Source organism: Myotis nattereri, assembly GCF_964212035.1.
Source record: "Myotis nattereri genome assembly, chromosome: 2".
NCBI classification, from domain to species: domain Eukaryota; kingdom Metazoa; phylum Chordata; class Mammalia; order Chiroptera; family Vespertilionidae; genus Myotis; species Myotis nattereri.
Genome location: NC_138076.1, coordinates 150,233,942 through 150,306,030, shown reverse-complemented (window position 1 = coordinate 150,306,030; position 72,089 = coordinate 150,233,942). Strand labels below are relative to the sequence as shown.

General features: G+C 39.2%; 1 protein-coding gene across 1 annotated transcript; it reads left to right on the top strand.

Annotated features, from left to right (window-relative positions):
• The first annotated feature begins 20,173 nt into the window (after window positions 1-20,173).
• RAP1B (RAP1B, member of RAS oncogene family) lies at window positions 20,174-71,810 on the top strand. Its single transcript, XM_081083224.1, has 8 exons — window positions 20,174-20,596; window positions 60,010-60,092; window positions 61,079-61,147; window positions 62,617-62,673; window positions 63,583-63,723; window positions 67,155-67,298; window positions 68,243-68,359; window positions 70,580-71,810. The coding sequence occupies exons 2-7, from the start codon at window positions 60,036-60,038 to the stop codon at window positions 68,327-68,329; spliced, it is 555 nt and encodes a 184-aa protein (XP_080939350.1). The 5' UTR covers window positions 20,174-20,596; window positions 60,010-60,035; the 3' UTR covers window positions 68,330-68,359; window positions 70,580-71,810.
• The last annotated feature ends 279 nt before the right edge of the window (window positions 71,811-72,089 follow it).

Below are 72,089 nucleotides of genomic sequence, written 5' to 3'. Positions count from 1 at the left end.
CCCCACTGGGGCCAGGAATCAAACTATAACCCAGGTATATGCCCTTGACTTGGAATCGAACCTGCAATCCTTCAGGCCCACACTGTAATCCTTCACCAACCAGGACAGTAAGTGCCTTCAATGGTGGGAATCTAAAGAGAGTCGGGAGGAAAGGGACTACCACAGCATTCCAGTATGACTGACCTATTTAAGTAGATAAGACTCTGTGACATCCTGCAAATTATCTAACTCAAGAAACTTCAGACTCCACCACATGCAGGGCCAGTTTAAGCAAGAAATACTACCCAGCAGATATAATGTTCTTATGAGGTTTTAACTCACTTATATCATCTAAAGCATGGGGCAAGGTGGGGGGAGAGGGGGGTGCGGGGGGGGGGGGGGGGGAGGTGTTTGTTACATTCTTTTATTTTTGTATTGTTTCATTCTAAAGTGAAAGTTGAGACTCTATCTTTTGGTCCTAGTTATAAATTAGCTAATTACTTACTGTTATTTTTTTCCCTGTTGAGTCCCAACTAGACACATTATTTTTAATTTCCCTTTCTAAAAACAATGTTATCTAATGTCATTGTCTAGCTACCACATACCACTGAGCTGAAACCTCCCCCCCCCCACCACCACCAAGTTGAAATCAAGCAACTTTGATTTACTATGTATTCACAGAAATATAAATATTTGGAAAAATAATGAATTCTCTCCTGTACTTTACAGATCTGATGTGCTTCCAAACAAGTACAGGAGGCATCCTAATAAAAGGGTAATATGCAAATTAACCATCACTCCATCACAAAGATGGCAGCGTCCAGGCCCCTCAGCCCTGCCGGTGTCCCCTAGTCCCGGCGGGGGGGCAGCCTCTGAGAGCAGGCAGCGTGAGCAGCCTGGTGGAATGCCTGCTTCTTCGATGTGGTGACGAGGCAAGCGTTCCACCCCAGCCGCGGAGGGCCTCTGGGCCGCGGAGGGCCTCTGGGCAGCGGGTGCAGAGCGGCCAGGTCCTGCAGAGAGCAGAGAACCACGGAGAGTGGGCCTAAGCCATCACAGCTCCCGGATTGGAGAGGGTGCAAGTCGGGCTGAGGGACACACCCTCCCCATGCATGAATTTCATGCACTGGGCCTCTAGTCTATAATAATAAAAGCATAATATGCTAATTCGACTGGATGACCTTCCAGACAAAGCCAGGGCTGTGAGGGCCAAGCCCCTTGCACGAATTTCGTGCATTGGGCCTCTAGTATTTTCATAAAAAGACTCATAACTTGCATTTTCTTCTTTTTAATTTATGGGGATGTTAGAGGCACCCCTGACAATGGCAGAGCCATAGCTGCCACAACCAGAGTTATTATGGCCCCTGTAAGACTCTTGTACTTGTCATTGAAAAGGAGGCTGCTTCAAAGCCGGGAACCTTGGAATCTGCCAAAGTGACCATTGCCAATGGTTCGGAACCATAGCCAGCAGCCAAGAGCTCCTTGCCTCCACTCTCAGAGCTACAGCATAGTCACTGGGTCACCTGTAATGCAGCGTCTAGAGGAGCAAGGCCAGCCTAAGAAAACATGGAACATCGAAAAATGTGACTTTAGCGCTGGCCTTTTGCTGTCATCTAAAAAAAGCTCCATCGTATATTTAAGTCCTTTATCCATTTTGAGTTTATTTTTGTGTAATGTGTAAGTCGGTGGTCTAGTTTCATTTTCTTGCATATATCTGTCCAATTTTCCCAACACCATTTATTGAAGAGACTATCTTGACTCCATTGTATGTTCTTGCCTCCTTTGTCAAATATTAATTGAGCGTATTGGTTGGGGCTGATTTCTGGGCTCTCTATTCTATTCCATTGATCTATATGTCTGTTCTTGTGCCAGTACCAGGCAGTTTTGAGAACAATGGCTTTGTAATACAGCTTGATATCTGGTATTGAGATCCCACCTACTTTGTTCTTTCTCAGGATCGCTGCAGCTATTTGGGGTCGTTTTTTATTCCAGATGAATTTTTGGAGAGTTTGTTCTAGGTCTGTGAAATATGCCATTGGTATTTTAATGGGAAGTGTGTTGAATTTATAGATTGCTTTGGGCAGTATGGACATTTTAATAATGTTGATTCTACCAATCCAAGAACATGGTATGTTCTTCCATCTCTTTATGTCTTCCTCTATCTCTTTTTTCAATGTCCTGTAGTTTTCTGAGTAGAGGTCTTTTACCTCTTTAGTTAAGTTTATTCCTAGGTAGCTTAATTTTTTTGGTGTGATGGTAAATGGGATTGCTTTTTTAGTCTCTCTTTCTGCAAGTTCACTATTGGTGTATAGAAATGTCATAGATTTCTTGGCGTTAATTTTGTATCCTGCTACATTGCTGAATTCATGTATTAAGTCTAGTAGTTTATTGATGGAGTCTTTAGGGTTTTTTAAGTATAATATCATGTCATCTGCAAATAAGGACAGTTTTACTTCTTCTTTTCCAATTTGGATGCCTTTTATTTCTTTTTCTTGTCTAATTGCAATGGCTAATACTTCCAGTACTATGTTGAACAGGGGTAGTGAGAGTGGGCATTCCTGTCTTGTTCCTGTTCTTAGGGGAAATGGTGTTAGTTTTTGTCCATTGAGTATGATGTTGGCTGTGGGTTTGTCATATATGGCTTTTATTATGTTGAGGTATGATCCTTCTATTCCCACCTTGCTGAGAGTTTTTATCAAAAATGGGTGTTGAATTTTGTCAAACGCTTTTTCTGCATCAATTGATATGACTATGTGGTTTTTTTCTTTCAATTTGTTTATGTGATGTCTCACGTTTATTGATTTGCGGATATTGTACCATCCTTGCATCCCTGGGATAAATCCTACTTGGTCATGGTGTATGATCTTTCTGATGTACTGCTGGATCCAATTTGCTAAGATTTTGTTGAGGATTTTGGCATCTATGTTCATGAGGAATATTGGCCTGTAATTCTCTTTCATTGTGTTGTCTTTACTTGGTTTTGGTATTAGGGTGATGCTGGCATAAAAATACTAGGAGAATCCAAAGGCAACAAAACCTCAGACATATGCCGAAGCAATTTCTTCACCAATACAGATCCTAGGGCATTGGAAACTAAAGAGAAAATAAACAAATGGGACTACATCAAAATAAAAAATTTCTGCACAGCAAAAGAAACCATCAACAAAACAACAAGAAAGCCCACTACATGGGAGAACATATTTGCCAATGCTATCACTGATAACGGTTTAACCTCCAAAATTTATAGGGAACTCATACAACTCAACAAAAGGAAGATAAATAATCCAATCAAAAAATGGGCAAAGGACCTAAATAGACACCTTTTAAAAGAGGACATTCAGAAAGCCAAGAGACATTTGAAAACATGCTCAAAGTCGCTAATCATCCAAGAGATGCAAATCAAAACAACAATGAGGTACCATCTCACACCTGTCAGAATGGCTGTCATCAACAAATCAACAAAGACAAGTGCTGGAGAGGATGTGGAGAAAAAGGAACACTTGTGCACTGCTGGTGGGAATGCAGACTGGTGCAACCACTATGGAAGACAGTATGGAGTTTCCTCAAAAACCTACAAATGGAACTCCCATTTGACCCTGTGATCCCACTTCTAGGAATATATCCCAAGAAACCAGAAACACCAATCAGAATGGATATGTGCACCCCTATGTTCATAGCAGCACAATTCACCATAGCTAAGATCTGGAATCAGCCTAAGTGCCCATCTGTAGATGAACGGATTAGAAAACTGTGGTACATCTACACGATGGAATACTATGCTGCTGTAAAAAGGAAGGAACTCTTACCATTTGCAACGTCATGGATGGAACTGGAGAGCATTATGCTAAGTGAAATAAGCCAGTCAATGAAGGAAAAATACCACATGATCTCACTCATTTATGGATAATAAAGACCATTATAAACTTATGAACAAAAATAGATACAGAGGCAGAGCTGCCTCGAACAGACTGTCAAACTACAGCAGGAAGGCCGGGGAGGGTCGGGGGGCGGGGGGGGGGGGGTAGTAAGAGATCAACCGAAGGACTTGTATGCATGCATATAAGCATAACCAATGACATAAGACACTGGGGGGTAGGGGAGGCCAGGGGATTGTCAAGGGCAGGGGAGAAAAAAAGGAGACATATGTAATACTCTTTGTAATACTTTAAGCAATAAAAAAAAAGAAAAAGAAAAAAGAAATAAAAAAAATAAAAAAAGCTCCAAGCTCTGTGAGGGTGGAGACCATCACTTTCTTGCTCATTTTAATATCCCTAATATCTAGCACAGTTTATGGTACATAGCTAGCACTCAAGAAATCACTGTTTAATGTGTAGTGGATGGATGGATGGATGGATGGATGGATGGATGAATAAATGAATGAATATCGTTCCCTCCAAGTGCTTTACGTTAACATGTTGGCATGAAACAAACAACAAAACCACGGATGGCTGCAGGCAGGGAAAACATTAGATACTTTAACACAGGAAGTAACTCTCAAGCAAATGATTTTTTTTTTTTTTTTTTTTTTTGTAAAAGGAGAAGCCTTTTTGATGTAGCACTCAACCTGAAAGTTATTTTCTTCCTGTGAAGATCAGGGCAGTATAACACACTGAAGGGAGAGAAAAGAAATACCTAGACATTAGCAGGCAGCTATAGAAATCAACATTGGAGAATTTTCCTTGGAGAATGGTTTCTTACACCCCAATAATGCTTGAATCTGTACAGTAGCAAAGAGGAATGCACATACCTAGAGCTATGTAAAGTTTATAAAGATTCTGACCCAGACTCTCAATGCAGAATACTCTTATATGCCATTGTCTATACATAATTTATCAACTCTGAAAATAGAAAGTCACTACTATAGGGTTGATCAGTGGGGGAGATACGGTGGGACTGGGTGTAAAATGTTATGAATCAAAAAGAGGTTCAGCAAGTAGTGCTGGACTGACAGAGATTTACTGTTATTTTTAGCAATAGGTTTGTACTGGTAACTCAGTCAAAATGAATATAGGAAAGAAACAGCTTATTGAAGTATGATTTACATACCATAAAATTCACCTGTTAACAAGTATGCATTTCAATTTCAGAGTAAATTCATGCAGTTGTACACCCATCACTACAATCTAGTTTTAGGGCATTTCTATCACTCTCAAAATTTCTGCTTTCACCATTTGCAGTCAATCCCCACTCCCATGTCTAACCCAGGCAATTAATGTTCTGCTTCTCTGTTTCTGTAGATTTGCCATTTCCAGAAATCCTATATAATAAAGAGGTAATATGCAAAATTAACCCCCATGCCCTCACAAGATGGCTGCCTATGACCAGGCCGGCAGGGGGGTTAGTGAGGGACGAACAAACAACTGAACAAGCAGGCTGCATGGGGCGACCAGGCTGGCGGGAGCGGGGAGGGCCGTGAGGGGCGACCAGGCTGGCAGGGGGTGCAGTTGGGGGCAACCAGGCCAGCAGGGGGGGCAATTGGGGGCAACCAGGTCAGCGGGGGCTGGGGGGGGGGGGCAGTGAGGGGCAACCAGGCCAGCAGGGCCCAGCAGTTAGGGGCAACCAGGCCAGCAGAGGGGAGCAGTTAGGGGTCGACCAGGCAGGCAGGCAGGTGAGCAATTAGGAGCCAGCGGTCCAGGATTGTGAGAGGGATGTCTGACTGCCAGTTTAGGCCCCCTGGATTGGAGAGGGTGCAAGCTGGGCTTAGGGGACCCCCCTTGCATGAATTTTGTGCACCAGGCCTCTAGTTTAAGATAAATAAGATAATTCAAGATATTGTCTTTTGTATCTGTCTTATTTTGTATGATTTTTTTGAGGTTCATCAATAATGTGCATATATCAATAATTTGTTTATTTTCATTAAATAGTATTCCATTGTATAATACCCATTTTATTTAACCAGTCAGTAGGCATTTTTATTGTGTCCTTTTTTTTTTTTTTCTATTTTAAATAACTAGAGGTCCAGTGCATGGATTTGTGCACCAGTGGGGTCCCTCAGCCTGGCCTGCACTCTCTCGCAATCCGGGACCCCTTGGGGGATGTTGGACTGTGGGGATAAGGCCGAAACCGGCAGTCTAACATCCCCCGAGGGATGTAGTAGTGCACGAAGTGGCAGGAGGCTAGGGAGGAGCCGGAGCCTGGGCCAGTCGCCATTCCCACTCAGCCTGGCCCTGCTGCACCTGCCACAGCTTCTGCTCAGTAGCGTTGCCGCAGAGGTGGGAGAAGCTCAGGCCGCCACAGCTGCACTTGCCAGCTGTGAGCCCAGCGTCTTGCGCCCATTGGTCAGCTGAGCAGCACTCCCACTATGGGAGCACACTGACCACCGGGGGCAGCTCCGGCATTGAGTGTCTGTCCCCTGGTGGTCAGTGGGTGTCATAGTGACCAGTCAACCAGTCGTTTGGTCACTTAGGCTATTATATATATATACTAGAGGCCCGGTGCACAAAAATTTGTGCACTCGGGGGGGAGGGGAGGTCCCTCAGCCCAGCCTGTGCCCTCTTGCAGTCTGGGACCCCTTGGGAGATAATGACCTGCTGACTTAGGCCTGCTTCCTGGTAACAGAGGGCAGGCCCAATCCCTAGGTGCAGCCCCTGGTCAGGCTCACAGCAGGGTCAATGGGGAGGTTGCGGCGCCAGCCCCTGTCACGCACAGAGCAGGGCCAATCAGGGGGTTGGGGCGCTGCCCCCTGTCACGCAGAGAGCAGGGCTAATCAGGGGGGTTGGGGCTCCGTACCCTGTCATGCACAGAGCAGGGTCGATCAGGGGGTTGGGGAGCTCTCCCCTGTCACACACAGAGCAGGGCTCATCAGGGGGTTGGGTCACTGCCCTCTATCACCACAGAGCAGGGCTCATCAGGGGGTTGGGTCGCCGCCCTCTATCACCACAGAGCAGGGCTCATCAGGGGATTGGGGCGCCGCCACTGTCACACTCAGGGCAGGGCCGATGGGGAGGTTATGGCTCTACCCCGTCACACACAGAGCAGAGCCCATAGGGGGTGGGCGTTGGGGCGCCGCACCCTGTCACACACAGAGCAGGGCCAATCAGGGGGTTGGGGCGCCGCACCCTGTCACACACAGAGCCACAGGACGATCAGGGGGTTGGGGAGCTCCCCCCTGTCAAGCTGATCCCGGTGCCAGGAGGCCTCTCGGCTCCGCTGGTCCCGGTGCTAGGAGGCATATTACCCTTTTACTATATAGGATAGAGGCCTGGTGTACGGGTGGGGGCCAGCTGGTTTGCCCTGAAAGGTGTCCTGGATCAGGGTGGGGGTCCGCACTGGGGTGCCTGGCCAGCCTGGGTGAGGGGATGATGGCTGTTTGCAGCTGGTCACACCCCCTTCAGGGTAGGGGTCCCCACTGGGGTGCCTGGCCAGTCTGGGTGAGGGGCTGAGGGCTGTTTTCAGGCTGGCAGGTGACTGAAGCTCCCAACTGCTCCTTTTTTTCTTTTCTTTTTTATTCTGGGCCAGCTTTAGCTCTGGCTCCAGCTCTGAGGCCTCTACTGCTGAAAGCAGGTATCTGGTTTGTTTGGGTTCTATAATTGAAACACTGTATCAACTGCAGCTCTGAGATCCCAGAGGGCTGAAAGCAGGTTTCTGGGGGTTTGTTTAGCTTCTATATTTGTAACAATGTTTCAAACTGCAGGCTCAGAGGCCGGCAAGGCAGGCGGGGAATGATGGAGTCCTCTGTCACTGAAGCAAGCAAGCCTCGTGTTTGCTTCAAGTTGCCTGGCTGCCGGCCGCCATCTTGGCTGGCAGTTAATTTGCATATTGCCCTGATTAGCCGATGGGAAGGGTAGCGGATGTACACTAATTACCATGTTTCTCTTTTATTAGATAGGATAAATGAGTCTATGAGCATTCTTATACAAGTCTTTTTGTGACCATATAGTATTCATTTCTCTTGGGTATATACCTAGGAAAGGAATTGCTGGGTCACATGCAAAATTTATGTTTTACTTTTTAAGACATTGCCAAACTATTTCCAAAAGTGGATGCACCATTTCACATTCTCACCAGTAATGTGTATGCACTCCAGTTTCCCACATCTCCTGTACTTGATAAAGTCAGTCTTTTGGAGCACAGTCACTCTAGTGAGTTTATTGTGATATCTCATTGTGACTTTTAATTGCATTTTCCAAACCAAGGATGTCAAGCATCTTTTCATGTGTTTATGAACCATGCACATTTTTGGTGAAATGTCTTTCAAACCTTCTGCCATTTTTAAATTTGGCAATTTGTCATCTTATTGACTTGTCACAAGCCTTTCATCAGATATATGATTTACAAGGATTTTCACCTACTGTGGCTTGTCTGTTCATTCTTTTTTTTTAATTTTTATTTTTTTTTAAATATATTTTATTGATTTTTACAGAGAGGAAGGGAGAGGGATAGAGAGTTTGAAACATCGATGAGAGAGAAACATCGATCAGCTGCCTCCTGCACACCTCCCACTGGGGAAGGGCCCGCAACCACGGTACATGCCCTTGACCGGAATCGAACCCGGGACCCCTCAGTCCGTAGGCCGACTCTCTATCCACAGAGTCAAACTGGTCAGGGCCATTCTTTTTTTTTAAATAGTTCATTTCTTTAGTTAAGTACAATGATAACTTTTTCTTTTTTCTCTCTCTCTTTTTTTTTTTTCTTTTTTTTTTTGGTTAATCCTTATCCAAGGATATTTTTTCCGTTGATCTTTCAGAGAGAGTGGAAGGGAGGGGGAGAGACACACAGAGAGAAACATTGATGTGAGAGACACACATCAATTGATTGCCTCCCACACATGCCTCAACTGGGGCCCGGGGATCAAGCCTGCAACAGAGGTAAGAGGTACTTTCCCTTGACCGGAATTGAATCACACTACCCTTCAGTCTGCAGGCCTGTGCTCTAACCATTGAGAAAACTGGCTAGGGCTGTTCATTCTCTTAATGACATCTTTTGAAGGGCAAAAGTTTTTAATTTTGATGATGCCCAATTTATCATTTTTTTTTCTTTCATAAACTGTGCTTTTCGTGTTGCATCCATGTTTTTCCCTTTTTTTTGTTTGGTTTTTATTTGCTTTATATTTTTTTGTTTTACTTCTTTTCTTTATATTTTATATCCATATATTTCTAAAGTTGCTATATCTATATTTATGTCTAAATTAAACTTAATCAGTATTTCACAACAAAGTGTTTATCTGATTATACCCCTTTCTTTCATAAAATTACATGTTAAAAAAGCCGCACTTGGAATTTTTTAAGTGAGGTGAGCCCATGTGACAGATTCAATAAATATTACGGTGCCTCAAAGGCCAGATAATAATAGTGATTTCTCAAGGGCTTACTGTGTGCCCGGTACTGTCTTAAACTCTTTGCTGGTATTAACTCATTCAATCCTAATGCTCTCCTGTAGTAAGTACTATTATTATTACCATTCTAGAGGTGAACAAATAGGCACACAGATTATTTAAGTAAATTGCTCAGAAAGTGACAGAGCTGGGATTTGAGCTCAGACAATCTAGCTCCTAAGCCTGCACTCTTAATCACTGCCTGTAAGCAACTTCCCCTACAGAATGACTCCCCAAATAAGATCTGTTTCTGTGGGTATGGGGTGTGGTGGGTGTCTAACATAATGTCATCCCAGCTCCTCTTCTCTGAAAACTGCCTGATCTGTCCATGGGGAGGGTTCCTGTTTCTGTTGTGTGAACTTCCCACTGCACCATCTCTTCCCTCCCCACACACGGCCACTGCTGATTAAGCCATCTGTGAAAATAACGTAAGCTGAGCATATGTTGTCACTCTCACTTGAGGCTTAAGAAATAATGGAATTGCCCAGCTGGCGTGGTTCAGTGGTTGAGCACTGACCTATGAACCAGGAGGTCATGGTTCGATTCCCTGTCAGAGAACATGCCCAAATTGTAGGCTCAATCCTCGGTGTGGGGCATGCAGGAGGCAGCTGATCAATGATTCTCTCTCATCATTGATATTTCTATCCCTCTTCCTCTCTGAAATCAATTAAAAAATATATTAAAAAAGAAATAATGGAATTGGGAGCCAAGTCAAGTCACTAGATGGCTAGAGGCTGGGATCTCTATCAGCTGCCACTGCAGTGCCAGGACTTTCCATGGTGAGGCTCACTCTGTCTGCGTGTCCACAGGCTGCCCATCACAACATGGGTTTCAGGACCCCTCCCCACTCCTGCGGGCCTCACTGAGCTCTCACTGAGCACTGGTGATACTTGCTTATCAACTGTGTCTTTGAGGGATAGGCTTTCTGGGAGACAACTAGCTTCTCTGATAAACTAAATTGTGCTAATTGAGAGAGAGCTGGAAGAAACCTCAGTCCCTCCTACTTACTCCCAGGTAGCATGTGTAAACTGTAACACGGGATTTCTGAAGACAATGGCGCTATTGTTTTCTAAACCAAGGGGCTTTAATAGTGGCTGTTTTGGCTATTTTCGTTCAGAAAAGAGAGGAGTATTTCCGGGCAATAGGGGCTGTATTGCGCCCTCCATTCACGTCCTCTGAGCAGCAGCTTCTTTCCTCCTAGGAGAGGGCAAGCTGGTGAGCAAAGAGCCATCACTAAATTCCATCAGTGACAGCCATAGCTTCAGAGAGTGACTTCGGAACCGGAAGCAGCTCCAAAGTGACACTAGCTCCAGTGACAGTAACAGGTAGCAAGAAGTTCTGTTTGGGGCATGTGGTTTGAGAGAAAACAGCGTGGGCACTAGAGCCAAATCAGCCTATATTCAAATTCCAGCTCACTGCACACTCAAGCAACTCCTGGGCCCATTCCCTCATCTTGAAAGTACAGTTGATGACAGCAGCAACAGTGAAGGTTGAGGATTCATTTGCACAAAGCCTGGAACACTGTCTACCATATATTATTCAGGTTTACCCTTTTCAAAAACAGCAACTCCACAGCTCCTTCTGTTGTTTCTCCCTCTCACACAAGCACAAGATAATTCACAAAAGAATCATAATTCTGAATGTAAAACTGAGACATTTCACAAGTAGGTTTGTGTAATTATTCAAATCATAATTCTGAATGTAAAACTGAGACATTTCACAAATAGGTTTGTGTAATTATTCAAGTCAGCTGACACATGCTCAGTACAGGGCTTTCTAAGAAAACCATGATCTAGGCTAGAGGAAAATTTCCTGTAGTTGCAATTTGGTGAATATCTCTTGGACTATGCAGCCAATGTTACCAAACAATTGAAAAGCTATCTAAAGTTTCTGAATACTAAAAAATCATTATTATTTTTTGGCTACTTATTTTCCAACAGTTGCAACAACAAAAAAAGTGGCTGAAAATTTCATTTTCTAAACATAAAGGGATACTTCCCTAATGTTTTCAGTACCTTTGTTTTTCTCCACCAAACTTCACAAACTCATCAGAACTTCATGCCATTCATCAGTATGTCTAAATCTGCTACCTTCGTATCTGATGTGGATACTGAAATCACCCACTGAAATAACATAATAAAGAGATCTAAATTTGTAGTGGATTTCTAAAAACCCAAAGGAAAATCTACCAATGTAACCTTTAAAAGTAAGTCCAGATGTAAATAAATAATAATGAGATCATAATGGCTAACATTTGAGTGCTGATTATGTACAAGGCAATGTGCAAAGGATTTTAAATAGGTTTTTCAATTTAATCATCACAAGTCTATAAGGTACATACTATTCCTATTCCAACTTTTTTAGGTGAAGAAACTAAAATTTAAGATGTGAAAATAGCATGGGTTCTCACAGCTAATAAGTTATTGAGTCAGAATTTGAACTCTGGCATTCTAACCCAGAACTGAAGTTCTTAACCAAGTTCTTAACTTACTTAAATTGTAGTAAAATATGCATAACCTAAAATTTACTCAGTTAAGGATCTTTAATTGTACAGTTTTGTGGCATTAAGAACAATTATATTGTTCTGTAACCATCCCCATCATCCATCTGCAGAACATTTTCTTCTTCCCAAACTGAAACTGTTGCCCTTAAACACTAACTTCCCATTACCCCCAGTCCCTCAAAACCACCATTCTATTTTAGTCTCTATGAATTTGAATACTCTAGGTACCTCATATCTTACCTAATAATAGACAAACATGTAAATTGACTGTCCCTCCGCTATGCTCACCAGCCAATCAGGAGAGTATGCAAATTCACCCAACAAAGATGGCAGTTAACTTGCATACGTAGGCACAAAGCAGCGGAGCGAAGACTGAAGGCTCTGGTCGGCCAGAGCAGCTAAGGCCTGGGTCCCAGGTGCCAGAGGAAAACCGGGCCAGCAGCCAGGGGAAGGGAAGGCCTATTGCACAAATCTCTTCATGCAACGGGCCTCTGTGAAACGGCAAGTGAAATAATAGAATATTTTTCCTTTTGTGGCTGGCTTATTTCACTTAGCAAAATGACTTCAAGGTTCCCCCATGTTGTAGCATGTAACAGGATTTTCTTCCTAAGGTTAATATCCCATTGTATGTATATGCCACATTTTGTCTATCCATTTATTCATCGCTGGAGACTGTGGATGCTTCCACCTTTTGGCTCTTGTGGATAATGCTGTTGTGAACATGAGTGTCACCAATATCTATTCTAGTCCCCGCTTTCAATTCTTTGGGGGATATACCCATTAACCAAGACATTTTAAATACTTTTCTTCTCTTAGCTATTCTTTGTGTTTTGTTTGCTTTTTGTAAGTGTCTCCATTCACGAAGCAATTACAAATGTGTAATATTTAGGGAAACTCTTGGGTCCCCTTAAGCTAGTATATGTAGAACAACAAAGGAGGTTGGGCTAGCTCACAGCTTGGGTAAATGTAGGCACGTGCAAGCAGACAAAATTTTTCAGGCCAAATATATTTTAAATATAATTTCTCTCCCTCAGCTAACATGGCATTTTGACATGCTTTTTTAAGTATTACGGACATGACAAGCCACTGAAAATTTTAGATAGAGACAGAAGGGGAAAGGGATCCTAGTTTTAAAAAAATGTTGTGGTTCTGAGGTCTACTGAAAAGCCGGAAGGAAATGTATATGCACATTAGTGATGTGAAAAGGCATCTTTAAAATGGATGTAATTTAAAAAGAAAAAAATGGACAGAATCAGCTAGAGCAGGGCACTGAGAGATAAATGCCCTTAGAAGGCTGCTTCTGCCACTGTTATACTTTTATCAAACTTCTACCATCACTTTATTACTACAGCAGCATGGCAGGGGAGAGGGACCATGAGCCCTTGGGAAAGAGAGACCTGGGCTTCAATACTGGCCCTGCCTGAGACTGACTTTATAGCTTCATATCTTTTATTTAGACCCCCTTAATCTGTTCTCTAACCTGAAAACTGGGATAAAAATACCCAACTCAGATAATTTTTTAAATGGATCATATGAGATAAGTTCCTAATATATGCTTAATAACTGCACTTTTTGTCTGGATTGGGGATTAATTAATAGTTTTTGATCTATTGTCTACATTTTTTCACATAATGTAAATATCTGAAAGGGAGGTCCTTACTTTCTCAGCCTTGTATGTATAAAGACATGTAATGTAAAAGCTATAGGTTTTTGGAAGAAGAGATAGTCCAAAAAAGGGAATGGAGGAGAGGAAAGACAGATGCAACAAGGGTAACAAAAGTTGGGAGACATGTTGAAACTGAGTGATGTGTACATGGGGCTCATTAAATTCTTCTATGTATATTTGAAATTTTCCACTATAAAAAATTAAGGCCAGTATTTACAGAATGGATGGGAGGAAAGACAAAAGTAAAAGTATATAAACCAACCAGACAATGGAAATGAAGAAGTGGTCATATTTTAGTGATTTTGGAAATAGAATCTATAGGATTTGGTAAAGATATGTGGAGTGAAGTAAAGGGAAGTGTTTGATTTCTGTTTTAAAGAGCTGGTACCATTTACTGAGGTGAGGATTTCTAGAGGAAGAGCAGGTTTAGGGGAGGTCAACCCAGGAAAGCTTTCCAGGAGGCAACTGGCTCTAAGCATCTGGAGCTCACAGAGAAGTCTGAACTGCAGATACAGATCTGTAAGCCCTTGGCATTTAGATGACATATAAAAGCCAGGGGAAAGACTAGAATTGCCCGGAAGTATGCAACAAGGAAAGGGACCAGGATCAGGCCACCAACCCTTACAGGTCAGGAGGAAGAAGAGATAGCCCAATGACAGTAGGAAAAAAAACAGCCAGAGAGAAGAAAATCACAAGAACAAGGTGTTATGAAAACTGAGGGAACAGTGTTATAAATGCCAATTAGTAGTCGTTGAAATTATACTTTTTAGTATCAATGGATTAAAATAGGCATTTTTTAGCTTCCCTAATAATCAACTCATGTTTTAAAATACCCATGCTATAAACTTTATAGCATTGTTTCCATTGCATAAATATTTTCAAATTACAAGCTCCTTTAGAACATAACCAAACTTTGAGGACTGTCATAAGCAAACTAAAAGGAAAGGTTAACAAACATTTGTTGAATGCTTACTATGTTTGCACAAAGTTTTATTGAGCCAACATTTATTGAGAACTTTTTAGACGATGCTAGCTAACATTTGCAGACTGTTTACATTGTGGTGGGCACTGTTCTGTTTGTGTTGTTAAATCTTTTAATCCTCACAATAATCCCCCACTGTAGGTAATACATTGTATTCATTTTACAAATGAGGAACAAAGGAGCCAGAAGTAAGTTACCTAAAATAAATGGAGCCAGTATTTGAACACTTGCAATCTAATTCCAGAACCAATCCCCTTATGATGACTTCCAATTTTTACAACTGGAAAAATTAAAATTCTCCCTCTCTCATTTTTTTTTTTAAATGTAAAGGCCAACACTATAGATATTATGTGCATTTATTTTAAAGATTACTAAAGAAACTTGGAAAGGTTAAACAACTGCCAGAGGTCCCAAATCCACTATAATCAGTTTGGATAATCTAACCAAGATTAGCAAAACCTTCCCAAACTATATTTTATGTCTAATATGCCAGGTAGTATGATATTGTAAAATATGGTCTTTGTTCTCAAGGATCTCAGGATGGAGGGAAGACAAAAGCAGTTTAAATGAGACAAGTTTGCTAAGTACCAAATGAGTGGTACAAACAATTATTATTAGGGAAATTTTGAGAAGAAACCAGTAGTTCTGGGACAATTACTAAGATTTAAATAAATACAAAAGAGAGGATAAATGTCTAGCTGCCAGTTAGCATTTATAAAGGAATAATAGGGCAACAGGGTATCTTAATACATATTTCAACTCTGCCCACATATTTATATATGGCCTTGGTTACTTAGCCTTCCTAAGTTTTAGCGTTCTCATTGAAACTTACCTCTTAGATTTTGGTAATTATTACTGAGGTATGTGATTCACACACAGGCCTGGGAACGGGTAACTGGGACAGGAAGCTAAATATTATCGGCGTGATAAGGTCTGAGGGGATGCCAAACCTGGAGAATCTTTGGCAAAGTTATATTGGCTGTTTGATTTAGGGACAGGCCAGATTCTGAAAATATTTTTATGTAGTTTTTGAAGATTTCCTTAATTTAAATTTCCTTTGAATATTTCATGACAAGGGTACTTTTATTAAGTTGGTTCTTCCAGTGGTGTTCTGTTTTGACACTCTTTTTTTTACATGATGTTTCTGGAAACATCATCTTCATTTGTATGGTGTTTCTCAGCTACAGCTTAAGAAAGGGGGACATTTTAAGTATAAACTGTTCCTTACATCATAGACATTAGCAATGACAAAATTATAGAACTGCTAGATTTACTTAATGTGGTATAGGCAGGTCTGGTGGCCAAGCCTACAGCTGCTGAAATAAGAGTACAGAGAGAATTTGAAATATATCTTGAGACAAGTAAGCAGTTATTATCCTCAGTAGAAAACATACCATGTTGCCTCATTTTTCTTATATATAAAGACTTGGTTTCCCCAAGACAGAAATATTAAAGGAATAAAAAATACTGTAGGAACGTATGAGTTCTGAGTTATTTTCCTATAATAGTAATAGTATAATTATGATCTTACCTTCCCTTGAATAAGTGCTAGAATGTATAAAATAACTGCATAGAATTTGAACAGACTCTGACCAAGAAAACAGAATGTATCTAACTGTGGATTTAAGCCATGGTTTTTCCTTTTTCGCATGAGCAAGCAGTCTTCTTATCCTTCTCAACTTCCAAGTCCAGCTATGCAGGGTGCTGCAAAGGAGTACAATTATACTCCATACTATATACTACATATAAATTCATATACATGTATATAATAATATAGATAGTGTATATACACACACACATATATGCATACACACATATGCATACACACACAACAGAGGGAAAACCAGTAAGAAAGTGCCTTGAAAGAATCAATATTCAATATTTCTTATGAATGAAATAACATAATGCTTAAGGTTAATAACTATCAATCCTACTGATAACCATGCTTAATTGGAAGCTAAATAGCATGACTCTCATTCATGCTAATAAACATTAATTGTTAATTAGAAAAATTATAAATTTGGGGCTTTTTAATCTAATTTTGGATTTGCAATAAGATCTTTGCTTACATGGACTTTTCAAATGAAACAAATGTGGTATAGATGGTATTTGAAATAAAACTATTAAGGAGGCAATTAAGATGAATAATCAGAAATACTGTATCAGGTTAAACACATCTAGAATTATGGGTGAGCACACTATTAATTCACTTCCCCTAAAAGGAGAAAAACTAATGTTGAGCTTATTCTAGTCCCAGGGGCTAAGACATGGCTATCTTCTATATTTTACCTTAAAACAGTTCTGTAAGGCAGAGGTTACTATCCCATGTTATATTTGAGAAAACTAAGTCTCGACATGATTAAAGAATTTGCCCAAGAGCACACAGCTAACATGTGGTGGAGCTGAAGACTGGCTTTAATGTTCACTATTTCAAAGTACCTTAGAAATAGAAAACTCAACGAACCCATTTCGGATGCCCATTAGGTGAAAAGCACCAGGCCAAACATGAAAAATATACATCCTCATCTTATGGATTTTTTTAGTACAGGCAGGACCAGCTATATCATTTGCAAGACCCAGGGCAAAATGAAAAAGCAGGCCTCTTTTCAAAATCATTAAAAATTTCAAGATGCTGACATCAGAGCATTAAACTGATCCTGGAGCCTGCCTAAGCACAGAGCCTTGTCACATGCCCAGGAAGTTAGCCCTGAGTACTGGGTGGCAAACAATGGCCTCCAGGCCACATCCAGCCTACTGCCTATATTTGTTTCGCCATGAGCTAAGAACAATTTTCACATTTTTAATAGTGGGTTTTTTAAAAGAAGAATATTTGTGACATGTGAAGATGATATAAAATTCAAATTTTAATGTCCATAAATGAAAGGTTATTAGAATACAGCTACACTCATTCTTTATGTATCCTATGGCTGTTTTTGCACAAGAAAGGCAGAGTTGAATATTTGCAACAAAGACCACCTGGCTGGCCCACAAAGCCTTAAATATTTACTATCTGGCTCTTTACAGAAAAAGTTTGCAATCCCCTGCTCAGGCTGGAAGGTAGAAAACAAGTAACAAAAGAAAGGAGCACTAGAGTGGTATGGGGATTGAAAACAGAAGAAACCACATTGGATTGGAAATATCAGAAAAGATGCTCTTTTCTGTACTGGATGGCAAACAATAGCCTCCTGGCCACATCCGGCCTACTGCCTATATTTGTTCCGCCATGAGCTAAGAACAGTTTCCCATCAAAATGAAAAAGAACAGTTTGCCCATACCACTCTAGTGCTCCTTTCTTTTGTTACTTGTTTTCTACCTTCCTGCCTGAACAGGGGATTGCAAACTTTTTCTGTAAAGAGCCAGATAGTAAATATTTAAGGCTTTGTGGGCCAGCCAGGTGGTCTTTGTTGCAAATATGCAACTCTGCCTTTCTTGTGCAAAAACAGCCATAGGATACATAAAGAATGAGGGTAGCTGTAGTCTAATAACCTTTCACTTATGGACATTAAAATTTGAATTTTATATCATCTTCACATGTCACAAATATTCTTCTTTTAAAAAACCCACTATTTAAAAATGTGAAAATTGTTCTTAGCTCATGGCGGAACTAATACAGGCAGTAGGCTGGATGTGGCCTGGAGGCCATTGTTTGCCACCCAGTACTCAGGGCTAACTTCCTGGGCATGTGACAAGGCTCTGTGCTTAGGCAGGCTCCAGGACCAGTTTAATGCTCTGATGCCAGCATCTTGAAATTTTTAATGATTTTGAAAAGAGGCCTGCTTTTTCATTTCCATTCAATGAGCTAGGAACAGTTTGTCATCAAGTAAAGTGACTGAATAATAGGCAGGGTTGGGAGAGGCACTCCAGGCAGAGGAAATCACCTCTACACACCAGAGAAGTCGGAAAACACTATATATTTGGGCGAGATGAAAAGTCCACTCTCTCTGTAAGACAGTTTTAAGTGAAAGGGAAAAGTAAGACATACGAATTTTAACTTTATTTTGGTAGAGCAGGAAGTAACTGAAAGCTCTTTGGGGAAGAGCTCAGTAAGCTTGAATACAGTATAATTAATCTGGCAATGGTGTGTGTAGAATGGATCATAGAGGAACAGACCAGACCCAATGGCAAGCTACGAAGGTATAGCTTAAGTCGAGGAGTTGAGAAGTAGTGCCAACCCAAGCAAGTGTGATCTTAGTAGAAATTAGTTATTATTTAACAGATGGGCCAATTGACTTATGGTTTTAAGAAAAGGCTGAGAACAGTGTCAAGCTGGAAAACTGGGTAATTTCAAAAATGGTGATACAATGAATGAAAGAAAGGAGAGGAAACTGGTTTGGTGACAAAAATGTTGAGTTCAGTTCGCACACGTGACCAGTTCAAGTTGCCAGTGCAATATCCTGGTGAAGACTTCAAGGAGGTAGGAATAGCGGCTCAAACCCAAAAGTGATTCAATGCTAAGAGATGCAGATTCTGGCATTCTCTAAACAGAGATAATAGTTTAATACAAGTGTAATGATTTCCAGTATAACAGAGGAAAACAAATGTATATTAAATTAAAATAAACTACTTTACACATTCTCTCAAATTCTAAATAACCCTAGCTTTAATCTTTTAAAATTGACTCTTTCTAAAAGGAAAAAACAACAACAAAAAAACAGCAAAACCTGTTGCCTAAGGACAAAAAAATATTCAGAAAGAAAAAAGAAAAGAACAGTATACCCAGGTAACATCTGCTTCCACGAATTAAGAGTTCCAGGCTTTCAGACTTCTCAAAGTTTCATGCAGTAATTGAAAAGTCAGTAAGGTCAAATTTATTTGAAATTCATTCACGCAGAATATATAATAATTCCTATAAACCGTTCTGGAATTTGCTTTTGAAATTTCCATTAAAAAACGGTTTTCTAAGGAAACATAAAATTACTGAAAGATGTAACATATTCAATTAACCTGAATTGTAGAACACCAAGAAAGCAGGTACATACAGAAAACTTAGGGTCATTATAGTTCATTCTTATCTATTTCTTTTACTTTTCAATAAAAAAGGAGCGAAATCAATCATACCTTTCATTAACCTTCCAAGCTTATCAAAGTTCATAAAAAATATTTCAAGAATAATATGGGGCTCATGAACTATGAACTAAGCAAAAGTCTTCAGTGACGCCCCCAACTCCTACTATCCCTGCACTCGCTCTTTGCATCTCTTCGTCCATCAAAACCTTGTTTCATAAAACCTTGTACTAAGAGTAGTTGTATTTTAGACTTTTCTCTAAAAAAGGTTAAGTTCCCGCCCTTTTTGGAACAAGACATTTTTTGGAACAGAAAGTGCCTTCTGTTGCCCAGTACTGTAGTCAGATCATAAACCTACCTGTGGGTAATCCTTTAAATTGCATTTAAACAGGCAATTTATTTTATGCATATCAACAGTGATTTAGGTACAAGAGTACAAAGTTGTCTGGGATCATCGATTGGTTAACTGAGTTTAGCAAAGCAATTTGGAAAGAGTTCACCCAGGTTAAGACACCAGTGGATAAAATACTTGCCAATTCAAAGGAAAATCCATTTCAAGGATGCAAAAGGCTATGCCCTGGCCTAGGCTCCTTCACGGAGCGCTAGGTGCGTGCAACTGCGCGCTCAGTTACCTCTCCAGCCCCTCTCCCCAGCACAAAGGGACGCGCGGGCGCCCACTGTTGGGTGACGTAGGTGACTGAACTACAGTTTGCATCCAAGACACCTTCCGAGTTCTGGAGGGCTCCTGAGCCCTTCGCTTCTCAGCGCTCCGCGGGGCCCGGAAGCCCGCAGGCGAATACTCCCCGCGCCCGAGCGGTGGGGGGCGGGAGGAAACGCCGCGAGGGGCGCCGAGCGTGTCCGGCCGGCGCTGTGGTGGCGCGGAAGCCACGCCCCTCGGCTCCCCTCGCCCCGCCCCTCGGCCCCGCCCCTTCCCGGGCCGCGTACCCGCGCGCCCCGCCCGCGGACGGAAGCGAGAGCGAGACTGAACGCCTGACGTCAAGGCGACACCGCCAAACCTCGCCCAGAGTCAGGCGTGTAAAGCAGCCGGAGCGGCGGCAGCGCAGGACCGCCGTGGCGCCGGGAGCAGCGACCCGGAGGGAGCGCAACGCGTGGGGCGACGCTGGCTACGGGGACCCGCTGACAGCGTGAGAGGTTCGCAGAGTGCGTGCGTGGCCGCCGAGGGGAGCGGCGGCGCGGCAGCCCTGCGGGGCGGGGGCCCAGGCGCCGGCTGAGGGGAGCGAGTGGGGTGCGGCGCGGGCCGGGCGGGGCGCGCGCAGCGGTCAGGGGCCCGGGCGGCGACCGCTGCCTCCCGGAGCGCGGCAGGTGTGCGGGGGGCCCGGCGCCCGGCGGGCCAGCGCTCTGCCTCGGGCCGGCGGGGGCGAGTCGCTGCCGCCGCCGCGGGGGAGCAGCGCGCTTTGCGGAAGGGGTCAAATGTCTGAAATATGGCGGAGGAAGGGAGAGCCCGAGGACCCCCCCCCCCTACCGCGCCCGATCCCTCCTGCCCGCGGCCGCCGCAGCCTCTCCCCTGGCCGGGCTCCCCCGCCGGCTCCCGGAGGACTCGTGCCCGCCCCCGAGCCCCCCTCGCTGGCCGCCTCGGTCCCTCCCGGGTGTGGGTGGAAGTTAGAACGGAAACCAGAAAGTTGTCTTTTGCGGAGACTCGGCTTCCCCCAGCCGGGAGCCCGGACGAGGGCCGTTCGGGGGAAACCACTCCCCGGCGCCCCGCGGGCTCGAGCCTGACAGGGAAAAAGTTTGCCTGGAACGGGGCTGGTCCGCGCCGTTTGTTGCGGGAAGTGGCAGGAGGGCGGCCGCGGAGGGAGCCCCACCTAGTCTGGCAGCCGCCACCGCGCAGGGAGAAGCTGTTAAAGGGGCCTTTCCCTCCGTCAGCAACGGGGAGAGAGGAAATCCAGGAAGTTTGTCCTCTTTTTCGCCATCGCGATGTGTCTCATCCGAAAACTGGCTGTCAGCGCCTTGGATTTTATTTAAAACTACCCCGCAGTGAACCGGGCCTCCCGAATTTTTCCTGTGGGACACACACACACACACACACACACACAAACTGGTGGCTTTCGGAGAAGTCATCCTTGCTAGTTCACGCAGATGGTTTGCTTTCCCATTCTCTCTATTAGTTTGGGGGGGAAAAAAACATGTTTGCCTTGTTTCTTCCGAGCCTAAGCAGTTCTGTTTTACAGTAACGGGAAATCACATTTTTTTAACGGGGTAGAAAGTTGACACTGAAGGTTGATTTTAGTATTTTGGAATTCATTGAGTCCAACCGGATTTTAGTTTTGCTCGTGGTATGTAAGATCTATGGAGTGTTGTAACTTAAAGCTGCTTGTAAATTTATTTTTAACCCCCCCCCCTTTTTTTTTTGGTAATTAAAATGCTGTTTGGACTTGCTCAACAGAACCTTACCTTAGTGAGAAGTAACTGACAAAAAGGGAAGCCGTTCGTTTAACTTCAAGTTCATATCGCTCCCAAAGCTGACTCTTTGAATAGTATTTGAGTCATAATAGAGTCATGGGACTTTTTTTTTTAAGGCCCGGAAAAAGCTATTGAGATCATCCAGTCCCACCCTGCCATTTTTATGGAGGAGGAAACTGAGGCCTAGGAAAGAGAACTAGTTAGTGGTCCTGCTGACTTTGAGGACAGAAGTCTATCCCCAATAGGGAACCTAGAGGAAGAAATGGGACATTTTTACATTTTACAGAGAATAGCATTCCCATCACACCCAAGAAAAGGTGGGTGCCTCAGTCAAATAGTGTGGAAGCACCACTTGCGTGATTTGATTCCCACGTGTTAAGAGAGGACATTGCTACTCAGGAAATTGAGTAAGTTTAAGGACACAGAGCCCTGAATGATAGTTTTATTTGAACCCATCCGCGCTTTGAATCTCTGCGCTACACAGTGTTTTCTCCTGCCATTTCTCGTTTGGCATTCACAATAAATTGTGAGGCTGCCCTATCTGAGGAATCCCCAAAGTAAATCTTGGAAATACATGTAACATGTCATGTACCAGGATACAATCAAAAAGCCTAATAATAAATTGGCGTAATATTTTTAAATGGGACATAAAAAGGAAAGCTCTTCTTGTTTTTTGCCTCCCCCACCCCCACCTAAAAAAGTCATCTCTTTTCCGGTCTATGACACATATCACTTCCTATCTTCTGTTATCTTTATATGTATTTTTGTTACTTATTCCACTAAATTGTAAACTCCAAGGACAGGATGTGTTCCTTGTATGTCCCAAAGTTCTGGCATGATACCTTGCCCATAGAGAATACCAGTTTGTTAAATGTAAGCACCATGAGGGTAGGGACTTTATTCCTTTCATTCTCCACTGTATTCTTAGTTCCTATAACCTTGCCGAGCACAACTATTTAGCATTTAGATTTAGGGATTAGTTGTAGTGAACATTTCAAGAGAGGATATTTGAAAGAGAGCCTTGTATTCCTTCAAAAAGAAACATTTCCACAATGGCTTTAGAAAACAAGTGTTTACTATAGAATTTCGGTGTTGTCTCTTGGTTACATAAAGGGAAGGTGAGCCCCTATAGTAAGGAGCTGTCTTGTAAGGAGGGCCTAACCAAGTGTAATAAAGAAGTGATCATAAAAAAACCTTGATCCATGTACATAAGAATCTTATTAAATGTATCTTACAGTTTAATTCCAGGTTGGTAGGCCTGTGCATAGATTGATAACATGCTAATTATACATGTTTTAAATATAAAGTCTTAAGATTTGGATGAGAAACTGTTCATGTTCAGTTTTCTTTGTCTTTTAGTTGTAGGTGCTTGATAAATATCTGCAAAGGGAGTAAAATTAATCAGTGAAACTGGATCTGATACAAAGAGAATTTGGCTGATTTTACAAAGGTGTCATCCTCCCCACCCCACCCCCCCAAAGTGTAGTTTAAATAGACAAATTTATTATCGAATATCAAGATCTTACTGATATGCACTCAAGTTTTCCTTAGGACTTAAAATAATGTTTTCGTGAGTGTGTATTGATAAGAGGGTGGATATTGATCTGTAATGTCTAGATTTAACTGGCACCAGGAATAGTTCAGTATTTATGAACTAAATATTCAAAAGCTGTTTTTTTCCATTATGACAATGATGTCACGTGTTCAGTCTAGAAAAACTTAATAAAGATTGACCTTTCTTAAACTTCGTAAGGCTGTATAAGGTTGTGACTAAATAATACCTTGATTTTTCCCCCTGCTATCATTTTTGAGGACTCTGTTCTAGGTTTTAGAGATTAGGCTCAAGTTTTACTTTTTACCTTTTCAAATTGAATTTCTTTTAGAAGTTAAGAAAGAGACATTTTGGCTAATGTAATCATTCATTATAACCTTGGACAAGTCTTCCAATAAACAGGAGTACTTATCATGGCTTACCCTTGTGCTGAAAGCCTAATGTTTTTCCTGTCTTAGATATTTTGCACATGTATTGAAAGGGGATTAATTACCTTTTGAGGACTTACGTCTTTTATTAGTTCTCTGGAAATCTCTTGAACAAAATGGAAACAGTAGCTACACAGGATGAATTTATACATTTGCAGTAAAGGCTGACTTTACATATATATACATATATATATATATATACAGAGTGGGGCAAAAATAGGTTTACAGTTGTGAATATTCAAAGTACCATGTTTATTCTTGTATCAGTTATTACTAGAGGCCCTAGGCCTGGCCTGGCCGGCGAACAGGGCCAAACGGGGCCTTCCAGCTGCCGACCAGGGCCTTCCTTCATCCCGCACCTCCCCCTGGTGGTCAGCACACATCATAGCGAGGGATCGAACTCCCGATTGAACTCCTGATTGAACTCCCAAGGGGACACTTTGCATATTAGCCATATAGAGAAAGAGAGAGAGATTGTATTTTCCATATAAACAACTGTAAACCTCCTTTTGCCCCTATCCTGTATAATCTGTCACATATTTCATTGAACCTAGTTGAGCGCTGGTTTATAAAACCAATCCCTTTAGTCATAGATTTCTATTATAAAGAAGAAAGGTTATGAGGAACTCCTGTGCTGCCTTTAAAAAATTTGAAGTCACTTTTCAAAATGTACCTCTAGCCCTAACCGGTTTGGCTCAGTGGATAGAGCGTCAGCCTGCGAACTCAAGGGTCCCAGGTTCGATTCCAGTCAAGGGCATGTACCTTGGTTGCGGGCACATCCCCTGTGGGGGGTGTGCAGGAGGCAGCTGATCGATGTTTCTCTCTCATCAATGTTTCTAACTCTATTCCTCTCCCTTCCTCTCTGTAAAAAATCAATAAAATATATTTAAAAAATAATAAAATGTACCTCTAACAAAAAGAATACATACTAACACTGGTTGTTTATTCCTGATGTTAGTCAAATTAAGGGTACACAGCAACTGATTATTATTTTCAGTAGCAGTTTAGAAAGAACTTTTGCTTTGCATCAGTAGAGGCAAAAAATTTTAAACTCTATTTCCAAGGAGTCTAAAAACTTATAAAAGAACGAAGTGAAAATTTAGGGGAATGAATGTACCAGATTTTTAAATATTTAAATTATTTATCAAAAGTAAAATACAACATGAATTGCAGAATTTTCATATGGTCTTTGTTATACAGAACAATATTCTAGAGCAGTGGTTGGCAAACTGCGGCTCACGGTCCACATGCAGCTCTTTGGCCCCTCGAGTGTGGCTCTTCCACAAAATACCGACTTCTTCGCATGGGCCATGAAGTTTCAATCACACTGTACGTGCGTGCCTGCACGTGGTATTTTGTGGAAGAGCCACACTCGAGGGGCCAAAGAGCCGCATGTGGCTCGCGAGCCACAGTTTGCAGACCACTGTTCTAGAGTATTACCATGCTTTAAATTGTTTGATTTATATGAGGTGCTTGAGTACTAGGAATATATTCATTTTTAAATTAAGAATTTTAGTCTCTCTGACCATAGAGAGTAATTTTCTGACATTCTTATTTTGAATTTTACATTGAGCTGGTTCCTTACGGTTACTACCTTTGTAGTTATGCTACTTTATAATTTTGTAGTCCTGTTACTACGATACACTATCAGTGAGGCTTTTTAAATTTAAACTGGATTCTGATCTCATGAAATAACTTGTTAGGTAATCTTTTCCAGTGTTGAAGGATTAAATGGGTTTTTAATGTTGTACAAGTAGATTGAATAAAAATGATAAAGGAAGAGAGCATCTATTAAAAGCAGTTATAAGTTATTTTGATCACTAAATTGCTGTCTTAGAATCATCAGTTTTACCAGTGAGCTGATTGACCCATTGATAATCCATTGGTGCATTAGCTGTATCTGTTGCTTTCTTCTTAGTCTTGTGGGAAGGGAAAAAAGATCAAAGAAAATCTGTTTTGTTCATTTAATAGCAGTTTTTGGCCAAAGCTTCTGGAGAGGAAATGGAAAATGTTATGTAAAATAAAATTCTAATTATCTGTAGCTTCTAAAATTTATCCTCATTAGAATATTTTTAAAAGTAACTTTATCCTAAAAGAAAAAAAAAGCTTGTGTGACTTTGTAAAAATTTTAGTTAACGGGACTGAGATGATTAATAAAGACTATTAATATAAATTCTTTTCATTTAATGAATAGACTTTAGGTGTCAAAATCGTATGTATATTGCATCCAACTGTTACATGTGTTTTAAGATTGCAGTGAGAATATTACTGTTACTACATAGTTACTGCTTCTAAGATTATACCTGCTGCTTCTAAGATTATAAATTATTAGTGATATTAAGCACCTTAGCAACAGTAGCAAAACTCAGGAATCTCTCAAGAATCTTGAATTCTGTACTGTACAGATAGTAAGGAAGGATAGGGATGGAGTATATAAATGTGTGTATTATTTTCTTCTGCTCTTGAAATTGTTAAACTGGGATATTGCACTGAATTTGTATTGGTAGGACTGGTTGAGTTTCCAAATACGTTTGTCTTTCTAGTTTTCTTATTAAAGTGTTTAGAAGATGAGAAAGTATAAAGAAGAAAATTAATATCACTTGTAATCCTACCAGTACAATGAATTTTTAGGCCAATTTGTACTTCCCTTTCTGAATCTTTCCTACCTCCTTGCTTCCTCAGTGGGAACGATGACATATACTAGAGTTGTTGAAGATTAAATGGAGTATTATTCATAAATGTTTATAAGAGAATATATTAATGTAGCATTACTTTTTTTTAATATATTTTATTGATTTTTTCACAGAGAGGAAGGGAGAAAGAGAGGGATAGAGAGTCAGAAACATCGATGAGAGAGAAACATCGATCAGCTGCCTCCTGCACACTCCCTACTGGGGATGTGCCTGCAACCAAGGTACATGCCCTTGACCAGAATCGAACCTGGGACCCTTGAGTCCGCAGGCCGACACTCTATCCACTGAGCCAAACCGGTCAGGGCAGCATTACTTCTTATTATAAAGCTTTTATTCCCCTGTAGTATTGCTAGTACCAGTTGAAGTTTACTTGATTATTTGATTTTAAGATTCCCATTAAGATATGAATGAAAAAATAATTGTGATTGTGAAAAGCTTAACAAATGAATTATCTAGCGCAATGATTTTCAAAGGTCAAAGGAATCCTAGAGATTGCCTAGACATTTTCAGGAAGTCTGCAAGCACAAAACTATTTTTACAGTAATACTGAGATGAATTGGTTATGGCTCAGTGGTTGAGCGTTACCCTATGAACCAGGAGGTCACGGTTCAATTCTGGCCAGGGGCACATGCCCGGGTTATGGGCTTGATCCCCAGTGTGGGGTGTGCAGGAGGCAGCCAATCAGTCATCGTTGATATTTTTATCTTTCCACCCTCACCCTTTCTCTCTGAAATCAATAAAAATATATTTAAATAATAATAATACTGAGATGTTCTTTGCCTTTTCCATGTGTTGACATTTGTAGCAATGGTTTAAAAGCAATGGTGGGTAAAACTTCTGGCACCTTAGAATGAATCAGGTCAGAGCACCACACTGTTAGTAATCATTATATTCTTCACTACCATGCACTCACAATTTAAAAAGCAGAAACAGCCCTAGCTGGTTTGGGTCAGTGAATAGAGCATCGGCCTGTGGACATGCCTGGAGTTTTGGGCTCAATCCCCAGTAGGAGGCGGGCAGGAAGCAGCCATCAATAATTCTCTCTCATCATTGATGTTTCTCTCTCTCTCTCCCTTCCTGTCTGAAGTCAATAAAAATATTTTTTTAAAAATAAAAATTATTCAGTTTTTTGTTGTTGTTGTTGTTAATCTTCACTTGAGGATATTTTTTCCACTGCTTTTCAGACAGAGTAAAAGAGAGAGGAGGAGAGAGAGCAAGTGAGCAAGAGAAACATTGATGTGAGAGACAGACATCAGTTGCTTTCCTCCCCCATGTGCCAGGGATTGAACCTGCAACCCAGGTATGCGCCGTTAACCAGGAATCAAACCCCAGACCCTTTGGTGCTCAGGCCAACACTAACCAGCCAGGGGGAAGAAGTAAACATTTTTAAAATTAAATCTCAACTCTTGTATACATCATTTTAATGTACTGTGACAAAATGGGAAGTATGCTTAAAACACTTTTTGCTGTCATGGTTGTCTCTGGGAAAAGCATTTGTGTGATTATTTGAATTGCAAGTTGGACTGGCCATTTTTCTAACGAACACCATTTTTACTTGAAAGAATCCCTGACAAACTATAGTTATTTGGATTTGGGTATTAGGCTGACATTTTTCTCAAAAATAAAGTGAGTCTGTTGCTTTGAGGAAAAGATTGACAGTATTTATGGCCAGTGATAAAATTAGAATTTTTGAAAACTTGTATCAGCCACTGTGCTCTTGACAGCTTCTCATTATTTAAAAAGATTCTTTTGATGATGTTGGTGATGTTAATGAGTATGTTTTTGTTTTTAACAAAATGTAATGAAGTGTCAATATTTGAAGATCTGTGTAACTCTGTGAACCAATATTTTCCAAGTGACTAAGCATGATATTACAAAATCATGCATCGATAAGAAATTTTTCCACAGTTCTACCTAGACCAGTGGATTTTAATGCTAAAGAGAACATCAAATTTATTGATATGGTTTCTCATTTCAATATATTGCAACCAGTTGTCGAGTTTTGGTGTAGTAGTAAAGGAAAATATCCACAATTATCTGAAAAGGCTAATAAAAGATTCCCACTATCTGTCTGATTATTCACTTTTTTCTTTTTTTATTACTCATTTTCCCATGCTGTGCTGAATGTTTAACATCATTTTTTTAAATTTATTTATTTATTTATTTTTGAGGGGTAGAGAAGAATAGGAACCATGGATAAATGTGAGGCAGTATTTTCATGTGCTTTTATCTTGAAATCTCTTATTAATATAGAAACATTTTAAGTTCAGTTCTTTTGAGTGTCCATTCCACTTTTAATCACAGTAATAGATTAGGTAATTGATATTTTTAAGCCTATTTTTTTGTTTTAATTCTTGTTTTGTACATCTGGTTACTCATAGATAGATTGTATGTGTGCCCATTGGCATAATCTTAAAAGAGCAGTTTTGTTTTGTTTTATCCTCACCCAATGATATGTTTATTGATTTTAGAGAGAGGGTAAGGGAGAGAGGAAGAAAGAAATATCGATGACTGGTCGTGTCCCTAATGTGCCCAGATCCTGAACAGGCTCAATCCCGAAACCCAGGTATATGCCCCGATCAGGAATGGAACCTTTCAAAAGTATGGGATGATGCTCCAACCAACTAAGCCACCAGGTCAGGGCAAAAAAGCAGATTTTTAAGATAATAGTTGACTTGCACAATTTTAGGATATGTGGCAGCTTTTTTATAGTGAAGCTATGGACTTTTTCCTATTGAAGTTTAATAATGTCCCTATTTGACCTGAGAATTTGGTGTGTTGTCTACTTTCAGTAGATCCTTTTCCAAAACGAATGATAATGGATAATGTTCTTACCTTCTGGGAGGAAGCTTTTTCTTTTTCATGTTTATTTAAGAGTTGTAGTAACTTTTGTTAAACCATTGTTTTTATATAAACCTCATGTTATAGGACAGTTCCAAATTTTAAAAGATTTTTAGGCTAACCTGCATTTGGTTCAAGTAATAAGTTGCAGATTATGAAAGAAGAAAGGTAAATTACAGTTTATACTGTACTCAATTTCTTGGAAATTTAGCACCATTTATTTCCCTGAAGATAATAAAATTGGTGTGTTCTGTGAAGAACAAGGGTATTGAATCTGAGCATCACTATTTGATTACAGTTTACTTCAGAGAAAGAGAAGGGGGTGTAGAATGGTATAGAGAGGAATAAGTGTAAAACTGCTAATTTAAGAGTCTGTTCAGGCAGTAAACATCATAGTACTCCTGCCTACTGGAGCTTAATCCCACAGGAAGGGAGGGAATTTAATAAGGAGCTTTAGTTCTCCCTATCTATAATAATAAAAGTGTAATATGCTAATTAGACTGGATGACCTTCCGGATGAAGCCAGGACTGTGAGGGAAGCCCAGGTCCCAGGTGCCAGAGGGAAGCCGGTGCTGGCAGCCGAGGGAAAGAAGGCCTGTTCTTGCACGAATTTCGTGCATCAGGCCTCTAGTATTAAATAATTAACTGGTCAGCTGTTCTGTCCGTTCTGAATTAGGGAACATACCGAAATAATATTTTATGTCCAGGACATCCATATTAGTCATAAGATTACCCCTGCCTATTGCATATGCAGCTTTAGTTTGCTAGTTTAAAAAATATGTTTTTATCAAATTTTGTCTCAGATTTTTTTATACTTAAGGGTGTGTTGTTGTTTTTGTCTTCCACGAGCCCAGTCACCTTACTGCATAACCTTAAATAAAGAGAAGACAGAGTTTGTAAGCTTTTAAAGATAGAAGAGCATTTGTAACATTTTTCTATTGTTTACATGAAAGTGATGATGGTGGGAGAAACTAAGATGGCGGCATAGATATACACCGGGAAATTGTCGCCTCACACAACAATTGAAAAATACCGCAAAGGACAGACCAAACATCATCCAGAACAACAGGAAGGCTGGCTGAGTGTAAATTCTACAACTAGAAGAAAAGAAAAGCACGCTGAGAGCCAGAGGAGCTGCGGAGGTGAAGTGCAGAGGTACGGCGGCGGCTCGCGCGCGCGGAAAGGGGGTGGCACCTGAGGACGCGGCTGTCTTTTTGAATCACAAGCTCCCGACTGCTCTGAACTCCGGTTCCAGCAAGTCTCTGGGGACCCAGGACTCATACGGGGAGAAGCTGGTCTGTCAGGCGGCAGCGGGCGAACTTGAGGGCGGCTTTCCCTCAGAGGTGCTTGCAGCCGTTACCGGGACACTGAGACGCGCGACTCCAGGCGGAGAATCAGCCATAGCTTCTTTCTCCGCCCTTTTGACTCCCTGAGACCCCGCCCCACCCAGGCTGTGGCAGAGGCTTTTGCATGTGAATGTACCTAATTGCAGCCGAGCCAGGCAGACCCGGAACTTCCAAGAGAAGGCCCAAGGCCCCGCAGCGGCTTGCATTGCTTCACAGCTGAGCCTCTTCGTGGCTCCTGCTGTGTGGCCTCAGGCAGAGGCTGAATTAGCACCTCCTTAGATCCAGGAGCCACTGTACCCAGTGGTCAGAGGGGGACCATTCTCCCACTTCAGACACAGCTGATTCCCACAGCCAATTGGCCTGGAGGTCAATTCCTCCCAGTGATCCTACAACAACCAAGGCACCAAGAGTGTCCACCTCAGGTAACTGGGGAGGCTGAGCCACTGGGCCCTACAGGACACCTGGCACGCAGGGCCACTCTGTCAACACAGGGAAGCAGCCAAAATGCGGAGACAAAGAAACAGGTCACAAATGGCAGAAATGGAGGAAAGCAAACGACTGGATATAGAGTTCAAGGCCACGTTTATAAGGTTTTTCAAGAATTTTATGGAAACCGCCGATAAATTTAATGAATCCCTCAATGAGTATAGTGAGACCATGGAGGACATGAAAAAGGACCAACTAGAAATTAAGCATACACTGACTGAAATAAAGAATAATTTACAGAGATCCAACAGCAGACAAGAGGATCCCAAGAATCAAGTCAAAGATTTGAAATACAAAGAAACAAAAAATACCCAACCGAAAAAGAAAAAAGAAAACAGATTCCAAAAATGTGAAGATAGTGTAAGGAACCTCTGGGACAACTTCAAGCGTACCAACATCAGAATTATAGGGGTACCAGAAGGAGAGAGAGGGCAAGATATTGAAAACCTATTTGAAGAAATAATGACAAAACTTCCCCCACCTGGTGAAAGAAATGGACTTACAAGTCCAGGAAGCGCAGAGAACCCCAAACAAAAGGAATCCAAAGAGGACCACACCAAGACACATCATAATTAAAATGCCAAGAGCAAAAGATAAAGAGAGAATCTTAAAAGCAGCAAGAGAAAGACAGTCAGTTACCTACAAGGGAGTACCCATTCGACTGTCAGCTGATTTCTCAACAGAAACCATGCAGGCCAGAAGAGAGTGGCAAGAAATATTCAAAGAGATGAATAGCAAGAACCTGCAACCAAGATTACTTTATCCAGCCAAGCTATCATTCAGAATGGAAGGTCAGATAAAGAGCTTCACGGATAAGAAAAAGCTAAAGGAGTTCATCACCACCAAACCAGCATTATATGAAATGCTGAAAGGTATTCTTTAAGAAGAGGAAGAAGAAAAAGGAACTCTTACCATTTGCCACAGCATGGATGGAACTGGAGAGCGGATAAATACCACAGGATCTCACTCATTTGTGGAATATAATGAACAACATAAACTGATGAACAAGGACTGATCCAGAGACGGAGAGGCTTTGATTGGACTGTCGGGCCTTGGAGGGAAGGTAGTGGAGGGTGGGGGCAAGGGGGAAAGATCAACCAAAGGACTTATATGCAAGCATATAGGCCTAACCAATGGACACGGACAACGGGGGGGTGAGGGCATGAGCGGGGGGAGGGGGGGTAGAGGGTACACATATGTAACATCTTAATCAATAAAAAATATTAAAAAAAAAGAAAGTGATGATGGTGACTAATAAATCATGAAGAGGTGGAAGGGGCAGTAAGTAGAGCAGAAAAGAGTGAAGATAGTGAGTAGGAGGGTCTCATTCTAAATGAACAGGGCTATAGCTGTTAGAGTTCTGGTTTGAACAGGAATGATAAACACTTTGAAAAGTGTTGGGGTGTGGCTAGAAAAGGTTTATGGGTGGAAAGGAATACCTATGTAATACTTTCAACAATAAGATTTTTTTTTTAAGTAAAAAGAACAAGCTGGTGGGGTGGGGGGGTGGGGGGGGAGAAAAGCACTTGTGATGCTTTTGTGATCTTTTCCTCCAGAGGGTCCTATGTAGGGGATAACTTGGTATTATCTATCTTAGAGATTATGGTGTTAAAGTTTCATTACTAAGCAGAGTGAGTTGAAAGTACTTTTGCTTTTTTTACTTCCCAACAGGTCCTTATGCACTTTCCTCTGCTCAAAGTGTACACGTTTCATTTTACTCATAAGTTTTAGCTAATTTTTTTGAGCATGAGAGGTAAATCTGAAAAATGATGTGCTAATTTTGATTAGTTGCTAGACCTTTGATTCCACCCTGTTGTCTTCAGTATAGCATGGTTAGTGGTAATAACTTTGACCTGGGTGCCCTAAACTTCCATTCTCTCTCTGGCACTGGCCGTGAAACCTTGAACAAGTTAACTCCTCTCTTTATGTAGAAAAAGTTTAAATGAATGGGTGTTAAGGCCTTTCGGAGCTCTAAAATCCTGTATTACTGTGATGTTGCCCTTGATAAAGCCGGCAGTCACCTGCTGTCTGGACTCCTATAGGAGCTTCCTTACTTGTTTATTCCATTCTTGTCCTCCTTTTACCTCAGTCTCCATCCAAAAGACAGTCCTCTTTTAAAAATGTAAATCAGATCATGTAATGCCCTCCAGTCCCAGTTTCCTCCCAGTGACTTAAAATAAAAACCAGATTCAATTCTTGCTTATTATTTCATTAGTCTACCTCCTTTCACCAAGCTCTAGATATACTGCACTTTCATTTTTAATTAAGTATAGTTGACGTACAATACTGGACTTCTTTCTGATCTTGATTGGGGTCCTTTATGACCTTTTGAGTTTTGGTGCTTACACCTACTTTCTATCATAATCTTTCTTTCCTCAGTTGTCTGCAATTCTGCCTCAGTCTCAACATTGGATCTCCGCTCAGATGTCATATCTACAAAGTTTTTCCTGATTATCTTATATAAAGGAGCATTCTCTTTTGTTACTCTCATAGTTCTTATCACACTCAATAATTATATTTGCTTGGCTGGTATGGCTCAGTGGTTGAACATTGACATATGAATCAGGAGGTCCCTGTTTGATTCCAGGTCAGGACACGATCCCCAGTGGAGGCATGCAGGAGGCAGACGATCAATTAATTCTCTCACCATTGATGTTTCTCTGTCTCTCCCTCTCCCTTCCTTTCTGAAATCAATAAAAAAATAAAAATACTTTGTTTCTCAATTTATCCACTCTTCTCTAAATTATTTGTGTCAGCAGGACAGGAACACCTTGTCACTTTTACACCACAATCTCAAATGGTTACCCAGTAACTGGCACATAGTAAGTGCTCAAAGATTATTTTAATTGAAAGAATATATAAAGTGTTCAGTGGTTTGTTTTTACCAATTCCCATCATAGGCTACCTTTATACAGTTTTAAAAGTGTTGTGCCTGTTTCCGACTATAATTCCTCATTTAGAGCATCTGTCTCTTGAGGACTCCTTCATCTAACTTCAAGTTATTGAAAGCTAGTTCTCAGTTACCGTTGTAGGATTAAATTGAAAATTTAGACACAAAGGGTTCATAGCAAGGACATGAAAAGTTAATGCGAAATGTACTAGTAAATAGCAGTTTAAAATAAGTCCCCAAATGAGTGCTTATAGAGTCAGAGAAAGAACTAAAAACTCTTAGGTTCTCACAGTCCAAGAAGACTTTAAAAATAAGGTGAGAGCCCTAACCAGTTTGGCTCAATGGATAGAGTGTCAGCCTGCGGACTCAAGGGTCCCAGGCTCGATTCCAGTCAAGGGCACATCCCCAGTAGTGGGTGTGCAAGAGGCAGCTGATCGATGTTTCTCTCTCATCAATGTTTCTAACTCTCTATCCCTCTCCCTTCCTCTCTGTAAAAAATCAATAGCCCTAACCGGTTTGGCTTAGTGGATAAAGCGTCAGCCTGTGGACTCAAGGGTCCCAGTTTCGATTTGGTCAAGGGCATGTACCTTGGTTGCGGGCACATCCCCAGCAGGGGGTGTGCAGGAGGCAGCTGATCAATGTTGTTTCTCTCTCATCAATGTTTCTGGCTCTCTAACCCTCTACCTTCCTCTCTGTAAAAAATCAATAAAATATATTTTTTTTTAAAAATCAAAATATATTTTAAAAAAATAAGGTGAGATCTTACATGATATTAAAGGGGTATGTAAATTTTAGGCTAACAGTGAATCTTGCAAAGTATGTTCAAGGGAATGTGTTCCTGTAGTAGATATCCATGAAATGGATTATAGATCCATAATCCCTAACCTATAACCCCTTGGTGCCAGGTATTTTGGAATTCAGAATTTTTGGGAAAGATCTGTTTTGAATTTTGGTAAGATTAATCAAGCACTTAATATTTCTAAAGTGACACATGAATAGTCACACTAAATAGGATACATAAAAACTATAAATAGTCTCATAGTACTTAGGTGAAGTTTTGCTATGTATAAACTTTATATCTGGTCAGGCTTTGTCACCAGATTAGTTGAGAAACTTTCAGGTTTCAAAGATTTTAGGATTTCAGAATTCCTGAGGTCCAAAATCATTACTTTGTGTCTTTGGGAAGGACATGGAGGCCTGAAAAATGTTACTTTAAAGCAACATTGCTTTTAGCTTAGAAACAGTCTCTACCAAGGAATTATGTTTTACTCTGGTGGGGTGGAATGTACTGCTAGGGTGATGAGTATTTAAGGGTATGGGAGAACCACTTAATTCCTTAGTTATACACCAGTTAAATGTTTGGAAATAGTGAAGATTCATTTGTGTATATTCATGCCTGGAAAATAGAAAGTATTTTTTTTAATGTACAATGATTGAGAGCTCATATTTTAGCCACAATTTCTTCTTGATAAATTTTTAAAGTCTTATAAGATTCCATGCCATTTTTTCTCTCAATTGATAAGGTTTCTAAGGATTATATGATACATTTAATTGTGAAGTAAGAGTACAATAGAATATTAGAATAGGAATATTACAGGTTTAACATAATCTCTCTTTTAAAATCCTTAATGGAGTCACTTGGTATTGACAGAAAAGAAGTTAAATATCTGAAAATCCTCTTCTGAAACAGGATTGCAAGAAGTGCCTGCCTACTTTTTGTGTTTTCTCCATATGCTCTGCTTATTCTAACAGCCTAATTAACATCCAAACTTCAGTTATCATTGCCCTTCTCCATTCATTTGGTGTTACTAATGTCCAAGACTGCAAATGTATATGTGCTACTGTTTTCTTGTGGGAGTTTTTTTTCTTTGATACTGTTTTTTGTTTTTTTTTGTTTTTTTTTTCATATCTCATTAAATTGCAAAGACAGGCATTTTTCAAAGCTACTTTTAAAAAAGTACTTACCTAACAATTGATCAAGTAAGTGAAATAGTGTATGTGAAAGCCAAATATAAGCATTATTTATGATGTCTAATATGTGGCATGTTTTTTATTTTTCTAAGTGGTTTTATTTTCCTGGATATTATGTGCATTTTTTTGAATAAACTAAAGAGGGTAGAGTATAAAAAGAAGAATTGTTAAATTAGTTAAAACAAATTCATTAAAAAAAAATGAGTTGCACAAGCTAGTATGGGCATTAAGCAGCTAGCATAAATGCTTAGATTAAGATACTAAAATTATTCAAGAAAATTATGGAAAGTACCTGGGCTTCCACTGGTTTTTTTTAAGTTGGTTAATTTTTCTCCTCTGAGCTTTTGGTGGGTTTACTAGGGAATTTTCCATTAGTAATGTCCTGGTCTTGAAATTTTATTTAGAATGTAATATAGTCATGCAAATGAACCCACAACCTAAAATCATGGCGTTTTTATTATGGTTTCAAATGCATTTGGGGGCAGTCATGTTAAGCTTTGTCAGTTAATTCTGGTTAGGTTAACGGTAAAATGAGATAAAATATTTTTGTAGTCATTTGTTCCTTCTCTATTTAGAAGACACTAATTGTATTTATTTCTGAATTTAGCCTCTGATTTCTTACACCTCTGCCCCAATAGCTCAGAAACTATACTGTGTATGTATTTGCTTGAAATACAGGAAAACAAATATGTCCCACAATGAATGGGGATATCTCTGAGATTAATGTCATTATCTTATTCTGCAACCTATTCAGCAAACATTATTGAGCATTTTTGTATTAGTGTTAAATTCTGGAATCACAAATTAGGAGACTTGGAAAAGATATGGCTTCAGTCGGAACATAGAAAAACATCTAGTCTTCTTATTCCCAATAATGGTTATCCCTTCACAGTGGTGGGATCTCTTTTTTTTCTGTAGCTGTGGAAGCTAACACATTAACAGCAGGTTATTTAAATTACTCAAGAATCTGCCCTGGCCCATGTGGCTCAGTTGATTGGGCATCTTCCTGTGCTACCAATAGGTTGTCAGTTCGATTCCCAGTCAGGTCACGTGTCCGGATTATGGGCTGCATCCTAGTAAGGGGCATGCAGGAGCCAGCCGATAGATATTTCTCTCTCTCCCTCTCTAAAAATCAATTTTAAGAAAGCAAGCACACACACACTCCCTACTATAATGAGAAATGTTACTAATGATCACTGCTTTCATCATTTCATCATTGAGCTAGGCTTCTGGGTCTTCAGATTTAAATTTGATATGACCTTGACACATCCCCTGCTGCTCATTCCCAGTAGTGACTGTTTTGCCACCTCTTCATGTACCCCATGTGTGGTTTCTTCCTGTCATGCCAGGGTGTGACCCATACGGGCCAGACTACATCTTCCAGAAACATAGTATCTTTGCTATATACTGTTCACATTTATCTGTAGAGACTCACAGTGTCTGAAAAGACAGAATTAAATGAGTCTTGGCGGACAGCCTTGCTTTATATAAATGAAAGTGTCAGATCCTAGCTTTCAGTCTCCCTTGTAGCTAGGGTGCAAGTACTTGATATAGGTCTAGCAAACAAAGGATTTTTCTAAAATAATCTGAAGGGAAACTGCCCTAATGGCATGAATGCTTTAATGTTAGACTATTAACTATTTCCAGAATCAAAGTGGGCAGATTCAGTAGGTCAGATTTAGCTTTATATGCAAAAATGTACTTTACCCAAGATGTCCTTTTTTTATTTTATCTGTAAAATTGATGGAGTTTATTTAGTATGTTGGGGGCTTACCTTTTTGCCATAGGTTACCCTGATAACACTACTTTATCATCCTCACGAATGGCCTTAACACATTAAGCGCCCCGTCAGTCACCAGTGACTTGACACTATACTTTCCAACCAGAAGACAAAACAGGCTGTGCCCTTAACGTGTTAACTAAATCTATTCACTGGTGAATAAGGTGCCTATTGAATGAATGTTGTAAACATCACTATGCTGGAACCCAATCATTGTTTTTGGTAGACACTCTTCAAGCATTCAGGTGAACTATTCTCAGTGATTCCTTTCAGAGTTCTTTTGTGGGGTTTTTTGTTTGTTTGTTTTGCATATTACTTTGCAGGTAATTCATCTTTGTAATATTCAGACAACAGTGCTAGCTGTTTAAAAGAAGTATTCTACATTTTAAATAGCTAGCACTAGACGTTTTCAAAGGTTTTTAGAGTTACAACCCTGGTTCTCCTTCCCCTAAAGCACAGTAGATATTGGTAATTGAGAACTGAATTCTTTCCCTTTGAGTCCAGAGTTGGTTTCAGAATCGTTCTGTCAACATAGGAAACATTCAAACTTTTGTTACCAGTGGGGGAACTCTCCTTGTCCCCACTTGTTGCAGGGGACGTGGGCTTCTTGCAATGTCATAAGAAAAAGAATTTTCTAAGACTTGCACAGCAGGATGAGGGTACTGCAGAAAGCTTTCTGTGGAATCAAACCCCTGAGTTCCAAAGTCCCATTTCCCTTTGTGCTGCCAAGGAAGAAATCCAGCTGTGTCTTTACCGAGGCTAGGATTAAAGCCATTGCCCAGAGTTTCCATCCCATGCCTGCACAGTCCAATCCGGCATCAGGCCAGCTTAGTTTGTGTTCCCAACTGCAGTCCTTCAATCCATTGCATTGTGGGATCCACAAGGCCATAGGCCGTGCAGCCTCTAAGGCAGTGATGGCGAACCTATGACACGTGTGTCAGTGGTGACACGCAAACTCATTTTTTTGGTTGATTTTTCTTTGTTAAATGGCATTTAAATATATAAAATAAATATCAAAAATATAAGTCTTTCTTTTACTATGGTTGCAAATATCAAAAAATTTCTATATGTGACACGGCACCAGAGTTAAGTTAGGGTTTTTCAAATGCTGACACGCCGAGCTCAAAAGGTTCGCCATCACTGCTCTGAGGCCAGTCACATGGCTATGGAGGGAACATGGGCGAATGGAAGAGAGCAAACTCCTTTGGGGGATTATGTATTCCCAAATTTTTGTGGGCTTGCTGTGGCTCTGTCCTCTCTAGCCAATGATCTCTCTTCCCAGGTTTGACTGACAGGCACCTTTTCTACCTCACTGTGTTACTGCACTTGCCTCCACCTCCCTTTGTTGGTTCCCAGGGGAGTGTAGAGCTGCAGCTTCCTAGTGAAGCTGTCCAGATGGCCATACTTATAATGTCTGGCCTCCCTTTTGCTCCTTCTTATTATTAATAGCTAGCTAATTACAACAGTAAAACCTGTAGATAATTTTTTAGTTTATTTGAGCCAAACTGTTGACAACTGCCAGGAAGCAAAATTTCAACAAATTGAGAAAATGCTCTAGGGAATGGCAGGTGTTCGTTTTTTTGTTAATCCTCACCCAAGGATATTTTTTCCATTGATTTTTTTGAGAAAGTGGAAAAGAAGTGGAGAAGGAGAGAGAGAGAGAAACATTGATGTGAGACATGGATTGGTTGCCTCCCACACATACCCCAACAGGGACCAGGAATCAAACCTGTCACCCAGTTACGTGCCTTTGAGCAGAATCAAACCCAGGACCCCCTCGGTGCGACACTCTAATTACTGAGCCACACTAGCCAGGGCCAGAGAATAGCAGTTTTGCATCTTATTTTATATATTCCATCAAAAGAGAAGACATAAGCCCAGCCACCGTGGTTCAGTGATTGAATGTCAACCTATGACCCAGGAGATCACAGTTCAGATTCCCGGTCAGGGCACATGCCTGGGTTGCAGGCTTGATCCCCAGTAAGGGGAGTGCAGGAGGCAGCTGATCAATGGTTCTCATCATTGATGTTTCTCTCCCCCTCTCCCTGCCTCTCTGAAATAAATATAAACAAATAAATATATAAAGAACAAAAAAAAGAGAAGACATAAGTGGGTTACATGAAATCTATTGGTGATAGATTAGGAAGGTGAGAGAAAGCAAAGTAAAGAAACCTTTGGGATTAGATAGAAAGAAAAATGATAGACACATACTTTTTTTTACATAGGTGGGTACAGGATGGTTGAAGTCAACAATAACAATAAATAACAATAATATTTGTGGTCTCATCTCTCATATGGTCCCTGTGCTTTGAGGGGTCTGGAAAAGGGAATTACTTTGACATTTCAAAGGTTACATTATTGTAGATGCACAAAGACAATAGACAGGCTTAATTAAGGTGAAAATTGACCTTTGTCAGGGAAAATTCTAGCCTAGAACATGACTACCTGCCATAAATTGCTTTTAGTTGAAAAGTTTTAATTTCAGATCATCCTTTGTAATTATCTTAGGTCTCCGAGTGTGTAAGGCTACCATTCAGGCCTTCCCTGAGCTTGTCAGGTTTAGTATGTGGACCCTTTTATCCACAGTTCTTAACTTTGTAGTCCAGGTAACTTAATGTTTTGAGTTGGTGTTTGAGCTAAAACCCACTTGTTACCAGTGAATTAATGGACAAGATCTCCTTATCTCTTCCAGGCTGTCTAGCCTATAGGGCAGGCAGGTATCAGCAAATAGGCTTGGTGGACCATACAAGTCTCTGTCACAACCACTCAACTCTGCTAGTGCTATTATGAGTAAACCATGGACAATATGCAATTGAATGGCTGTGTTTTGACATAACTTTATTTACAAAAAGATAGGTAGCAGATGGGAGTTGGCTTGAGGGCTGGAGTTTGCCAACCCCTGCTGTAGGGCAAGAAATTGGTTTTGATTCATTCAATAATAATTGCTTCTGTATTACACACACTGTATTAAGTTTTAGTTGTGCAGCAATTAACATACACAATGAGGTATTTAAGCCCTGAGTATTTTTTATGCACATGGCAGATCCAAAGCAGGTTGAGGAAAAATATGGCCATACATCTGCCTTATTTGTGAGATCTTAGGTAAATACCCTAAGTGTCACGTTCGATGGTAGTGGTATTAACTAAAAATAATCTCAGTATGCTTTAGATACCAGATGCTGTGATATCAGTTAGCATCCTGCTGTGAAAAATAGGGAGCATAAGATATGTGCATTTCGTGTCTGCACTACCTGCACATAGTAACTACTTAATATTCACAGTGTTGTCGAATAAAGCTGAAATTACCCCTTACCTTAACTGTCTTTTGTCAGTTTCTTATAGTTTTCTTTGAATCTATGCAGTGCATGATTCTGACCTCTTAATTTTGGTTTTAATCATCTTTTTGTAAGTTTTTGTTGTACACCTATTTATATACTTTAAAAGTATAACATCTTGATCATATTTTAATAAAATAACCCAGTGGCCCTAACGCCGTAACAACCAGAGACTGGTCACCAGGAGGCTGTGTGCACAGCGAGGTGCGCACAGGTGGGTGGGGTCTTGACTCTGGGTCTCAGGTGCCAGAGGGACTCAGGGGAGTCCTGCGGTGGGGCAGGGCAGGGTCTGGGGCCCGGGTCTCGCACGATTTCCCATGGGTCTGGATCTCGTGCGATTTCGTATGCTGGGTCACTAGCATTTTAATAAAATGTTAAACATTTATAGATGTATTGTCAAGACTTCTGTCAGAACTTTTAAAAAATATATACCTTTTTATTGATTTCAGAGAGGGAGAGAGAGATAGAAACATCAATGATGAGAATCATTGATTGACTGCCTCCTGCAGGCCCCCTACTGCGGATCAACCCCACAACCCAGGCATGTACCCTGACCAGGAATCGAACCTTGACCTCCTGGTTTGTAGGTTGACACTCAACCACTGAGCCACCCGGCCAGGCAGAACTTTTAAATTCATTGTTTAAGTACTTTTAGTTTTCTTAGTGTTGGTGTGTTTCTCTTCAGAATGTCTAGTATTATTGCTTACCAAATGAGTCAAGGCTCTTGACTCAGAGATCTCTGTTAATTTTAGACTCCTGCTGTTTTTATTTTCCTGTTCCTTTGCACACTGAGATGCAGTCAGACCCTACTTTCTATTGTCGTTTAATCTTATTCCTACATTTGCTGCCTTTTGCTGTCACCTTTCTTTTCTATGGTATGTTCTTTCCTATTCAAATTCTGTAACTTTTATTCATTTGCCACCTTCTTCATAAATCTGTCCGGCCTTTCTTCTTCTGAATTTCCATAATATTTTTGTGTTTCTCATGATAGTTTCCATATTTGTATGTCTCATCTTTCCTACAAAATGCTAAGCTTCTTGAGAGCAAGTATATTTTGTTTATTTTTGTAACCTTCATGGTGACTTCACTTAATGCATATTCAAATACTGAGTAGATGAAAGGTATACTTTTCTAATTATGCAAGTATTCCTTGATAAATGTCCTTGGACTTTATCCAAACGAGAAAGTGCATGTCAAAATTGTAAAGGCTATACAAATATTGTCTGTTTCCATAAACACTCAAATATGCTTTAAATTTCTATCAAGATGTATCTACTCAAAATAACCAACTAGGTTGTTTTGCCCTGGACTGAAGATTTTATGGGACACAAGACTTTTCAGTACTAAAACCAGGACCTGTTGACCACCCGGATTTCACTTAATAATGTACCCATCTCCTTTACATATCACTGTGCTAGTAGTTCGAAGGAAATGTAATAAATGCCTGGTAACTAGGTGATTGACTTGGTAAGGGAGGATTATTGGGGCACTTGGGCTTTTATGTATTACATTTCTGAATATTATTTTCGACAGACATTCTTTAATGTTCAAATAAAAATATGAAAGTATTTTATTCGTCTATTTAAGGATGTTTGTTTATGACATAGCATAGTGTCTTATCAGAAGGTGGTACTACTCAAGTTTTTAATTAATAATTTCATACTCTGTTAGATACTAATAGTTTATCCTTTTTTTAATTTAACACAAATCTTTATTTCATTTTTTATATTTGTATTGATTTCAGAGAAGAAGAGAGAGGGAGAGAGAGATAGAAACATCAATGATGAGAGAGAATCATTGATTGGCTGCCTCCTGCACGCCCCCTACTGGGAATTGAGCCTACAACCCCAGGCATGTGCCCTTGACCGGAATCAAAACTGGGACCCTTTAGTCCACAGTCCGACGCTCTATCCACTGAGCCAAACAGGCTAGGGCACTAATACTTTATTTAAATGTGTTTTATTAGCTATAGCAAGGTCTGAGGCAGCCTGAAAGTTTTCTTCGTTGCCTTTAAAGTGGTTTAAGCTAATACCTTGGTCAAAAATAAAAAAATAAAGTGGTTTAAGCTTTGGTAATAGATTTGCAGAGACTGTTTCTAAAGAAATGTCTAGGATAGTCTATCCTTTACTGGAATTAGCATTTGTACGTGTTAATGTTACATGAATCCATGAACTCTATGGTTTAGATCGAATAGCAGGTATATAACTTAAAGTGGCTACTAAAAATCCTTGCAAATTTTATCAGTTAAGCGATAGCAGGACAGAACTATTCTGGGACAAACACTGTGCCTGATGGTGTTGTTGGAAAAGAGCCATTAAAAATATCGATACTTTATACCTAAAAAGACTTTAAAGACCTAGTTCCTGCCCTGGCCGGTTGCTCATTGATTAGAGTGTCAGCCCATGACTTAAGGATCCTGGGTTCGATTCCAGTCAAGGGCATGTACCTTGGTTGCAGGCTCCATCCCCGGCCCTGATCAGGGTGCATGCAGGAGGCAACCAATCCATGTGTCTCTCTCACATCAGTGTTTCCTCCTGTTTTGTAATGATTACATTTTAACATGCCTCATGGGCTATGTGCAATAATAATAGTGTCCTTAATTTGATTAATCTGTTTGCTAAAGTAGGCTCTTCTGGGATGGTTTGTTTTAATTGTTTTTTTGTTTCATTATTTTTCTTGTTTTAAGAATGTGAATAGAGTCCTTTTGATGGTGTTTTAGGGGTTTTTTTTGCCAGCTTGTGAGACTTGTCCACTTATATCCTGGACCACATTGTTGTAAAAAAATTACTTGTGCCTTTGAAGCAAATGTATCCAATCTTATATTCCTGTATAGAAATGTAAAAGTAAGATTTGGTTGATGAAAAGACTTGAGAAGACAAGAAAATAGAATGGTGTCTTTTTCTTAAGAGAAAGGAGGAAATAATGTACTTTTTTACTTATAATAGTTTTGGTTGATTTGTAGTGTGTGTGTGTGTGTGTGTGTGTGTGTGTGTGTGTGTGTGTGTTTGCATATATATACATATGCATATACATATACATATACATATAAAGACTAGACCTTAAAAAACTGTGAAGTAAACATTGGCAATGGTGTCACCATACCAGTAGTATCTGTTTAATTCTAGAGAAATAAAAAATAGGGTGTACGATTCTACTCTGATCCTGTTTACAAAAGCCTTCAGAAAAAGAGGAAAAGGAGCAAGTCCAGAGGCACTGTATGGGCAAATGATTTTTATATTTTATGGTTTATTGTACAATACAAGCTAGTTACTGACTTTTTTACACTGAGAAACTCATTAAGACTAGAAAGGCTTTTCATTTCATACAATATTAATTATTTTCATGTTTTTATTTCTCATAAATTGGCAAAAAATCCATCAGAGTTTATTTGAAGCCTTACAACTAAAACTATAAAATCTTAGATATTTGTAATCATCTAAATAATATTTCAACGTAATAAGCCAGAAATATTGAGTGAAACAAAATTACACATGTTGCATTTCTGATCTCACTAAACAAGTCATGTTCCATGTCTGAAGCCTTTTGAACACAGGCAGTGAGCATCTTCCTTCTAAATCTCTTTAGGAATAAAAGATGCTGCTGTCATGTCCATAATATAGTCAGTTTTTACTCCACTGTCTTTGAGACCTATTCCAAAAGATAAAAGATATCTACTAAACCAGGTCTGTTCCTCCTAGGTACGCTGTCTGGTTTAATGGCCTCAGTATCCATCTGTTTGATCATGGTGCATCTTATTGTTCTGTTCACACCCATTTAGTCATTCACCATGTTCTCTTGATTATGACTTATATACATTTCTCAAATATACCTTCTATTTATTCCTTCTGTCACTGCCTTGATGAAGGTCATCATCTCTCACCTGTGGTAAACTTATTATTGAATTTCCAAAATTCAGAAAATTAATATTTAGTTTCTGTAATCATTCTAAAACAGTTATGTTTATATCATTTCCCAGCTTGCAAACTCTAATCTCTCCGTTTCTTATAAAATACAGGACAAACTTTTAAGCAAAGAAGGTCCTTTCTTCCTCTTCCACATATCCCTGCATTGATGATGTGATGAATTATGTTAATGCTTTCACCCAGAAAAATCCTCATCTTCCAGTGAACATCATTATTCCCTTAAAAATGTCTTCCCTTCATACTTGCTTCCTCTATCCCCCTTTCCTTGTGTGAGAAATAATGTGTGGGCCCTTATAAGTAGAGTGGAGAGAATGGAATTGATTCCAGAGACACCAAGGTAGAATGAATCAAGTATACAGTTTCGTATAGTATAGTATAGTATAGTATAGTATAGTATAGTATAGTATAGTATGCTTTTGAAGACCTTTGTGTGCTTCACATTTTAAGCCCTGTAAAGAGCTAGATAAGTGGGATTAAAAAATACCAATTGTAATTCTACTGGAATTACAATTCATACAGGGCAAGTATAAGAACTTTTTTTTATATACCAAAGTTTATGTAGTTCGTTTTCAGTTGGGATTTGTGACATCTGTCAATAATTGGTGTGAACTTAAATGGCAGTTTACCTATGAAAGGTAACATTAATGGTGTTTTAAAAATCTAATACTTATTTTTAAAATAGACTGTTTATATGCTACTCACTGGTGTTAAACATTTTGTGTAGAATAAGTTACTTCATTTGAAACTTAAAAACTTTAAGTAGTGGGTATTGTTAGTCACATTTTCAGATGAGTAAATGATGCACAGAGAGGTTAAATAACATGAACAAAGTCACTTAGCTAATCTGTATTAGAACTGACATCCTAACCCAGGAAACCAGATCTACAGCTTATGCTCATAACTGTTGTTATAATTTTATGATTTTTTTAAGTATCCTATATAATAAAAGCATAGTATGCAAATTGTCCCATCATCCACGAGTTCGACCAGGGGGCGGAGCCAGCCTGGGGAAGGGAGGGAGGTCCTGGTCGGTGGCAGGCAGCCATTAGGGACCCCAGCAGTGCATGAATTTTGTGCACTGGGCCTCTAGTAAAATACAGTTAACTAAGGTACACGTGTGCATGCATTTGTGAGTGTGTGTGTGTGTGTCATTCTAAAACAGCAAATAATAAAGTTAATGTTCATATTCAGGTTACCTAAATTATATTTGAAATACGTAGTAGATCTTTGAGTCACTCTGTATGCCTATAGAATTTACAGTTATATCAATCAGACTTGAGGGGGGAAAAACTGCCAGGTTAATTTTTAGGTCATGTCCAAGTTAGTCTTGGAAGCAGGGAGAGTTCTACACAAATTTAACCTGTGTGGAAGGATCTGCTAGAAACTAATAAAGTGATCTTGAGCTCACATTATTTCTTCTTGCCTGTTTATGAAACATTGTTGAAATCTATTTTATGTTTTATCTTTTGTCACTTAACTACCTTGCTAATCTATTAACTTGGCTGAGAAATCTATAAAGAAACTGGTTCTTCTGAATTTGACACATTACTGATAAATTATTATACTGTAGTTAATATAGTCTCTCAGAGATGTGATCAAGTACTGAACTGAAAGGTAACTACAGTTAAAACTCCAGTGATAAAACTGGAAAACATGACTTTCATTTGCATGTCACAGTGTATGTTGGAATAATCTTTATTTACTGGCAATATTAATCATGGAAAGTGCAAGGGAATAATTTTTTCCCTACTTGAGGTATTATAAATATGATCAAAATAGAGAAATTGCTATAAACAGTTTGACAGTCTACAAATTCTGCACTTGATTAGATTTAAAATTTTAGTTCACAGAGAGGACCTTTCTCAGCTAACTATAAGATTGGAAACATTTCCCATTTGTCCTCATTATGAGAGTCAGACAACTCAGAAAGTAAATATGGTAAGCAATACTCATTTAAACAGCTTTATTTTGTAGTTCCCTGTTAGAAGTTTTATGTTTAAAAGAGGCTATGAGAGGTAGTGTTTAAACCTCTTATTTCTTTCTCCAAAAATAATTTTTAAATCTGCTCACAAGTTTTTATTTCTATCATTGTGTCTAACAGATTAACCAGGTTCTTCTGACATTTAAAGTATTTAATTTTATTTGGGAGTGAGAAGAGAACACAGTAATTCTCTTTAACTGCTAACATACTACTTTGGGAATTGGAGGCAAAAAGGAGAAATCAGGTATCATCTCTTCCAGAAAGAATTTAGTGGGTAAAGTAATGTCACTTGACTTTAGTAACCAGTAGCTACGTGTTTTTACTTAGTCCTTATCATTTAAGATAAAAGAATTTCAGACTGATTGGGGGGTGGGGTGGGTTGAATATCTTATATAGAGCTGGCAAAAGAAAACACTGACGTTTTGTACAGAATAACAGTCCTTCATAAGAACAACTACATTTGGATTCCTCCAGAAATCTCATTTGTGCCCCTATTAGTAGAGGAAGGCAGGGCATTAAAGACACCAGCCCTCCAAAATCCAAATTTAACTTCAGCCACAAATTAATTGACATGTCATCCCACCAAAGCTGTTGATTTAAAAATATTAAACAGAGCAAAGCCTAATGATAGAGCCTTTTGTTAAAAACAGGATTTAATATCAATCCATTGAAAGGACTCTTTGGCAATAAGCTATATATTACTTTCATCTTAACAGAAGTTCTTTTTAACTACCTTTACAAAACAGTCCTCACAGTCCCGCACCCTCTACCTTACCTTGCTTTATTTTTTTTCTCCACGGTGCTTATCACATCTAACATATTTTATTTGTTTTCCCCGCCCCTCTGGATTATATAAATTTTCAGAACAGGGTCTTTTGTTCACTGCTTTATTCCCATTGCCTAGAACACTCGTTATATATTGATGTTGAATATTGAATGCTATATTGCAGCAATTATGATAAAAGTTATAATTTCTTAGATTTTTTTTTTTTTATATATGTCTCCTTAGAATTTATTTTTTAATCCTCAGGTTCTAGCACATTTCTTAGATCAAAGTAGGTCCTCAGTACATGTCAACACCAAGTAAATAGCCAAGAGTTTTAAAATATATATTTACTAGAGGCCCGGTGCACGAAATTCGTGCTCAGAGGAGAGGTGAGGGGGTCCATCAGCCCGGCCTGCAACCTCTCACAATCCGGGACCCCTTAGGGGGTCGGGCCTAAACCGGCAGTCGGATATCCCTCTCACAATCTGGGACTGCTGGCTCCTGACCGCTTGCCTACCTGCCTGCATGCCTCATCACCTCTAACCAATCTGCCTGCCTGCCTGCCTTATCACCCCTAACCACTCGCCTGCCTGATCACCCCTAACTGCTCGCCTTCCTGCCAGATTGCCCCTACCCGCCTCTGCCTCGGCCCCCACCGCAGGGGCAACATCCGGAAGGTCGTTCAGCTCTCCGGCCTAATTAGCATATTATGCTTTTATTATTATAGAACATTTAGTTAGGCATTTTTATTTCCCCAATGATTTTCAGAATTACTCTTGTAGTTCAATTAGGAACAGTAATATCTGAAGTTGGGTCTGTCTTAGGTCTTATTAATGAAAAATATATGTAATACAGAATGGTGGATAATGGTATCAGTAATGTGCTTTTTGATATGTACTTTTACATAGTGAATACATTTATTTTTATTTTTTTAATATTTTATTGATTTTTTACAGCGAGGAAGGGAGAGGGATAGAACGTTAGAAACATCAATGAGAGAGAAACATCGATCAGCTGCCTCCTGCACACCCCGCACTGGGGATGTGCCGCAACCAAGGCACATGCCCCCATCCGGAATCAAACCTGGGACCCTTGAGTCCGCAGGCCGATGCTCTGTCCACTGAGCCAAACTGGTTAGGGCACATAGTGAATACATTTAGACTAAAACTTTACTGTAATTTTCTTTTCTTTGACTCATAAATCTCTTCATAATTTTCTGCTCAGAATTATTGTTTTGTGTTTTTTTGTGAAAATGCCAATTAATAATTTCTGGTTAATGAAATACTGTCTTAGATAAGTTTATTGCACTTAATGTGGAACATGATTGTGTCTGCTGCTTTCCTCACTTTCATTTCAAGCAATTACGAAACATTTCCTGGAACCTGACGTGGGATAAAGCCGTTAGGACAGTGGTTCTCAACCTTCCTAATGCGCGACCCTATAATACAGTTCCTCATGTTGTGGTGACCCCTAGTTTCATTGTTACAAATTGAACGTAATTAAAGCATAGTGATGAATCACAAAAACAGTATGGAATGCCCTAACGGGTTTGGCTCAGTGGATAGAGCGTCGGCCTGCGGACTGAAGGGTTCCAGGTTCGATTCCAGTCAAGGGCATGTACCTTGGTTGCAGGCACATCCCCAGTAGGGTGTGTGCAGGAGGCAGCTGATCGATGTTTCTAACTCTCTATCCCTCTCCCTTCCTCTGTAAAAAATCAATAAAATATATTTTTAAAAAAACACAGTATGTAATTATATATGTGTTTTCCGATGGTCTTAGGCGACCCCTGTGAAAGGGTCATTCGACCCCCAAAGGGGTCGCGACCCACAGGTTGAGAACCGCTGCTTTAGGAGGTGGTGTTTTCTTGTCTTTCCATGTCTTGGCTATGCTTTTCTCTGAGACTAGAACTAAACAACTTCTTAAATTGATGAACCAACAATGCAAGCCAAGCTGCAAAGTACATGGAGAAAGTTGTAGAAGGTAATAATAAAACAACCCTTTAAATTAGTGAACAGTGTACTCAAGAATTTTGCAAGAAATACAAGTAAAACTATAAGAACTATCAGTTACTTTGATCAGGACTTGGTTGATTCACACAAATTTTAGGGAATCTATATAAGTAACTAAAATTAGGAATTTTTAAATGCAAATAACATATAATACCTAAAATAACCAAAAGGTTTTTATTAAAAGATAAGTAGCAGAGTATTTGAAAACTTAGTGTCAAAAATGCTTCCAGTTTTAACAGTATTGGAATTTTCAGTGTTTTGGTAGTTATTTACAAATTTAATTGGTTTTCTTCATCTGTATTCTTAGATTGTTGGAGAAGTAATGTGAATCATGCTTCATATTTATAATTGTATAAGTTCCTGCTTGTTACAGGAGTTGCACTTTCTTGCTGATGAAGTATAATATATGTGAGAAATGGCACTGTTAATAACACTCCTAAGTTCATTTTGCATATATACTTTGTTCTTGCCTGTTTAACCACCCAAAGAAAATGGGGATCTTGGAATCCCTCACTAATTAATGAGTTAATATAATTGGTTAAGTACATAGATTAAAGCTTGATTAAAGTAATGCTGTATTTGCAGATTAGCATAGGCATATTATTATTAATTAGCAATTCTTAACTTTACAGATAACTTCCAAACCGCATCCAGTTTTTACATATAAATGCCATTATTTACAAGGAATACCATAAAAGAGGGAGTATGTAAACCAACAAAATCTCATCAGCTGTACTGGAAATTCAAACTAGAATGTTTTATATATAGTTGACCAAGCACCATCATTTTTGGCAAAATGTTTAACTAAGATATCCCCTATTGCTGACACATCCTTATTCAACACATGTGTTGTCAGCATTAATATTTTATTCATTCTGAGTTGAGTGCCTTGTTAAACTTAGCATTTTTTAGTTTCCAATCCCACTTTTTAAAAATGCCAATAATTATCAACATTTTAAAATTATAACAACATGGGGTAATTACAAGATAACTTCACAACTTAAGTTCAAGAAAATTAAATACAATCTTAAGATTTTCTTAGTATTCCTAAAGTAGTAACACTACTATGAGATTTTCTCTATACTATCAGAATTACAGTCTGTATAATATGCCACACAGTAAAGGTCATTGACTTGTGTAATTAATATTAAGGGTCAAAAAACACCAGTACTAATATTTTTGTGTAATGATCTGTTTTTTAAAAATTGTAAGAGGGGATTAGTTCCCAGTCTACCTGAACTTCATTTTTTAATGATTCAAAATACTAATATGCTATTAGCTTTTTGTCAGTACAGGGGAGAGGAGGTTGCTATAGGACACATTCCTGTTTCAAATATGTTAAAATGTATTTAGTGGAATATAGTAGTAAACCTTCAAGTCTATAGCTAAAGAATTATAGTATAGTTCAGTTTATTTTAATATATTCCAAACTAGTTACAGTGAGTGACAGGAGGACTAAAATAAAGATAGAACCCCCAGATGGTTAGAAACCAATTTTAGCATATAAGACTGGGAATAACTGGTCACTATGACACACACTGACCACCAGGGGGCAGACGCTCAATGCAGGAACTGCCCTCTGGTGGTCAGTGCACTCCCACATGGGGGAGCACTGCTCTGCCACAAGCCAGGCTGATGGCTGCCAGTACAGCGGTGGTGGTGGGAGCCTCTCCTGCCTCCTCAGCAGCGCTAAGGATGTCCGACTACAGCTTAGGTCTGTTCCCCGCTGGCAAGTGGACATCCCCCGAGGGCTGCCGGGCTGCCAGAGGGATGTCTGATTGCCATCTTAGGCCCAGTCCCCTGGGGAGCAGGCCTTAGCCAGCAGATGGTCATCCCCCGAGGGGTCCCAGACTGTGGGAGGGCACAGGCTGGGCTGAGGGACCCCTCCACCCCCCAGTGCACAAATTTTTGTGCACCGGGCCTCTAGTACTAGTATATTAGGCACTGTTTTAGATTCTGAGGATATAGCAATGATGAATAAACAGACCAAAATTCTAGTTTTTTGCCGAAACCGGTTTGGCTCAGTGGATAGAGCATCGGCCTGCGGATTGAAGGGTCCCAGGTTCGATTCCGGTCGAGGGCATGTACCTGGGTTGCGGGCACATTCCCAATGGGAAATGTGCAGGAGGCAGCTGATCGATGTTTCTAACTCTATCTCTCTCTCCCTTCCTCTCTGTAAAAAATCAATAAAATATATATTTTTTTTTTTTTTTAAATATATTTTATTGATTTTTTACAGAGAGGAAGGGAGAGAGATAGAGAGCTAGAAACATCGATGAGAGAGAAACATCGATCAGCTGCCTCCTGCACATCTCCTACTGGGGATGTGCCCGCAACCCAGGTACATGCCCTTGACCGGAATCGAACCTGGGACCTTTCAGTCCGCAGACCGACGCTCTATCCACTGAGCCAAACCGGTTTTGGCAATAAAATATATTTTTAAAAAAATTCTAGTTTTTGTGGAGTTAACAATTTTGTATATTTACCTCACAACCTTATCATATGGTTATTACTGTCTCCATTTACCCAATAAGGAAAGTGAAACTCCGAAAGTTTTCATGACTTGCCTGAGGTTATACAAAACCAGGATTTGAAACTTTGGTGCTATGAACACTATGCTATGCTGTCAAAATTGTCCCTCTTTGAAGATCTGTGAAAGAACAATAATTCTCAAAGTTCTTAAACATTACCTATCACAGATCCCCTTGAAATTCTGATATAACTCTTCCCATCTTGAAATTGTGCATGAAATTTTAGGATCTCACAGGTTCTCAAGTGCTCATTCATGGCTTTGTAGCTAAGAACACTAGTACAGGAAAGGTTCCGCCTATGGCTCACAAATACACGGGTACCACCACTTTCCTACCCCCCCCCCCCCAAGCCAATGACACACATTACTTATTAATCAGCATTATCTTTTCTGCTGAAAACTAATGGTCAATTTCTAGAGTTGTTATTCACAATTAAATCAGGGATTTTTTTGTCAGTCTTAAAATCTGGAAACAATTTTTCAAAACTGGTGTACTAAAAAACACATTATTTGAAAAAATAATATTAGTTCACAAATTTTGGCTGTTGTACTGTTAGGTTTTATTTTTAAGGAAAAAATACTTATAGCATTGGTATTTATCAGGATTTAAATTAAAATATTATGGTTGCAAGTCCATATAAGTAAGTATTGAAAAAAATTAATGAAAAATAATGACTATGTTTAGTTGTATTTTCTTCTTATTGGTGTTCCTTGTTAAAAAACTTATTGGTAAGTTAGATGTGTTTTGCCACTATATTTTTAGATTTGAAAGTCTATTGCTGACTTCAGTCACATTTCTCTACTTCAAAATTTGAATTATTTTCAATTTCCTATGACCATAGGGCTCTGTGGTAAAAATTCTTGGTTGAGTTACTAAAATTAAAACAAGCTGGAAGCAATCCAGATGTCCACCAGCTGGTGAGTGGATAAAGAAAATGTCCTATACCCATGCAAAGGATCTTTTTTGTCAGTAATAAAAAATGGAAGGGCACTAGCCAGTTTGCTAAGTGGTTAGAGTGTTGGCCTGCGGACAGAACACTCAGGTTCAATTCTGGTCAAGGGCACGCACCTCAGTTGCAAGTTCCTCAGTCCCAGCCGGAGGCAATGAATTGATGTGTCTCTCTCACATCGATGTTTCTCTCTCTTTCTCTGTCCCATTCCCTTCCTTCCTCTGTAAAAAATCAATGGAGCCCAGGCCAGTTTGACTCAACAGATAGAGCGTCGGCCTGCGGACTGAAGTGTTCCAGGTTCGATTCCGGTCAAGGGCATGTGCCTTGGTTGCAGGCACATCCCCAGTGGGGAGTGTGCAGGAGGCAGCCGATCGATGTTTCTCTCTCACCGATGTTTCTGGCTCTCTATCCTTCTCCCTTCCTCTCTGTAAAAAATCAATACAATATATTTTTTTAAAAAATCAATGGAAACATGTCCTTGGGTGAGGATTAACAACAACAATAAAAAGAAATAAGATGAACCAATTACTTACAGAAGCACTAATATGGGTAAACATGACTCATTCTGGCAACAGGTAATATTTATGGATAAATGAAGCGACTGGGAAAAAGAGGCCCAACCATTTCATTAAGAAATGGAGTTCTGCCCTGGCCAGTGTGGTTCAGTTGGTTGGAACATCATCCCATGCACTGAAAGATCGTGGGTTCAATTCTCAGTCAGGGTACATCCCTGGTTTGTGGGTTCAATCCCGGGTAGGAGTGGATGTGAGAGGCAACCCGATGTTTTGCCCTCGCATCCATCTCTCTCTCAACCCCTTCCCACCCCCCTTCTCCCTTCCTCTCTCTCTAAAATCAGTAGAAGTATGTCCTTGGGTGAGGATTAAACAAAAATATTTTTAAAAAGAAAGAAATGTAGTTTCCATAAATGTTTACTCTTATAGTCAATGTCTTTTTTTTTTTTTTTTTAAATCCTCACCTGAGGAAATGTTTCCATTGATTTTTGGAGAGGGAGGGAGAGAGGGAGGATGGGGTGGGAGGAGAGAGAAACATTGATGAGAAGGGGGATGGGGGAGAGAAATACATTGATTGGTTGCCAGCCACACATGCCTACCTGGGCCAGGGATGGAGCCTGCAATCGAGATGCATACCCTTGACTGGGAATTGAACCCTGACCCTTCCATCTGTGGGCTAATGCTCTAACCAGCAAGCCAAACCGCCTTAGGGCAATAGTCGGTGTTTTTTAAATGGTAATTTTTATGTTGATTCAATCAGTGTTTTTGTTTTTCAGCTGTGGCAGTGTTTTTGTTCTTGGGTTTTAGTAACTTTATAGTTGTGTAGTCATCACTTCAACCAGTTTTACAACACTTCCATCACCCCAAAATATTCCTTTATGACTCTGTGTAGTCAGTCTACTCCTGGAATTATTGAGTGCTCAAGTTTCCCTTGGAGCAGCATTATGGGACAGATTGGGGATCTTTCTACTTTTGCTTCTTAGTAAGCATGGAACATTGGTTCTTCCAATGGCTCTACTTGCAGTATATACAGGTATCCTATTCCATAGGCTCCCATTTCTTAGAAAACAAAGACCTTTTGGTTCAGTGTTTCTTTTTAGCTTGTTTACTTTGTGAGGGTCTCTGAAAATGTTTAGCCATTGTATATTTTCTAAATTACAATTTTCCATTTTAAGTTTCCTAGCCAATCAGAGAGAAGGGGCTTGTCTTCCTGTACCTCAGCTAGGTCCTACCACAAAATATTTTTTTAAATTTCCTGAAGTCATTTTTTTTTCTAAGTCATTTTTATTTTGTTTGCAACTTTAAATCTTGACCAGTCTACCCCTTAGAAAGACTTCTGAAATAGAACCTAAGTAGGTTATTGTTCTCTTTAAGTCACTTTTTTAAAAGATATTTGAATCTGGTCTTACTTTATCCTGCTGTTTTAACCTTTTTCTTTTATGGGAAATTAAATAATTAGTAATTCAGTTGGAATTCTGCACCAAATTTCTGTCAGTCTTCCTGAGATTTAGGAAAATCCCTAAACATAATTTTAACTAAATTCTAGACCAAGTGTTTAAATTCAGTTTTTATAGCTCTGCTTTCTACTTAGTTGATTAAAGGGGCTATTTATTGTTTAGTATAATTGTTCCCTTACTGAGAAACCCTCAGGAAGGTAGTTTGTTTCAGAGGTAAAGGGGAGGAGCAGAAGAAATAGAAGGGTTTTGTGGGTAGTATAAATAGACAGAATGAATCAGGGAGGGTAGGTTTCCAAAGATTTGAGCAACAGAGAACAAAAGAGAGACTATTTTAGTCATATTTTGAAGCTCCAGAGTACCAATTAAAGAAGTTAATTATTCAGTATTATTTTTGTCCCATAATTCTTCATAAAATTTTAGTTCCTATTAAGGTATTAATTTTGACATTCCAAAAGTTGACCATCGGTCTAGTTGTTAAGTCACAATTGTTAGTCACAATTTTTAAGTGCAAGAATCAGGATTATATTGGAAGTTTATAAAAGACACAAATTCTACTTAGAGAAGGTTTTGGCTTTGACAAATAAGAAAGAGATCACTAGAGACAAGGAAAATAGTGTCATGATAATTACTTAGAAGAGGCACATTGGGAACTTTATAGGTGATAAAAGTGTTTTAAATTTTAATGAGGGCTGTGTTTGTGGTTGCCAGCACTAGAAAATGTCAAAACTAATTTAATGCCTAAGATCTACTTGTTTCATTAGATGTAAATTATTCCTAAATAAAAATGATTTGAGCCCTGACCGGTTTGGCTCAGTGGATAGAGGGTTGGCCTGCGGGCTTAAGGGTCCCAGGTTCAATTCCAGTCAAGGGCATGTACCTTGGTTGCAGGCGCATCCCCAGAAGGGGGTGTTCAGGAGGCAGCTGTTCGATGTTTCTCTCTCATTGATGTTTCTAATTCTCTATCCCTCTCCCTTTCTCTCTGTAAAAAATCAATAAGATATATATTTTTTTTTAAATGATTTGAGTACTTTAAAAAAAATTTTTATTAGATGTGCCCTTGCAAACAGATTCTCAGGTTCCCTAACCAAGTAGAGGTTAGGAAGGAACCACATAATCAACAATTCTACAGTTATTGACCTTATAATATGCCATCATGAAGGTTTTGAAAGTGACCCAAGGTGAAATTTTGACAGTCATTCACCTTTGCTTGGTCACTGGTTTTACTCATCTTCAACCTTTTAGTACTTGGGGCTAGTTTGAATTTAATTGGAGGCTTATCAGGCCTATGCCTCCCTCTATTCCAAATGAAGCATCCTCTATTCAGGGAATGAAACTAGACAGTCCAGGAAAAAACAAAACACATCACAAATAGATGGACAAAAGCAAAGCAAGTAACTAAAGAATTAAACTAATGGCAGAAATATTTACCAAACAGTACACCTCCAAGCCAAAACCTAAAGGCCTAATTGCCTTACACAAAGATCAATTTTTTTGCAAGTCCAAGATAACAAAACAAATTAACAATGAAAACTCAAGGAACCAATTGGAGCTCCCACCATTGTTAAGACTGACTCATCTGACAGTAAGTTCAAAGAACAAATAGCAGTGGGTCAGAAGCAGCCTATTTATTTAGTACACTTGTATGGCTAAGGGCTTCATTTGGAATGATGCCAAATGAAGGTCTTAGGTCAACTCTCAAAGAATAAGAGAAGACTCTTCATATCTGAAACAAAAAACAAAGCTGAAGTTATTAATTACTTTAAGAAACAAGCTATCCTAGTCAGACACAGTCTTCCCTGAACAGAGCAGACTGCTAGTTTTATATGGTTTTAGGGAATTAGAGTTTAAAGATCAACAAACTTTCAAAGGCAGGAGTGAATTAATGCCTACTAAGTATAGGAATATACCAAATTGGGGGTGGGGAAGGGAAAATCCTGCCTTCACTGAGCTAATATTCTAGAAAGATAAATAGGATGGGCCCTGACTGCAGGTCAGGCCTAGGGGCCGTACCTGTGCACGAATTTCGTGCACCGGGGGGGAATGAGAGAATGAGAATACATACACACACTGAGGAGCCAGATTATTATGACCACCTGACGTTTGTAGGCAAATTACCTATAATTTCATGCTGAAGCTGCTAGAGAGCCAGACCATTATAAATAGGGAAGCAGGTTGTTTACCACGACAGTAGAAGTGATTTTTTTCTGAAGATATGGGTAAACAACACAATTTAACAGCCTTTGAACGTGGGATGGATGGATGGATGGATGGATGGATGGATGGATGGATAGATAGGTAGATAGATAGATACACACACACTGAGTGGCCAGATTATTATGACCACCCCATCAGTACTTCGTTGGGCCACCTTTTGCCTTCAATACTGTGGCGATTCTTCTTGGCATTGACTCCACGAGATGTTGAAAGGTGATGCGAGGAATCTGACACCATGCCTGATGAATAGCACTGTCCAGTTCTGTGAGATTTGATGGTTGTGGAACCAGCTGCCTAATGGCTCTTTTAACTTCGTCCCACAAATACTCAATTGGATTGAGATCTGGTGATGGTGGGGGCCACCTAAGCAAGGTAAAGTCTCCCTCATGTTCTTGAAACCACTCCTGAACAATAGGAGCACTGTGGCATGGCGCATTGTCTTGTTGGAAGAAGCCATCTCCATTGGAATATGCCATCAACATGATAGGATGAACTTGATCAGCAGCGATACTTAGGTATGTGGTGCTATTCAGACATTGTTGCACATGAATTAAAGGGCCCAAATCATGCCAGGAAAACATGCCCCAAACCATAACACTGCCCCCACCAGCTTGAAGGGTTGTACTCATATATGTGTACATGCTTTCATGCTGTTTCCGCCAAATTCTCACTCTCCCATCTGCATGATGCAACTGGAAACGTGATTCATCGGACCGCCTGACTTTTTTCCAATGCTCGACTGTCCAATCCTTGTGTTCCTGTGTGAATTGGAGACGTTTTATCTTGGTAACTGCAGACAGCAAAGGTGTTCGAACAGGCCTTCAGCTTTCATATCCCATACAATGCAGTGTACGGCTAATTTGCCTACAAACGTCAGGTGGTCATAATAGTCTGGCCACTCGGGGGGAGTGTGTGTGTGTGTGTGTGTGTGTGTGTGTGTAATATCCCAAGTTCAAAGGCCGTTAAATCACGTTGTTTACCCATATCTTCAGAAAAAAAAATCACTTCTACTGTCGTGGTAAACAACCTGCTTCCCTATTTATAATGGTCTGGCCCTCTAGCAACTTCAGTGCGAAATTATAGCTAATTTGCCTACAAATGTCAGGTGGTCATAATAATCTGGCCACTCAGTGTGTGTATGTATATATTAGGTAGAAGTGAAGGAGAAAGTTTTGAAAGAAAGTCCATGGCAATAAGCCTGGCATCTTGAGAAATAAAGGAGTGTCATAGAGAGATAGATTAAACAAAGGATATCTTTTCTAAGAATATAAGCTGGAAGAAAGAATATATAAAGAGATTTAACACAAAGAAATATACCAAAGTGAGTTCATTTATGATCAACTTTCAGAAGGGGCTATCAGATAGTGACTGGTTTACAGAATCATATTCACTGAAGCAAACAATTATTAGTTGATTAAATGTTTTTAAACCAGTTCTGGTAGTTACTTGTTGCTATGACTAAAGAACTATTATTGATTAAGAAGAAAGTTTAGAACCTGTTCTGGTGGCTACTTTTGTATCATAGCCACTGACTAAATTTTTCCCCCTAGGAATGTGGGAGCTTTGTATTCTCATGTTCTCCCCTATTATGGAAACTTTTAGTGTCTCTGATAAGCCTTAGTATAGTTTGCTTCTTTTTGTTTTATTGCTATTGATACTTAGTATTTCATAATATTGAACAGAGTCTGGGCATTCATATTCAATTTTGCCACTGATTCCTGACCATTTTCAGATACCTTGTACCTCTCCCATTTCAGCAATGAATATTTGGTCTGCTTTCTCTGCTAACTCATTTACCATTCATGTATCTCAGGGGTCAGCAGTTTTTTTTCTATAAATGACAAAGTAAATATTTTAGGCTTTGCAGACCAGATGGTCTCTGCTGTAACTTCTTAACTGCCATCACAGCAAGATAGCAACCACAGACAATGCACAAATGAATAGGCATGGCTGTATTTCAATAAAACTTTATGTATAAAAACAGATGGTGGGCTGGATTTGTCTATAGACTGCTGCCCTATCCTATTTATCTTTCTAGAATATTAGCTCAGTGAAGGCAGGATTTTCCCTTTCCCCACCCCCAATTTGGTATATTCCTGTACTTAGTAGGCATTCAACTACTTGTGACTCAGGATAGAAAGGAAGGTAAACATGTCTGTTGCTGCCATCTTATAACCAATAGAATATCCTTTCAAGCTTTTCTTCAGCCTCCTCCCACCATTTTTTTTCTTAATAGAGTAAATATTTTATTCTAATTGAACTTAGGAAATGCTGAAAGTCGTATCTGTAATTTTGCAGTTTCTTTCTGCATCTGATGTGTTAAAAGAGCCCATTCTTTAGTAAGTCTGTTTATGGGATGCTCCATATTAGTGTGGTATAGTAATCATTTTTAAATAAATCTATTTGCTTAAAGGTCTTATTCATAAAAGGACCACCTGATTACAGAGATATTAAGATTTTTTTTTTCTTTTCTTTAATAGGTACTAGCTTTTGACAGGTTTGCACCATGCGTGAGTATAAGCTAGTCGTTCTTGGCTCAGGAGGCGTTGGAAAATCCGCTCTGGTAAGTCATTCTCACTATACCTAAGCTCTTCACTCCAAGACATGTTCTTCTGTTGAGTTTTAGGTTTTGATTATTGGTTTTCGTTTATCTGTTAAGGTGAAATCTCAGTAATTTTAGAAGCAATGTAATATTTTTCTTGTAATTTTAGTCAACTCTTAGTTGTATCTGGGTAGATCATACTTTCTCTGGAACAACTGGTTCCAGACCAACCTGAAATATGCCAGAAGACAGAGTGAGCTCACACAGAGGGTGCGAGCATATAAAAGTGTGCATTTCAGAGCCACATAGGAGTTAGTTTTGGTCTTTGTCATTATATATATTTTTATGTTAGAAAATATTAAATAAAGCTTATAAGAATCTTTTTCCAAATAACACCTCTGACTATACAGTTTTGACATTATTTTGACAGTCCATATTTTCTGTATCAAGGAATAGTATAGCAAGAAAAAAGACACAGCTTGATGGTGGTTGGGAAAGGGAAGAAACTTAGGGAAAATAACTTGATGAATAGATGAGAGTTTAGCAAAGCCCCACAATAAGATAGATTGATCATCTCACTTGGCCACTTAGCACAGAACTTGACATGCTGAAATCAAACTGAGAAGTATGTACAACAGAGCATGAGCTGCTTTTTCATGTGTAATTATATCCAGAGTAATGGGGGAGTGTTATGAGTATACACACATGTGTGTACACAAAACAATTAGCCACTTTCTAATTAAAATTCAATTAAGACTGACACTGGAAATATTTAAAAATTTTTAAATATAGTATGATCTCTAAATTTAGAATTACCTAACAAAGAGCATAGTGATTACTTTTTAAAAAAACAACTTTCTAAGGTAATCTTACCAAATGCATTCATTCAAATGTGATTGTGTTTTTTATCAGTGGCATAACTACTATGTGAAATCAATAGTTTGAAATGTACAGATTTGGATTTGTTCTTTTCTTTAGATGTATAATGGTATGTTAATTTTTTTCAGACTGTACAGTTTGTTCAAGGAATTTTTGTTGAAAAATATGATCCTACGATAGAAGATTCTTATAGAAAGGTATATGGTACTTTTAAAGGCCTTTTGCTTTTCACTTTACTATAAATATAAATTATTGGTTTTAGCTTTATAATTATTGAATGTTATTTACATAGTGGGAAAAATTTACACTTGATTATTTCTTGGCATTCCATGTCTACCAGTTTATGAGGCTCTTGAAGACTTGGCTCTCGCTGTCCCTCTCTTTCTCTCTTTCTCTCTCTGAGAATTTCAAGTTTACCATGACCCCAACATTTTAATTTGACAAATAAACTTAAAAGCTAGGCCATCCATTTCAAGTGGTAGCTTCATGGTCTATCCAAACCCCACCCCAAAGATGAAAAAATACTCTCGGGTTCCCTTCATTTTAACCTAAAGATGTGAGTACAGGAGTCTCCCTAACCTTCCTACTAATAACTCTTTGAGAAAGTGTCACTGCTCATAACGGAAAGGTTTATTGCGATGTTCGCTAACACAACATATGACAATAGAACTTAATGTGGAGACATGTAATGTAATAGCAAGGAAGTTATGCCTCACCTTATGTAGCAGCCAACATGGCCCCTGCTGCTGTGCAGCCAGTGTGTTTCATTCCTTCCTTTGTCCACAGTCTACAAAAACAAAACAAAACTGGAAAGCCCTTCCTGCACCCTAGCAGTAAGGCAGTAGAACTTTTTTTCCACAGCTAATTTTAAATAACTTTTTTCCCTAGAAAATGTTGGGTGAAAGATGGTAACAGAGAAACACAATTTATTTTTTAGCTGTCCTCTGCTTCCTTGCTACCAGAAATTTTATTCCAATACAGTGAAGGGGGGAAGTGGTTATCTAGAAAAATGAAACTCTTTCTAAAATATTGGCAGAATTGCGGTAGGCAGAATCACTTCTGATATTATTCTCACTACAACTGGTTTTAATTTTTTAAGCTTTTTTGAAATAATTTCCTTTTTTTTAATGAAGGGGTGGGGGTTTTTTTGTGTGTTTTTTTTTTAATATATTTTTACTGATTTCAGAGAGGAAGAAAGAGGGAGGGAGAGAGATAGAAACATCAATGATGAGAGAGTAGCATTGATCGGCTGTCTCCTGCACGCTCCCCACTGGGCTCCAAGCCCACAACCCGGGCATGTGCCCTTGACCAGCATCGAACCCAGGGCCCTTCAGTCTGCAGGCTGACGCTCTATTCAATGAGCCAAACCAGCTGGGGCTGAAATAATTTCCTTTCCAGAACAAAGTGTTTAGTGATTCATATTGATCTTGGATCTTGTCACTATCTGTGTTGAGTCAGAATACATGGTTTTTGCACCTAATACAAAGTTGGTGAACCTTAATTATCTAGCTATATTTTTCTTCTGTTAAAGTATTGAGATTAGAGTTGCTATAATCTGTCTCTGTTTTAAATATCATATTAGCTTTTGTGTATATTAAGATAGTGTTGTTTATATATATAAAAAAAAAAATGAAGGTCTATTTTGTCTCCCCACCCCACCCCCCAGCAAGTTGAAGTAGATGCACAGCAGTGTATGCTTGAAATCTTGGATACTGCAGGAACGGTATGTAAAATGAAGAACCAAAGTATATGCACAACTTATGCAGTATTGTCCTTGTAAATGCTAATATTCTATAGACAGATGTTTGTGAAGCTTATATAAAAGTACTACTTACATTAAATTGTAAAGCTTTTTTATCCTTGAATTCTACTTTTTCTGTGTGACCTTTGTAATTACAGGGAGTCAGTTATTTAAAAAATAAGTAGAAACTTGTTTGGATGAAAATTTTCGGTCTCAGTAGTACTTTTAAAGCATGTTAAAATTTATTACCACATTTTAAATAATGTGGAAAATACTTGGGTATACTTATTTATTTCTATAAGATATACTTATTCTTCTGTAGCTGTGTGAAATATTTTGAATGATATCGTTCCTCCTTTAAAGTATTTACAAACCAGCTAGATTTGTTGGTATCTGAAGATAAAGGGCAGATTTATTCTGGATATATGGTATTCATTCAACTAATGTTTGAGTACCTAATATGTGCCATGGACTGTGTTCTTTCCCTAATGGAAGAGAAAAGGTATGGGAAATGGCAAGATGTAGGTAAGCATGCTGGTGGACCCCATAGAACTAGAGCACTGTGAGCTTAGCTGTAACTTGGGGACTTATTTGGGTGCTCTGTAAGTTATAAAATATTAAAATCTTCCATTAAGTAGCTTTTAGAGACAGGATATTTCTGTTCCACTTGAGTATAGTTTTTGCACCTAAATCTGCTTTGGTGTATCATTTTTAAATTAAAAGCTTATTTTTTGAAATATCAGCTTTTCAAATAGGATCTTGCCACAGATTGTAATTTAAAGATATGTTACATAATACTACAATATTCTTCATTGAGCTCTAATTTTAGACTTTAAAAGTTGTCAAATTAACTGTCACAACATTATTCTTTAATGATTCTTTCTATTGTAGGAACAATTTACAGCAATGAGGGATTTGTACATGAAAAATGGACAAGGCTTTGCATTAGTTTATTCCATCACAGCACAGTCCACATTTAATGATTTACAAGATCTGAGAGAACAGATTCTTCGAGTTAAAGACACTGATGATGTAAGCTGACATCCTAATAAATAAATGTACTTTATTTTAAACTCTTATTGTAGTGATATCCAATTTAAAACTAAGAATTTAAAGTTGATGTATTTATTTGGGAGGCTTGTATTTCAAAAGCTTTTTCCTTGAGAGGCAAAATATATCTTTAACCCTCATACCTATTTCAAATATATATAATGTGGAAAGTGAAAACACTCCTCTCCCCTTAACCTGTGTAAAATAAAATTTATATCCTTCCCATTTTTAAATCATGCATTTGGTGGGGAAGAAGGACAGATGTGTGTGACAAATGTTAACTAATAGAGCAAATTATGTTCTGGCCACATTACTGGTATATTTAAGAGCCTTTTTAACATATGAACACATCTAAAGAAACTATGACAGAAAAGGAGAAAAATAATAATTATTTTTCAGGAAACCAACAAATATATTAGATTCTAATGTTAATTTACATGCCCCTTCAAAGTGTACCATAATGGAGTTTAATCCCTGTAGGAAACTTTAAAAGGATTATTTTAATTCCTTATCTTACTCTGTATAGCAGTGGTTCTCAACATTCATCTTGCATTAAATCACTAGCTGAAACTGGTTAAAACAGATTGCCAGGCCCCACCTGCCCCACTCCCAGAGTTTCTGATTCATTAGGTGTGGGATTGAGCTCAAGAATTTGTATTTCTAACAAGTTTCTAGATGGTGTTGATGTTGCTGGTCTGGCCCAACACTTTCAAGAACCATTGTAATATCTATAATTTAATTATGGTAAATATTGTGAGACTTCTAGGAAATGCTGTTGTTTCTTGGACTTCTGAAATAAAAACTTTGGGGCACCCTACATATTTATAGTGACCTCAGTGAAGCACTTCTTTTCTTTTTTCTTTTTCTTTCTTTTTTTTTTTTTTTTAATATATTTTATTGATTTTTTTACAGAGAGGAAGGGAGAGAGATAGAGAGTTAGAAACATCGATGGGAGAGAAACATCGATCAGCCGCCTCCTGCACATCTCCTACTGGGGATGTGCCCGCAACCCAGGTACATGCCCTTGACCGGAATCGAACCTGGGACCCCTCAGTCCGCAGGCCGACGCTCTATCCACTGAGCCAAACCGGTTTTGGCAGCACTTCTTAATTAGTAAATCTGTTTTGTATTATCTGTAGTAACTACTGTACTTTTCTTCTATCAATTGCATTAAACAAGTATTTATTAATATAACTAGAGGCCCGGTGCATGAAATTCGTGTACGGTGGCGGGGGGAGTTGTCCCTCAGCCCAGTCTACACCCTCTCCAATCTGGGACCCCTCGAGGGATGTCCGACTGCCGGTGTAGGCCCAATCTCACAGTCTGGGACTGCTGGCTCCCAACCACTTGCCTGCCTAATTGCCCCTAACCGATTCTGCCGGCCGGCCCGGTTGCCCCTAACTGCCCTCCCCTGCTGGCCATCTTGTGGCTGTGGGCGCCACCATCTTTGAGTGTGTGCAGTCAATTAGCATATTCCCTCCTTATTGGCTGTGGGCACCACCATCTTTGTGATGGTGAGGGTCAGTTAGCATATTCCCTCTTTATTAGATAGGATACTCTATATCTTCTTAAAACGCCAAAATTCTTGATTTTCTAGTTTGGATTTTTTCCCAAAAAATTCTTTAGAAAGTCAATCTCTAAATGATCAAAGGGAGTTTTGAAGAATAAGTATTATTTTTCCATAATGTCCTTTTAAAATTACAACATCACATGCATCCAAACACATTATTAATGTGGTCTAGATTTTAGTAAATCAAGATGATTGTAACTTTGTAGCATTTTAATTAGACTATAAATAAAAATTCTGCTTTAGGGACTTTTCAAATTTCTCCTTTTTAAGTTGTAAAATTGAGACTAATCCTATCTGATAATAGACAAGCATGGTAATTAACCGTAACTTCGCTACCCTTCCCATTGGCTAATCAGCAGGATATGCAAATTAACTGCCAGCCAAGATGGCGGCTGGCAGCCAGGCAGCTGAAGCGAACAGGAGGCTTGCTTGCTCCAGTGATGGAGGAAGCCAAGGTTCCCCGCCTGCCGCGCTCAGCTCTGAGCTCCAGATGCAACAATGTTGCAATTATAGAAGCTAAACAATCCCCAGGTACCTGCTTTCAGCCAGGGGGGCCTCAGAGCTTAGAGCAGCCAGTGATGGCAACAGAGTTTCAATTATAGAAGCTAAACAAACCCAGATATCTGCTTTCAACCAGCAACAGCCTCAGAGCTGGAGTGGGCTCTCAGCTCCAGTGACAGCTATAGAAGGTAAATAAATCCCAGAATAAAACAAAAAGTAAAAAAAAAAGAGGCTGGGAGCTTCAGTCGCAGGCCAGCCTGAAAACAGCCCTCAGCCCATCATCCAGGGTGGCCAGGCACCCCAGTGGGGACCCCCACCCTGAAGGGGGTGTGACCAGCTGCAAACAGCCATCAGCCCGTCATCAAGGTTGGCCAGGCACCCAAGTGGGACCCCCACCCTGATCCGTATCACCCTTCAGGGCAAATCAGCTGGCCCCCACCTGTGCACCAGGCCTCTATCCTATATAGTAAAAGGGTAATATGCAAACTGACCCTAACAGCAGAAGGACTGGGAATGATTGGTCACTATGACACTCCCTGACCACCAGGGGGCAGACGCTCAATGCAGGAACTGCCCTCTGGTGGTCAGTGCGCTCCCACAGGGGGAGCTCTGCTCAGCCACAAGCCAGGCTGATGGCTGCCAGTACAGCGGTGGTGGTGGGAGCCTCTCCCACCTCCTCAGCAGCACTAAGGATGTCTGACTGCAGCTTAGGTCTGCTTCACACTGGCAAATGGACATCCCCCGAGGGCTGCCGGGCTGCCAGAGGGATGTCTGATTGCCATCTTAGGCCCAATCCCCCAGGGATCAGGCCTAAGCCAGCAAGTGGTCACCCCCAAAGGGTCCCAGACTGTGAGAGGGACCCCTCCCCCACCCGCGAGTGCACAAATTTTTGTGCACTGGGCCTCTAGTTATTTGATAAATGTGTGTCAGAAAACTTGAAGTTGATTCACATCTCTAAAAGAAACATTTTAAAAATTTTGAGATATACTGGCTTTTTACAGCAACACCCTTTGGTACTTCCTTTTTGAAAAAGTTTTGTATTTTGCTTATTATAATCAGTTATAAGTCCATTGTGATATAATCTTAAGGGTTATTTTCCCCTTTCATAAACAAATCCTAGCTTGTTTTCTAAAATTTTCATGTGAAAGGTTCTTAAATTAACATTATTAAGGCTTTCATATTTAACTGTAAATTATATTACAAATGATTAATTTAATATTTTTCTCTGGTGTAATATAAAAAATCCTTAGAGTTGACTCTAAGAATTCTTTTAATTTGAATTTGAATTTATAGCATATATTTATTTACTTATTTCTTTTTACCCTCACAAATATATTTTTAGGTTCCAATGATTCTGGTTGGTAATAAGTGTGACTTGGAAGATGAAAGAGTTGTAGGAAAGGAACAAGGTCAAAATCTAGCAAGACAGTGGAACAACTGTGCATTCTTAGAATCCTCTGCAAAATCAAAAATAAATGTTAATGAGGTATGGTGAACTATACTTTAAAATCTCTATTTGGAATTCAACATGCAGAATTAATGGAAAATAACGTATGTGTATTAACACAACCTCAAATTAATGTGTACTCGGGGTGCTTTTGTTGTTGTTGTTTTTCTTTTTCCTTTTAGTATTTTTTATTGATTTCAGAGAGGAAGGGAGAGGTAGAGAGAGATAGAAACATCAATGATGAAAGAAAATCATTGATTGGCTGCCTCTTGCACGACCCCTACTGGATGGGGAATGAGCCCGCAACCCAGGCATATGCCCTTGACTGGAATCGAACCCAGGACCCTTCAGTCCGCAGGCCAACTCTCTATCCACTGAGCCAAACCAGCTAGGGCTCAGGGTGCTTTGTTAATCCTTTTAGGCAAAAATCTTCTATTAAATAATATGCATGTTAATAAGCAACAGTGTATTTTAATCTCATCATTAAAGTGGAATAAACCATGAAAGGAAGGAAGGCTCGGAAAAAAAAAAATAGTAAGGGGTAGGGAACACGAATTAAGCCTTTGGATATATGAAAGATGTGTTATGTAAAAGAGAGCAAATTGAAAAAAGTATGCACAGTTATTGCCTTGAAGGGGCTTAAAGTCATATTGTAAAGATACATGGAAAGATCTGAAGAAGAGTAAATGTTCTAATTGAACTAAGGTTAAGATCTCTGTAGCTCCTTCAACTCAGTACTTATTTTAAGGAGAACAATTTTAGCCCTCCCAAAAAATAAACAGAAAAGAACTTGGCATTTATAATACCTGGTTTTACTCTTATTTCTTAACTGAAAAAAAATATTTCCTTTCTTGGGTTCATTTATATCCATGAAAAATTCTATTTTTTAATTTTACTTTTTGGAGGTTTTTTGGGGGTTTTTTTTTGTTTTTTTTAGTTTTTTGTCTCCTATAAGTTAAAAAAATATATATATATGTTTGCAGATCTTTTATGACCTAGTGCGGCAAATTAACAGAAAAACTCCAGTGCCTGGGAAGGCCCGCAAAAAGTCATCATGTCAGCTGCTTTAATATACTAAATGCATTGTAGCTCTGAGCCAGGTATGTTTGTTTATTTTCCTCCTTTTTTAAATCTTTTAACTTGTAACCTCAACTTCATTTAGGGCACTCTTGTTAAGACAGCAAGTATAGAATTTTTTCTTGTTCTAAAAAAGAAATAATTACTTCCCTTTTAAGATATTCATGAGTTAGTATAATATCCTAGTGATTAAAATAATTATTTCATTTACATATCATCAGAAGTATTACCCATAAGTGAATATTCTAGTTCATTTAATAAATGCTTATGCCCCAATGGGACACTGGTTTTTGCTGACAATACAGTGATGAACAATACTGACCTCTCCTTGCTTCTTCATTGCCTTAATTGAAGTCTAGTGGTAGAGTTGGACAAATAGTTGCAAACTATGATAAATGCAAATAACAATTATAAAGAAATGTTATTTATTCTATAACATTTGTAAATGTTATAGAATAAATCCAGCCTGGTACTGATAATAAGAATTCATGACACGTTTATCATATGCCAGGCACTATTTTTAAATACTGTCTGTGTTACAAATGAGTGAACTGAGACACAAAAAGATTACTTGTTCAAGCCCTGCAGTAAGTAAGTACAAAGCCAGACTTTGAACCCAATGATCTGGAGTACATAATTTAAGCCATGAACTGGCTGCCAAGTCCATGCTTCATTACTAATGAGTACTATGTCATAATGAGTACTATAGGAGCTTGTAACTGGGACACCAAATCAGGTATGTCACATGAACTATGGATTCAGGAAAAGTCTGTAAGAGACATCTAAGCTGAGATCGGAAAGTCAAATAGAAATTGTGTAGGGGATGGAGAATTCCAGCCAGAAAGAACCACAAATTCAGCCCACCGATGAGATAGCAAAGGAAAACTGAGCATATAACATTTTTATATAGTTTTTGAAAATAATCATATTAAATGAGTTAAACCTTATAAAGCAATTGATCAGTGCCTGGCACATGATAAATCCTCAACCATTTAGCGACTGCTGTTTGCCAATAATAATGGTTCCCTGCTCAGTGTTAATTAAACCATATTGTACTGTACTCTTATCCTTGGGCACTTTATATGTTTGTGATTCTGCTGCTGCTTGTGTTAAATTAAATGGCCCTATACTACCATAGTACTCTGGCTCTGTATCTTTGGGGGGTTTTGACCCTACTCTGTTTAAGGCTTTCCGTTTAGAGTTATACCCTCTCACTTTTGTTATTCTCTCTTTCCTGACCAGATACATGCCCATTCTTAGCACATATGTGCCTGAACTCACATATTCCCATCTGTCCCTTCCAATTGCTACATTCAGTCTGCTAGAAAAACTTAGCAAACTCAGAGTCTAAATGAGGGCTTAAAGTTCGAGGCATTTGGGAAATCAGCAAACACATATGTATTAAAAGCATTTCTGGAGCTCGCAACAAGTCTGATCCCCACAAAAACAGTAAAAAAAGGGAACATTTTTTTAGCCCAGACATGTATGGAGAAAACCATCCAAAGTAAATAGATATTTGGCAATGTGTTTTGACTTCTTTTATTTATATCACTCACAATTTTTTAAGTTTACGTGATTTTAGTGTAATACTAGCCTTTTTTCTGACATCTAAAAATTGATAGAATGTGTTTAAATATGGAATTAGAAAGTATATATATAACTCAACTGTAAAGAGCCATCATAGGATAATTTCTTGCCTGCTCTCTGAACCAGCGTTTAGCCACTCTTATTGAAAGAGCGAGGAAGAAAGCCTTGATTTTCTGATACTAGCAACCTTAGTGAGCTGTGCATTCTATACTTATGATGTAATTCTGGGATTGTGAACACTTGTAGAATCACCAATTTTGTTAATATTGCTGTCTTTTCATCTTAATTCTAAGGAAGTTGAACTGACGTAAAATTTCAATGTGGTTTCCTCCCTCCTCCCCCTGCTTTTAATCTTTGGAAGGTAATACACAGAGATTTGCACTAAGGGATACTGCCTTTTTTTTTATCTAAGACTTTCATTTGACTGGCTTTCAAGAGGGCAGCAGGTTAGATGAAGTCATTCTAAAAAGATGAAAACATCTACCCTTGCTTTGCCTTGCTATGAGTTGTGGTACAATGTCATTAATGTAATGAGGACAAGAGCCTGCATTCTATTCATTTTTAAACCTTGAATCCTGTTGTCTTAATGTGTTCCTTTGGCTCCTTTGTGTGCTATTTTCAACCCATGTTTGCAATTTATTTTTTTCTTTTGACAGGTCTGAAGAACTGTTGCCCAATTCAACAGTGCCAGCATTCCAACTTTGTTAAACCTACCAACATCTTAAATGGACTTTCTGTGGTGGTACCCTTTAAGAGGCGGATGAAAGCTACTACATCAGTTTGCACATTCTAATCACTTTCCAGTATCACAAGAGAGATTTTTACTTATATAATAGCCCTAGTGTATGCATCTGGTAAAACCAGAGGCTACAATCCAGTATTACTGCTAAGAGACATTTTCATCCACCAATGTTGTACATGTATGAAAATGGTGTACTGTATACTATAACGCGCCCCATACTTTGTTTTGGAGAGTACAATAATGTAAATCCTAAAAGCACCACTATTTTAGCATAATAAAAGAAAGTCCAAAGAGCTCCTATATAGACTACTCCAGATAACTTTGCTTCTTTGATACTTGTAGCTTATTGTAATTTTTTTTAAGAAAATCAAGGTCATTATCATTGTATTATACAAATAAGCGCTTTGATTAACACAGCTATATAGTTTTTTTAATTTTTAAAAAACCTGTGGAGACAGTGATCTTGTCTTTAAAAATACAATAGTCCTTTCAGTATAATGTCTTAGATTAAAGACGTTGCCTTTAATATCTGTTGGGAAGGAAATGTCCAGATTTTTCAAATCTCTTATTATATGTTTCCTTTTTTGTTTACATAGGGAACAATGTTTATAGTTGTGTGTACAGTGGGGGTCTACAACAAGAAGTGTATATTTTCAAACAATTTTTTAATGATTTAACAATTTTTGTAAATCATTTTCAGGCTTCTGCAGCTGTAGATTCTCACTGTGAATCCCTTGCTTGCTCATGCATAAGTGTATTTGCAATACCAAATATACAGGTTTAGTATTTTTGCCTGTTAGTGATTGTTTCACATGTGTAACGTTTTGGTTGAGATGTTAAATGGTGGACGAGTACTGTGGATGTGAATGTGGGAAGTAATTTTAATCATGTATAATTGGTCACAAGGCCCAAGTTGCAGTAACTATTGCTGTTTTATTTAACAATGCCTTGTTGCTTTGTATGCATTAATGTTTGGGTGTAAAGATTGTGTGTCTATCCAACAGGGAGCCACAGTATTTAAATTGACCAACCTAATGTTACAACTACTTAGAGGTGGCCAAATGTAAACTAAAAGCCTTAATTAAAGTGGTGCAATTTTGTATAACTTAGCATCAGTAGTTCAATAAATTTGGATTGCCATGCAAGGGCTTGCATTATAATTACTTGCCACTTGAATGTGTTTTGTGTAATGTTTGACAGTGCTAGTAAATAAATATAGATTTAACTTCTTTTTAAATCTAATAGGTGTATTTTACATAGTGTGGTTTCATAATTTAACATTTGGGCAAGCAGACTCATTCATTACGTACAGAATAAGTGAAATAATGTCATTTTTTCCCTAGTATTATTTGAATATCCATATAACAACCTTTTGAATTTATCCTTGGGAAAGAATTTTGTAAATCAAGCAATATTACTTACGA

Bases quoted from the DNA above. Each gene is read 5' to 3' on its own strand.
- RAP1B (XM_081083224.1), top strand. From the start codon at position 60,036: ATGCGTGAGTATAAGCTAGTCGTTCTTGGCTCAGGAGGCGTTGGAAAA. The intron at 60,093-61,078 runs GTAAGTCATTCT...AATTTTTTTCAG, and splicing joins GCGTTGGAAAATCCGCTCTG to ACTGTACAGTTTGTTCAAGG. The intron at 67,299-68,242 runs GTATGGTGAACT...ATATGTTTGCAG, and splicing joins CAAAAATAAATGTTAATGAG to ATCTTTTATGACCTAGTGCG.